At 34.7% G+C, this 72,089-nt stretch overlaps 3 protein-coding genes and 1 non-coding gene across 8 annotated transcripts; 2 read left to right on the top strand and 2 right to left on the bottom strand.

The window, feature by feature from the left end:
- Positions 1-29,356: 29,356 nt before the first annotated feature.
- LOC107957092 (uncharacterized) lies at positions 29,357-32,292 on the top strand. Of its 4 annotated transcripts, none has more exons than XM_016892516.2 (9): positions 29,357-29,704; positions 30,053-30,078; positions 30,297-30,378; positions 30,480-30,689; positions 30,788-30,910; positions 30,987-31,044; positions 31,141-31,214; positions 31,921-32,009; positions 32,093-32,292. In XM_016892516.2, exons 1-9 carry the CDS (start codon positions 29,600-29,602, stop codon positions 32,160-32,162), a joined length of 837 nt encoding a protein of 278 aa, XP_016748005.2. In that variant the 5' UTR covers positions 29,357-29,599; the 3' UTR covers positions 32,163-32,292. The 4 variants fall into 4 exon arrangements, with proteins under 4 accessions (XP_016748005.2, XP_040968378.1, XP_040968379.1 ...); XM_041112444.1 differs by having other exon boundaries at positions 29,379-29,704; positions 30,453-30,689; XM_041112445.1 differs by lacking the exon at positions 30,053-30,078 and having other exon boundaries at positions 29,379-29,704; positions 30,453-30,689.
- A 4,349-nt stretch (positions 32,293-36,641) lies between these two features.
- Positions 36,642-38,308, top strand: LOC107957091 (transcription factor SCREAM2). Of its 2 annotated transcripts, none has more exons than XM_016892515.2 (4): positions 36,642-37,225; positions 37,496-37,621; positions 37,815-37,985; positions 38,078-38,308. In XM_016892515.2, the coding sequence occupies exons 1-4, from the start codon at positions 37,148-37,150 to the stop codon at positions 38,174-38,176; spliced, it is 474 nt and encodes a 157-aa protein (XP_016748004.2). In that variant the 5' UTR covers positions 36,642-37,147; the 3' UTR covers positions 38,177-38,308. The 2 variants fall into 2 exon arrangements, with proteins under 2 accessions (XP_016748004.2, XP_016748003.2); XM_016892514.2 differs by having other exon boundaries at positions 37,812-37,985.
- Positions 38,309-50,264: 11,956 nt separating this feature from the next.
- Positions 50,265-52,720, bottom strand: LOC107957090 (probable carboxylesterase 16). Its single transcript, XM_016892513.2, has 2 exons — positions 51,908-52,720; positions 50,265-51,182 (listed from the first exon to the last, which is right to left on the bottom strand). The coding sequence occupies exons 1-2, from the start codon at positions 52,510-52,512 to the stop codon at positions 50,645-50,647; spliced, it is 1,143 nt and encodes a 380-aa protein (XP_016748002.2). The 5' UTR covers positions 52,513-52,720; the 3' UTR covers positions 50,265-50,644.
- A 6,040-nt stretch (positions 52,721-58,760) lies between these two features.
- Positions 58,761-58,867, bottom strand: LOC121229855 (small nucleolar RNA R71). The gene has a single exon (XR_005927810.1). It is a non-coding gene; the product is annotated as a small nucleolar RNA R71 (small nucleolar RNA).
- Between the last annotated feature and the right edge of the window lie 13,222 nt (positions 58,868-72,089).

The following is a 72,089-nucleotide window of genomic DNA, read 5'->3' as shown; positions in this document are numbered from 1 at the left end:
CTTTACTGGGATTCGTCATGTATCTGCTAACTGCACTGACTGCATATGATAAATCTGGACGTGAACAAACCATAGCATACATGAGAGATCCCACTGCACTAGAGTATGGAACATGTGACATGTACTCAATCTCATCATCTGATTGTGGAGACAAAGCCGATGAAAGTCTGAAATGGGCTGCTAAAGGAGTACTAACAGGCTTAGCACTCTGCATATTGAACCTGCGAAGAACTTTTTCAATGTACCCCTTCTGACTTAGGTACAATTTACTTGATTTTCTATCTCTGAGAATCTCCATACCAAGTATTTTCTTTGTTGGTCCCAAATCTTTCATCTCAAATTCTTCACTTAGTTGGGCTTTGACCTTTCTTAACTCTCCTTTATCTTTTGTTGCTATCAACATGTCATCAACATAAAGAAGTAGATACACGAAAAAACCATCACTGTTTTTCTTAAAGTAAACACAACTGTCAAAATTACTTTTTTTGAAATCATGAGAAGAAATAAAGGAATCAAACCTCTTGTACCACTGTCTTGGTGACTGTTTCAAACCATAAAGGGACTTTTTCAGCAAGCAAACATAGTCCTCTTTTTTTGAGACTGTAAAACCCTCTGGTTATTGCATGTAAATGTCCTCTTCAAGTTGTCTATGCAAAAATGCAGTTTTTACATTTAACTGCTCAAGCTCCAAATCATGCATGGCTACAATACCAATCAAAGCTTGAATCAAACTATGCTTCACCACTAGGGAGAACACATCTGTGAAGTCCACTCCTGGAATTTGACTGCAACCCTTTGCAACAAGTCTTGCTTTATATCTGGGTTCTTCAACTCCTAGAGTCCCTTCTTTCTTTTTAAACACCCATTTACAACGAATATCCTTTTTACATTTAGGAAGTTTCATAAGATCCTATGTTCGATTTTTTTGGAGTGATTCCATCTCTCATTGCATAGCAAACATCTATTTTTCTGAGTCTTCACAGCTAACTGCCTCAGAATAATTACATGGCTCTCAGTTTGCATCTATATATTCAGCTACATTTAAAGCATAAGCAACCAGATCAGCCTTGACATACTTCTTTGGAGGTTTAATTTCTCTTCTACTTCTATTTTTGGCAATAGAGTATTGTGGTGAAGAAGCAATTCTATTCTCAATTTTTGTACCGGCTTCAAGAGTCAACTCTATATTAATCTGATGCTCCACCTGCTTTTGATTTTCTTTATTGGAAGAGTCTTTAAGAGATAGGTTAGATAGCATAGCAGTTTCATAAAAAACAACATCTCTACTAATCAAAACTTTTCTTTTTTCAGGATACTATAACTTATATCCTTTTACACCAGCTTTATAACCAAGAAAAACACATTTAATAGATCTCGGTTCTAATTTTCCATTATCAACATGAGCATACGCAAGACACCCAAAGATCTTTAAATCAGAATAATTAGCAGTACTACCAAACCATACCTCTTGTAGAGTCTTTTTCTCAATGGCAATAGATGGAGATCGGTTGATTAAAAAACATGTAGTAGAGGCAGCTTCTGCCCAAAACGACTTTGGTAAGTTGGTATTTGACAACATACATCGAACCTTATCCATGATCGTTCTGTTCATTTGTTCTGCAAAGCCATTTTGTTGTGGAGTATAGCGAACTGTCAAGTGTCTCATGATCCCTTCTGACTTGCACAGTCTATTAAACTCATCAAAACAGAACTCTAAGCTATTGTCTGTGTGAACGTATTTTATTTGTTTTCTCGTCTATTTTTCAATCATAATTTTCCAAGATTTAAATGCGGAAAACACATTGCTTTTTTGCTTCAAGAAGAACGCCCAAACTTTTCTGGAAAAATCATCAATAAAAGTTAGCATATAATTAGCTCCACCTCTCAAAGGCACTCTAGATGGCCCCCACAGATTAGAATGAATATACTCCAACGTTCCCTTTGTGTTAAGGATTCTTCTGGTGAATCAAACACTCTTTTGCTTCAAAAAACACAGTGCCCACAGAACTTCCGTTTGCAAATTCCTTGCCCATCAAGAAGTCCTCTTTTGCTCAATTCTAGCATGTCATTCTCACTCATATGCCCTAGGCGCATATGCCGAATTTTAGTAATATCATCATCTGACAAGGAAAAGGAAGCGACAACTGCATCACCAGTAATAGTAGAACCCTGCAAAACATAAAACTTGGTAGTTTTTTCTTTGCTCTTTCATCACCACAAGGGAACCTTTGGAAATCTTTAAAATCACACTTTCAGCTATGTATCTGTACCTTTTTGAATCAAGAATACTCAATGAAATTAAATTTCTCTTCAATTCTAGAACATGTCGTATGTCACTAAGTGTTCTGTCAACTCCATCAAACATCTTAACTTTAATTGTTTCAACACTTACGATTTTACACAAAGCATTATTTCCCATCAAAATAATACCTTCAGACACTGTTTCATAAGTTGTAAACCAATCCTGATTGGGACTCATGTGGAAAGTGCAGCCTGCATCAAGTATCCACTCCTCGCTCACTTTAGAATTATTGACAGAAGCGACTAGAAATTCACCGTCGCCGTAGTCTTCTACAACATTAGCTTCACCAAAATTTTCTGGTTGTTTTCCCTTTTGATTCGCAGTCTCCCTTTTAATCTTGTTCTGTAGCTTATAGCACTCAAATTTAATGTGTCATTTTTTCTTGTAGAAGTTACAAGTTTTACCTCTGTTTGAAGAATTCGATCTACCCTTAGATTTACTGCAAGGGTTCCATTCCTGTGTCCTTCCACAATCATCAGCAACATTCTGATCTTTTCTCCTACGAATAGTGAGACCCTCTCCCTGAGAGTCGGGTTTAACCATAAGATATTTCATCTTATCATACGAGGTCAAAAAATCATAAACATCATCAACTGTGAAAGACTCGCGGCTATATAAAATCATGTCTCTAAAGGTTGAATAAGTCGGGGGCAACAAACAAAGTACAATCAACCTTAGATCTTCCTTATCATACTGAATCTCCATAGCCTCCAAGTTTGAGAGAATTTCTTTGAACACTGTTAAGTGTTCGTGTACAGACGCACCTTCCTCCAAACGATGAGCATAAAGATGTTGTTTCATATGCAACTTGCTTGTTAGAGTTTTTGGCATACATATTTGTTCTAGCCTCTTTCATAATGCAGCGGCGGTCTTCTCCTTCATCACATCCGGTAAAATTTCGTTGGACAAATGCAGATGTAATTGTGTTAATGCATTTAGATCCTTATGCTTCTTATCTTCATCTGTCAATGTCGAAGGCATCTTATCTATCCCTAGTAGGGCATCCTCCAGATCCATCTGCCTAAGAACTACTTGCATCTTAATCTGCCACAACACAAATCTGGTGTTGCGATCCAACAGCAAAATTTTATACTTCAAAGATACCATTACCGTGACCAAGATGAACAACTCAGAAGCTCAGATACCAATTTGTGAAAATAAATTAAAATAAAAATAAAGAAGACATAGATTTTATGTGGAAACCCTTTCGGGAAAAACCCACAGGTAGAGGAAAAGAAAATTCACTATATCGAATTCGAATTATTACAAGAGGAATAGACTATGTCTATTTATAGGCTTGTAAGGTCATATTCTTGTAAGATTGAAACACCTTATTCTAATCAATATAAATTAGATGGAGTTTCATAAGGTTTAAAAAACCTTATTGTAATAGCTCAATTTTGGGGATAGTTAGAATAGTGATTTCGAGACCACAAATTTAAAGCCAAAAAAATTATTTTATTTTTATTTTAGAGTCATAGCATTTTTAAATTAGTGTATAAAAAATTTGGTGAATTAATTTTGACGTTTGTGAGCCCAATTGTGAAAAAGGACTAAATCGCATAAAGTACAAAAGTCTTAAATTAATAGCTAAGGGTGTCAAATTTGCCATGTATCATAAATTGGGAGTCTTTAAAGTGAAAGTAGGCCATTGAATAGGTGATGGTTGGCCACGAGACAAGGAAAATTAAAATAGTCAAATATTAAGTGAAGTTGGTGACTTATTTTGACCAAAAAAGAAATAAAATAAAAGAAGAATGATATCATCCTATTTCCCAATTTCTTCTCCACCGATTTTTTTCAGCCATTTTTGGGGGGTTTGAGCTTTAAAAATCTCAACAACCTATTCCTCTTGCAAGTAAGTGATTCACATACCTTTGTCTATGATTTTTGCATTTTTTGGACCCCTTAAAGTATGAGCTTTCAAATGAGGGGACTATTTTGTAGAATGGTTGAAAGTCTAGGGTTTTTACATGAGAGCAAATAGGTTGTTTTCTGAAATTTTATGGAAGAATATGAGTCTTGGTTGTGAAATAAATAACTTTTGTGAAGGGATTTCTCATGAAAACCCTAATAGGACCATTTAGTAAAGTTTGTAAAATAGATAGTAATGTTGTGAAATATTAGAAATTTGGGGTTTTCATAAGAGAGATAAATGGTAGGTTAGGTTTGGATGATAAGGAAATTCGATAAAAATTAATTTTCAACCCTAGGGGTAAAATGGTCATTTTGCAAAAGTCTAGGGGCAAAATGGTCATTTTGCCCAATTATAGATTTATCAAATGCCTAGATCAATAAAATGATTAATTGTGTGAATTTTGTTATTATAGATCAAGAAATTCAAAATCCGAACTTAGACTAGAGGAAGGCTAAGCAAATTGATTAGACCGACTAGTTGCTATATTTTGTAACCCGAGGTAAGTTGTATGCAAATAACATAACTACATTATCATTATATGTGTTGAATTGATTTAGCATGAATTGCTTGATTTTGGAAATGAGAAAGACGATTGAGATAGTAAAATTCCCGATTGAACCATAGGAAATAAATCGGATATTCATGCCATGACATACGGGTTATTGTAAGCTAGTGTAAGACATGTCTAGGACATGCATCGGCCACATAATGAAAGCCAGTATAAGACCATGTCTGGGACATGGCATCGACATTGAGATTAGAGCTAGTGTAAGACATGTGTGGGACATGCATCGGCCTCGAGATGTAAGCTAGTGTAAGACATGTCTGGGACATGCATCGACTATGAGATGAGGTAGTGTAAGACCATCTCTGGGACATGGCATCGGCATCTTACCCCATGTTTGAGGCTTAATGAATATCCGGTAGTGTTCCGAATGGTTCAATGGTGAGAGTTATGGTTTAAGATCATGAGAAAAGTATAATGGTGTCGTGAGTGATATATATACCTATTTGTTATATAAATATATAAGATGAGAGTTCGATATATGCTATATAATGGGTATTGGATAGTGATAAGTAAGTTACGCTTACGCCTACTTTTGTATTAAGAGCATGTTATTTAATGGTAAAGCTGTTGTTATGTATTTGTATGCTTCTTACTAAGCTTTATGCTTACTCCTTCTCTTTTCCCATTTTCTTATAGTAACGCCTCGTATTTTATCCCTGCATAGGCTATGGGTGTGGGGTGTTACATTTAGTGGTATCAAAGCTATGATTTAGTCTGTTCTACCTAGCATGAGTACGAATCTAGCTATACATGCCATAACTGTATATTGATAGTGTGACGACTCCTGACGATTATAAATTGTATTTTCATATAGTAAATGGATCCTGATAGAGCTATAGCGGACGACGTGGAGAGTAACGCTTCGACTCTCACTAAAGGGACCGCGCCATTCAAAAGTGAGCCTATAACTATGGGCCAGGGCGGAGGGGCTAGAGAAGCCTATCTCCGAATGATGGATGCTAGGTACACAGAGTTTGTTCGTGCAACTACCTAAGGAGAGGACGTATTTAGGAGGGAGAAACCTCCGGTAAACAAGATTCGAAAGTAAGGGGACAAAAAATTTGAGCCAAAATAGATGACAACCCGGAGAGTGCGGATTTTTGGTTGGAGAATATCATTAGAGTATTTGATGAACTATCATACACGCCTGAAGAGTTTGTGAAGTGTGTGGTGTCACTCATACGAGACTCAACCTACCAATGGTGGAATACTCTTGTGTCTATTGTACCGAGAGAGAGTAACTTGGGAATTCTTTCAGGAAGAGTTCCGAAAGTAGTACATTAGCTAGAGATTCATAGACCAGAAAAAGAAGGAATTTTTAGAGTTGAAGCAAAGTAGTAAGACAGTGACGGAATATGAACGTGAGTTTGTGAGACTCAGCAAGTATGCACGGGAGTGCGTGTCCTCAGAAGCCACCATGTGTAGGAGGTTTGAGGATGGTCTTAATAAAGATATCCGAGTATTTGTTGGCATTTTAGAGTTAAGGGAATTCATTGTACTCGTTGAGAGAGCATGCAAAGCAGAAAAGTTGGATAAAGAGAGGAGAAATGCGGCTATTGAGTTACGTGATTCAAGGAAAAGATAGATGGGGAAATCGAATTAGTCCTCATCTAAGAAATCTAAGGAATTTACTACCCGATTGAATGCTTCAGTGGGGTTCTCAAATAGAAATAAGAACCAGCAGAACACGGCCTCTAGAGCCCAGACCACTTCTGTCGCGAATGTCGGCAGTGCTCGACCAAATAGACCAGAATGTTCGCAATTTGGTAGGCACTATTTCAGCAAGTGCCGAGGTAAAGAAATAGGGTGCTTCAAATGTGGGTCACTGGATCACTTCATCTGAGACTGTCCCGAGCTAGATGGCAAAGAGAAAAAGCAAGAAGTGAGAGCAAGTAGTACTCCTTTAAGAGGTAGACCACAAAAAAACCTTGGAAGTGGGGCTACAAGCAGAGGTGCGCCAAGAGATGCTGTAGTGAGGTCCGAGGCCAGAGCACCTGCAAGGACTTACGCTATTCGTGCCCGTGAAGAGGCAGAGTCTCCCGACGTGATCATGGGTACCTTATCTATCCATGATATGTCTGTTGTTGCTTTAATTGACCCGGGGTCTACCCACTCTTATATTTGTATGGAATTGATATCCCGTATGAACATGACAGTAGAGTCCACTGAAATTGTGATAAAAGTGTCCAACCCTTTAGGCAGACATGTACTAGTAGACCAAGTGTGTAGAAATTGTCCTTTGACAATTAGAGGTCATTGTTTTCTAGCTAACTTAATGTTATTGTTGTTTAATGAATTTGATGTAATCCTTGGGATGGATTGGTTAAATTCTCATGGTGTTGTAGTGGACTATGGGAGAAAAGTTATTGAGTTGAAATGTGAATATGGGAATGTTCTTCGAATTGGACCAAATGAATCGAATAACCTGTCTGTAATAATATCATCTTTGGTTGCTGAGAAATATTTGAGGAAAGGATATGAGGCTTATCTCGCTTTTGTGCTGAATACTCAAGTATCTGAACCGAACATTGAATCAGTACCAGTGGTTTGTGAGTTTATAGATGTGTTTTCGGAAGAATTTCCCAGATTACCTCCAACTAGGAAAGTTGTATTTGGTATCGAGTTGGTCCCTGGTGTGGCACCTATCTTGATTGCTTTGTATTGGATGGCTCTGACAGAATTGAAAGAGTTGAAGGTACAATTGCAAGAGTTAAAGGATAAGGGTTTTGCGAGACCGAGCTATTCACTGTGGGGTGCTCCAGTACTTTTTGTGAAAAAGAAAGATGGGTCGATGAGGTTATGTATCGACTATAGACAGTTCAACGAGGTAACTGTGAAGAACAAGTATCCTTTGCCAAGGATTGATGATTTGTTCGATCAGTTGAAGAGAGCCACCGTGTTTTCTAAGATTGATTTGAGGTCTGGCTACTATCACTTAAGAATTAAAGAGCAAGATGTACCGAAGACTGCGTTTTGGACGAGATATGGGCATTATGAGTTCCTCGTCATGCCCTTTGGTTTGACTAATGCCCCGGTGGTGTTTATGGATTTGATGAATAGTATTTTTCGACCATGTTTGGATAAGTTTGTATTGGTCTTTATCGACGACATACTGATTTACTCACGTGATGAGGGTGAACACGCGGAGCATCTGAGGACGGTTTTACAAACTTTTAAAGATAAGCAGCTATACGCCAAATTCAGTAAGAGTGAATTTTGGCTTAGAGAGGTTGGATTCTTAGGACACATTATGTTGGGAGATGGGATTAAAGTTGACCCAAGCAAGATCTCGGCTATTGTTGAGTGGAAACTGCCGAGGAATGTGAAAGAGGTCCGAAGCTTTTTGGTTTTGGCCGGATACTATAGATGGTTTGTAAATGGATTCTCTATGATAGCTACTCGATGACAAGGCTGCTGCAAAAAGATGTCAAGTTCGAATGGACAAAAAAGTGTCAGTAGAGTTTCAAGAAATTAAAGACCTTGTTGATCGAAGCCCCAGTGTTAGTGCAACCGGAGTCGGGCAAGGAATTTTTGATATATAGTGATGCCTTTTTGAATGGTTTGGGGTGTGTGCTTATGCAAGAAGGTAAGGTTATAGCTAACGCTTCGAGACAGCTGAAGCCTAATGAGAAAAAATACCCGACGCACGATTTAGAGTTGGCCGCCATTGTGTTCGCGTTGAAAATTTAGAGACATCATTTGTATGGCGAGAAATGTCGAGTATTTACCAATCATTAAAGTCTCAAATATTTGATGACTCAGAAGGACTTGAACCTACGACAACGACGATGGTTAAAGGTAATAAAGAATTATGAGCTGATAATCGACTATCACCCGAGAAAGGCGAATGTAGTCGCTGACGCTTTGAGTAGAAAGTCATTGTTCACCTTAAGAGCCATGAATACTCAGTTGACTGTGTCTAATAATGGTTCAGTTCTTGCAGATTCGATAGCTAGACCGACAGTTCTACAAGAGATCTGTGAAGCTCAGAAAGGTGATAAGGAGTTGCAAGCTAAGATGGCTCAGTGCGAGACGTGAAATGAATCTGAATTTCATATTGGTACCGAGGAATGTATAATGTTTAAAGATAGAGTTTGTGTACCCAAGGACAATGAGATTATTCAAAAGACTCTACGAGAGGCACATAGTGGTTGCTTGTCTATCCACCCGGGTAGTGTAAAAATGTACAACGACCTGAAGAAAATGTACTGGTGGTCGGGAATAAAAAGAGACATTTCAAAATTCATTTTCAAGTGTCTTGTATGTCAACAAGTGAAGGCTGAACTCCAAGTGCCTTCGGGTCTACTTCAGCCTATCACAGTCCCCAAATAGAAGTGGGATCGAATTACTATGGATTTTGTGACGGGTTTGTCGATAACCCCAAAGAAAAGGATGTTGTTTGGGTTATTGTGGATAACCTAACAAATTCGGCACATTTTATACCAGTACATACCGAATACTCCCTTGAGAGATTGGCTGACTTGTACATTTCTGAGATTGTGAGACTACACGGGTGCCCTTTTGATTATTTTGGATAGGGACATGAGATTTACCTCAAGGTTTTGGAAAAAGTTACAAGAGGCATTGGGAACTAAACTGAATTTTAGTACAGCATTTCACCCACAAACCGACGGTCAGTCGAAAAAAATGATTCAGATTTTAGAAGATATGTTGCGGTATTGTGCTCTCGAATTTCAAGGTAGTTGAGAAAGGTACTTACCATTGGTTGAATTCGCCTACAACAATAGCTATCAATCAAGTTGGAAGATGGCGCCTTATGAGGCTTTACATGGGGAAAAGTGTCGAACGCCCTTATATTGGAGCGAGCTCAAAGAGAGTCAGATTCATGGGGTCGATTTAGTCAAGGAAATTGAAAAGAAAGTTAAAGTGATTCGTGATTGTTTGATGGCCACCTCGGATAGGCAGAAACCCTACGCAGATTTGAAATGAAAAGAGATCGAATTTTAAGTTGGTGATCGAGTGTTTTTGAAAGCATACCCATAGAGAAAAGTTCTCAGATTTGGTAAAAGAGGCAAGTTGAGTCCTCGTTTCATAGGACCTTATGAGGTTACCGAGAGAGTAGGACTGGTTGCCTATTGATTGGATTTGCCACTAGAATTGGAAAAGATTCACGACGTGTTTCATGTGTCCATGCTACACCGATATAGATCAGACCATTCGTATGTGTTTGCGCCAACAGTGGTTGAGATTCATCCGGATATGACTTATGGCGAAGAGCCGGTCAAGATTTTGGCTCGGGAAGTCAAATAGTTGAGGAACAAGAATATATCACTTGTGAAAGTTTGTGGCACAGACATGGAGTTGAGGAAGCCACATGGGAACCCGAGGAGACCATGAGAGATCAATACCTGAATTTATTCACTAGTAAGATTTCCGGGGACGAAAATTCCTAAGGGGGAGAAATGTAACAACCAGATTTTAGGGCTAGTAAGAAAAGTGGTTCCGAGACCACAAATTTAAATTCTAAAAAATTATTTTATTGTTGTTTTGGAGTCATAGCATGTTTATATTAGTGCATGAAAAATTTGGTGAATTAATTTTGACGTTTGTGAGCCCAATTGTGAAAAATGACTAAATCACATAAAGTACAAATGTCTTAAATTGATAGCTAAAGGTGTCAAATTTGCCATGTATCATAAATTAGGGGTCTTTAAACAGAAATTAGGCCATTGAATAGGTGATGGCCGGCCATGAGACAAGGAAAATCAAAATAGTCAAATATTAGGTGAAGTTGTGACTTATTTTGACCGAAAAAGAAATAAAATAAAAGAAAGATGATATCATCCTATTTCCCCATTTCTTCTCCACTAATTTTTTAGCCATTTTTAGGGTTTTGAGCTTCAAAAATCTTAGCAACCTATCCCTCTTGCAATTAAGTGATTCACATACTTTTTGTCAATGATTTTTGCACTTTTGGACCCCTTGAAGCATGAGCTTTCAAATGAGGGGACTATTTTGCAAAATGGTTGAAAGTCTAGGGTTTTGCTAGGAGATAAAATATGTTATTTCTGAAATTTTATGGAAGAATATGAGTCTTGGTTGTGAAATAAACAACTTTTGTGAAGGGATTTCTCATGAAAACCCTAATAGGACCATTTTGTAAAGTTTGTAAAATAGATAGTAATATTGTGAAATATTGGAAATTTGGGGTTTTCATAAGAGAGATAAATGGTAGGTTAGGCTTGGATGATAAGGAAATTTGATAAAAATCGATTTTCGAACCTAAGGGTAAAATGGTCACTTTGCAAAAGTCTAGGGGCAAAATGGTCATTTTGCCCAATTATAGATTTATTGAATGCCTAGATCGATAAAATGATTAAATGTGTGAATTTTTTTATTATATATCAAGAAATTCAAAATCCGAACTTAGACCAGATAAAGGCTAAGCAAATTGATTAAACCAACTAGTCGTCATATTTTGTAACCCGAGGTAAGTTGTATGCAAAAACAGAACTACATTATCATTATATGTGTTGAATTGATTTAGCATGAATTGCTTGATTGTGGAAATGAGAAAGACGATTGAGATAGTAAAATTCCCGGTTGAACCATAGGAAATAAATCGGATATTCATGCCATGACATACGGGTTATTGTGAGCTAGTGTAAGACATGTCTGGGACATGCATCGACCACATTATGAGAGCCAGTGTAAGACCATGTCTGGGACATGGCATCGACATTGAGACAAGAGCTAGTGTAAGACATGTCTGGGACATACATCGACCTTAAGAAGTAAGCCAGTGTAAGACATGTCCGAGACATGCATCGACTACGAGATGAGCCAGTGTGAGACCATGTCTGGGACATGACATCGGCATACTACCCCATGTTTGAGGCTTAATGAATATCCGGTAGTATTCTGAATGGTTCAACGGTGAGAGTTATTGTTTAAGATCATGAGAATAGTATAATCGTGTTATGAGTGATACATGTACCTATTTGTTATATATATAATATGAGAGTTCGATATATGCTATATGATGGGTATTGGATAGTGATGAGTAAGTTATGCTTACGCCTACTTTTGTATTAAGAGCATGTTGTTATGTATTTGTATGCTTCTTACTAAGCTTTATGATTACTCCCTCTATTTTCTCATTTTCTTATAGTAATGCCTCGTATTCCATCCTGACATAGGGTACGGGTGTTACACTTATTCTAAAATAAAATAAAAGAAGTGTAGTTCTATATGGATTTTACTTTTATTTTATTTTACCACTGTATTTTATTTAACTAAGGATCTAGGTCATTTAATTCTAATAATTTTATATGTGATGCCCATATTTTCTAAGATCTACATCAACAAAACCACACAATTAAAAGGTAGAATAAGTAAAAGAAAAAGAAAGAAAAAAGACCAAGTCCAAGTCCTAGTCTTGGCAATTGATTGAGATAAGAAAGGAAATAGTGAGTTGCCTAAAAAGGAGTAGTCTTAGAGTAGAAACAAACTGACCCAAGTAATGCAGCTCGAGGTATGTGAAGTTAACTTGTCTGAAATGTTTTTGAAGAAAATTACATACCATGACCATGATACTTTCCGGTAAGAACAATATCATCAACATGTAAAATGAGACAAGTAAAGCCATGATCGAATCCTTTTGTGAAAAGGGTAGTTTCAAAAGTAGATTATTGAAAACCAAGTTGCACAAACACATTCAAGAAAGCATCAAACCATTGTCTCGATGCTTGCTTGAGACCATAAAGGGATCTATGTAAGCAATGTGCAAGGCGCCAAAACCTGGTTGTTTTGTTCAAAATACCAAAAGCAACTCCATGTAAACTTCATCATCTAATGTTCCATTTAAAAAAAAGCATTATTGACATCTAAGTGAGTGAGATGCCATAAATCACAGTAGCAAAAGCTAAAAACACTTTGAATGAGACCATTTTAAACAGGAGAGCAAAATTCATTATGTAATCGACACCCCTTTTGTAAAGCCCAAATTATATTGAATTTTGGTACCATTGATTTTCAAGAAATTTATCTTTATTCTAATTGGAAAATTTTTATTTTCTCTAATATTATTGACATTTGAACATTTATAATGTAATATGTTAACATTTCAAGTTATTTTTAGAGTTATGGTTTCAATTAGGTAAAATTTGAGATTAGAGGCAAAATAATAATTTTTATCCTTTGAATATTTTAGTCATTTAACATATATTTTCGTTAAAATATTAATGTTTATGAGTGTAAGTAGTGATGAAATGATGAACTGACTATTTATACCCCATTTTATTATGAAAATGTATAGTGACCACACAAATTAGATTTGTTGACTTTTTTTACTAATTTCATGCATTTTAAAATACTAATCAAAAGAGAAAAAGGGGATAACCCCATTTCCCTCCCTTACCAGTCGATCAACATAAAAAAAAAGAAGAAAAATCTTTTTTTGTCCTTTTCTTTACCATTTCCCACTCATTTCTTTTCAAATTTTCATCATTTTCTTTTGATTTTCTTGAAAATTCACTTGATTTAAACCCATTTGAGCCACTCTTATCATCATACTTATTACCCGCTTATCTAAAATTCATGATTTTAGCGTGAGAAGTTGAGTTAGTAAGAGAAAGTGTGATCAAGATAAGATTTTATGGTACCTCAAAATCTAATCATCTCATTTTATGTTTATAAGCTCCCATTTGGTTGTTGAGATATTATCTATTTAATGCTAGTTCCATATTTTGTTAATATGTATTTATCGTATTTTGTATGGTTGGTGAAGAGAAATAACATGTTAAAAAGAGGGTCTAGCAATGAAAAAAAGAACGTGGTGGAGTGAATTAGGTCATAGAATGAGCCTTTGTAGTTTGAATGTAAGTTTATATAGAACTTATTATACTTTCTTGTTTAATGTGTGAGTTAACATGTTATAATGAAATAAAAATGCTTAATTATATTACAAACATGGTACATTGAAAACTTTTTTTCTTTCTAATGCTAAATTTATATTTGGTGGAGACATATAATGTTTTTAAATAAGGTAGGAAGATGAATATAATGATTTCTGTTTGTGATGAGTACGCATCGTATGATTATTTTAGGTTATATTTTACTTACATTTTCTTAGTTTGTTGAGTATTTTTATATATTTTAGATTCATTTTAGTTGATTTGACTTTTGTATGTTTGTATTGTAAATACTATGTGTATTTGGTGTTTTTCACGCGTTTAGTTTCAATAAAATATTCCATATGAATTTTCAAGTAAAACAAGTTTGGGAAGAAGATGTCAATACATGAAACTATAAGATTAACTGCACTAAGCTTAAAGTTGATCCAAAATGATGAGTGATAGTATAATGCTTAAAATTCAAAATTTATAATTCAGACGCGTCCAAAACTTCCAACCGGAACACTTCTTAGTGTTTCAATTGTTTCTCGAGCTTCAAGACTCCATTTTGGGTGTGCTTTATATTGTCAAAAAGGGAATTTGAAGATCTCTCCAAATATTAGAACATCAATTCCAAAATGCATCAAGAAGAAATCAAAAAAATAAAGAGAAATTTACAAGTTTCAAATTGAAGGACAATTTTGACACATTTTCGTTTTTGGATCATATCTCCAAACATACTTGGAGTTTGGAGATGAAGTTTCTACAATGAATGTACAAGATGCAAATCTTCAGTCAACTTTCTTAGACGTTTCCCATTGGGAGACATTAACTTAGATAAAAGAAGTCATTAATCAACATAGGAAAAATGACTCCAAAAGATGACAAAGAAGTGAGCCTAGCAATTTATTACTAGAAAGTCTTTTGCATTGTCAATTTTCTCTTCACAAACCTCTATAAATAGCCTTTGTTTCAGAATAGGAGGCATCTTGAAGTTGAGATCAAGATCATTTTCTTGTTAAGTGTTTGTTTGTTTCTTTATTTTTGTAAAATCTATAGTTTCTTATATCTAATATGTCTTTTTCATCTAAGTTTGAGTTGTTTAATTTTGTTATGTTATTCTAAGATTTATATATTGAGGTCAAAGGGTGAAATTTTTGGCAAATATTAAGGTAAATTCTATACTAATCATTTGAGCTAAAATTAATTATCAATCACTTGTTATAATCATACTTGTAAAGTAAGATCATTTACTTTGTTGTAGAGATATAACAATTGGCATAGTAAATATTTGATTTTTTTTTATAAAGTTTTGAAGTCATCAAGTGATTATAATACCACATGTTATATTTTTTTACTGAACTTAAATAATTGAACTCTCATATTGCACCATCCTTTGCTTATGGACACATTTGCTAAACTCTTAGACTTATTGGACAATCATATTGGACACTCCTTTGATGGAGATACCTTTGCTCATGGATTCATATCCTTCACTATTGAACGTTCATTGCTAGATTATCCGATTGCGACCTCTATTTTGTGTGGATTCTAATTGAGTAGTAACATTGAGTACTAAAATTTAATCTTAATATAACACCAAGAGTTGAGCTTATTACCTCAGCATATTTTCTTCCAGTTATTTGTTTTTTATTATTTTTAGTTAATTTCTTTAGTTGATTTTAATTTTTTGTTTCTTGCTCCTACTTTCATTTTCGACGCTCATTCCAAAGTTAAGTGTTAAATATTTGTTCTAGCATAATACTTGTAATCTTGTAAGCTCTAATCAACTTCCATATGGATCAACCTCGGACCTCCGAGATTTTATTATTTAAATATAACCTGTACTTGGGTTGTAGACATAGAAAGTCCCTGTCAGTGTGTGATGAAAGAACACTCATGTGTTCTTGTTTGTTGAGCTTGAAATTTGATTTTGGAAAAGTAGAGGCAAAATAAACAAGTATGCCATGATATGAATTGTGATTTGAAATCATAAACATAATTGGATGATGTGCTATGTAACACCGTATACTTGATCCGAGTTCTTGAACTTGATACAGGAATATTACATTTGGTACCAATGTGACATTGGCTAATCACTAAGTAGATTGATCCTTTATCAATAGATTTTTGACTTAATTCAACTCAGTAACAACATTACGAAAATTTAGGGTCATTTTTGGTTAATTATTTTCATTCAAAAATGAATTAAATGTAATTTTTATTCAAACTAGGGGAAAGTATCAGTATTAAAACATAAGGTACTGATACCCAAAATAAGGTATCTGTACCCCTGGTACGTATCGGTATTAAAATTGGCTTATGAAAATGAAAACTTTCAAAAATCTAGTGCAGGTATCAATACCTATAATCTAGGTATTGCTTCCAAGCCTTGGGTATTGATACCAAATTAAAGTATCGACACCAAAATAACATTCTATTTCCAAATTTTCAAGAAAAAGTTCTATGTATCGATACTTAGCCCTTAGTTTCGATATCTAGAGTAAATTTTGAGATAAAAACAAGGAAAAAATTACTAAAACCCCTACGAAGTTATCAAATCAATCCAAAAACTTCAAATCACTTTAAAGTAGTCCAAAACATTCCAAATTGACCTTATTCATCCACAATTCATATTCATAAACACAAAACTCATGAAATCTAATTTTAACTATAACATAATTTCATATAAGCTCAATTTAAGATAAGTTCACAAAGTTAACAATTTGATCCCTTTTGACTAAAATCTACAATTATAGCCTATGTACATGTCATTCTAACGTCAAAATATTAGATCATACTTTTTTCCAATCCTGGAGATATGATGGGGCAAGAAGGTCTCGGACCACTTCTAGCTTCTCTTTTTGACCTTAACCTATACATTAAAAAAACGCGTTAAGCTAAAATAGCTTAGTAAGTAATGTAAGAATTTAATTATAAACTATATTTCTTATAGCAGTTTATTATATAAATACTCTATACACTAATCATGCTTATTCAAAATTCACTTGCCAATTGGCATGTCATTCACAAGGCCCAAAGTGTGAACTTGAATAAAATGTGTTCGAAAGATATTTTTCCTCTTCCGTCAATTGACAGGTTAGTGGATGCTTCAGTGGGCCATAGATTTATGAGCTTCATGGATGCGTTCTTAAACTACAAATAAATCTCCATGGTGATGAAAGACCAGGATAAAATCGCTTTTGTGACGAGGGAAGGCCTTTTATGTTACTGAGTCATGCCTTTTGGCCTGAAAAATACAGGAGTGACTTATCAGTGATTAGTGAACAGAATTTTCAAAGAGGAAATAGGTCGTAGCATGGAGGTTTACGTTGACGACATGCTAATAAAAAGCGATACTTTGAATCAACATATCAAGCATCTGACAGAAGCATTCGTTATTCTGCATGCTTATAGAATGAGGTTGGATCCAGAAAAGTGCACTTTAGGGGTGAAAGTGAGGAATTTTCTAGGGTTTATTATTTTTGAAAGAGGTGTAGAGGCGAACCCTGAAAAGATTCATGCTATTCTGGACTTGCATTCACTGAGAATGACCTAGGACATTCAGCGTCTGATTGGAAGAATTATGGCTCTAAATAGGTTTGTGTCCAAGATAGTAGATAAGTGTCCACCTTTCTTTAAGGCATTGAGGGCCCCTTTTAAATGGACAGAAAAGTATCAATTTGCTTTTGCGTAGCTTAATTCGTACCTGACCTCACTGTCACTTTTAATGTCAGGTTAATCGAGAGAAACCTTTTCTCTTTATTTGGCCACTTTCGAGGAAATGGTAGTAGTGGTGTTAGTGAGAGCGGAAGGGGCTCGATAGTATCTGATATATTATGTTAGCAAGGTCCTACAAAATGGTGAATAGAGGTACTCAAAAACTGAAAAGATCATTTTCTTCCTAGTAGTAGCAGCTCACAAGTTGTGTTCGTATTTACAAGCCCACCTAGTGAGGATATTGACATATCAACCAATAAAGGATATCTTATCCATAGACACCTCAGGAAGGATGACAAAGTGGGGAATCGAGCTAGCGGATAGTACTCACAAAAAAAAAAGCCATTAAAGCTCAAATCCTTGCTAACTTCATGGTAGAGTGCTCATTTTACAAATCATCAAATGCTTTCAAGTAACATCTTAACCTAGTATGACTTTATGATGCATATCCTCTCTTAGACTATCTTATAGTAGTTACAAGCATAATGCTAAATATCTTACTTATACACAAAATGTAGAAGTTGTCACCCCACCACAGGAACAAAGTAATCAAACTATAAAATCAAAATGTTGGACAATTTATGTGGATAGGTCCACAGCAAAAAAATGAGAACGAGTAGGTGTTCTCCTCAAGGACCCTAAGGGGAACAAGTGGAAGTACAGACTCTCCTTTAGTTTCCATGTTGATACATTGGAAGAACTACTCATTGGAAGAATGATACATTAAACTGGACCCAAGTTGAATTAATTCTGAATTTATTTGTGAATTAATTCACCTGTGATGTTCATAATGTGATTTACGTAAATCTTGAGATAGTCATTGAACATGCATATGTAACTCATGTATTTTGATACAAGTGGAGGCTTATGCTCTAAATATGATCGAGCCCATAGTCGGTATGTTAGGTACATGACTTGTGTATGGAATTGACTTTACTAGCAACAATGGAAATCATAGCTCGACTGAAGAGTTAACGATATCCTCTCATTGGCATTGTGTGGATTGATAAATATGAAACGTGGTCACGGCTTGCTCGTTGTCGAATGCGCAATTTATCACAGTCATTTGTTGATGGTGATCACATTAATCATTAATAAGATACAGTGGAGACACTGTGATAAAATAGGATTGTATTCAGTGAACGAATTTAACTCAAAGGAATCAAGGATATCATGTGAGGGTAATACACACATGACGAGGTCATTGGACAAAACAGTTGGATGAATTGCTTTCGTAATGAGTATACAATAAGGATTTTTCATTCATGTACTTCTTGTGGACTGGCTCCATGATTAAGTAAATTGTGAATTATCAGAACAATGTTTCTAAACATAATTTCAATTACTAAAGCTTAATTGTATGTGTCTGATTGGTCCCTCTGTTAGCTCAACAAAAGCTCGATCAAACTGCGTTTGAATCAGAAGGAAATTCTTCGACTTTAAAAATAATTTCATTGAGTTAATTTATTCGATGTGAAATTAAATTAGGCAGTCGTGAGAATGTTTAACTAGAAAATTTAATTAAAGAATTTTCTTGAAAAATTAATTTGGAAAATCTTAGTAAATTTTGAGAAAATTAATTTTGATCAAGTAAAATTAAATTAATCAAATCAATTGGAATTAATATGATATTTTTGGAAATTAATTTCCAAAATCATACAATTGGCCCAATGGGTAATTGAACTTAAAAATTGGACCTGACATCGAAAATTGGACTCATAAACCCAAAATTGATATCGAGACCCAAAAACTAGTTGAACCGGGCTTAGTATGTGAAACCAGACCAATGGTCCAACGGGGGCTAGACCGAACTGATCGGGCCATTGAATTAAATTGACTTGGGGGTGCAATGAGGGTGTTGCACCTGCGATAGCACCACTAGACACAACAGTGCTTTCAACAGCAGCGACGACATTCTGGTGGCTAGCGGGTGGTCCTTTGACAATTGAGCAATGGAGGAATCAAACTCTTACTAGGACTCTACCCCATAATTTGATTTCATATTAACTATTCCACAAATAATATTATTTTAATAGACTTAATTTTATTTAATTTAATACTTATCTTAATATTATTTTATTAATTTAACATTAAAGTGATTATCTTAATATTAAATTAAATTTAATATGTATCTTATAGATAAAAATTCTATTAATTTAATAAATTTAATATTAAATTTAATGTAATATTTATCTTGATATTATTTTAATTTAATATTAAAGTGATTAAGTCTAATCATAGTTGAACTCTCTAAACTCTCCTTATAAAGAGAATCATGGGTCATTATTTTTCACACACTTGAATTCAAAATAAAATTGTAGAGAGAAAATTCTTTGAAGAAATTATTTCAGAATATTTTTAGATATATATTTTTATTTACAACTTGGCCCAAAAGTTTAGAGAAATTACAAAATTATCTCATTGATAGTTTTGTGGAAAATTTTTTGATTCGAAACGAGCCCACACTCGATAGATGTGAGCTTATGGGTAGCGGAGAAGACTATTTGGTCAAAGCCTTCATCCTAGATGAATAAAAAAGGTACGATTTTGATTAAGTGTTTATTACTTTAGATATCACAACCAAATTCTTGATTTTTTGGAAAGAAAATTAAAAATCTATTTTTTCCCTTAAAATTATTTTCCGCTACGTTTTCCAAACCCATTTTTCCAATAATCCAGGCAACCAACAACATGGCAGAATAAGAAGCACTCACTTCTAGTTTACAATTAGCTCAACAATTGGAAGTAGTTAAGCTAGTGTTTTTACTGACTCCTAGTTGCTCGTAAAACAAATAACAAGAGAACATGAAGTAAAAGAGCCCAACTTAATAAAGTATCATCCTATGGCCAACGACTTACTATCTCGATTTGAGAAGGCAAAGGTCTGATAGCTATCCAGAGCAGAAAACACCAAAGCCGATGCCCTGTCCGAGTTAGCTTTTTCCATTGTGATTGAACAAAGAGGGAAGATCTTTTTAGAATATAGGGCCTCTCCCAATTATGATAACCAACAAGTGCTTAACATACAGCAGGAGAAAACGTGGATGACGCCTATCATTCAAGCTTTAAAGGGGGAGAATCAAGAAATGAGTAAGAAAGAGTTAGCTAAGGTACAACACAAGGCAACAAGGTACGTTGTATACTGTTTTCTATAATATACCTTGGTCTTGCTTAATTAAATATTTTAAATCCTTGTTCTTTTAGATACATCATGTTAGATGGTGTACTCTATAAAAAAGGCAATTCATAGCCACTATTAATATGGTTGACCCTTAGCTAAGCGAAATATATTATGAGATAAATCCATGAGTGGATATGTAGTGATCACCTAGGAGGACGATCGTAAGCTCAGAAGATTCTTCGAAAAAGGGTATTATTGGCCAACTATACAGAAGGACACTCATCAGTTGATGTGTGCTTGCAATGCCTTCCAGAGGTTAATGTATATATAGCGATCTCCAGTCAAGCCTCTTCAAATGATGTCCGGACCTTAGTCGTTTCAGATGTGAGGAATCGACATCCTAGGACCATTTCCAATGGCAATAGCACAAAAGAAATTTATATTTGTTGCATTCAATTTCTTCACCAAGGGGGTAGAGGTAGATGCCTTGGCAACAACAACTAAAAGGCAGATGGAATCTTTTGCATGGAAATCTATTATCCATAGGTTTAGTGTTTCACGTATATTCATAACGAACAACAAAATTTAGTTTCAAGGGAAATTCAAAGTTTTTTATGCCGCCTTATAAATTTTTCTTGCTCAAATCTTGGTGAAAACCCCTCAAGCAAATGGTCAAGTTGAAGCAATGAATAAGAAAATCCTGCTAGCTTTGAAGAACAAGGTAGATAAGACCAAAGGTGCTTAGCTTGAATAGTAAACCAGAATTTTATGGACCCTTAGAACCACCCCTCACATAGCAACAGGAGAAACTTCATTTTCTTTGATATATGGTACGGAAGCAGTAATACTTATTAAGATAGGCCTGTGCTCTCACAAAACATCTCATTTCAATGATAAAACCAACCAAGAAGCTTTGAGGCTTAGTTTGGACCTTATTGGGGAAGTTAGGGAAACAACTGAAGTAAAGAATGTCGCTCTAACTCAACAAGTCGCTCAGTACTACAACACTATGGTGAAGTTCAAGCAATTCCAAGTACGTGACCTAGTTCTATGAAACATCGAAGCTAGTCTACCAGCATCCTAATGAGGAAAAATGACTCCTAATTGGAAGGGACCATACAAAGTAGTAAAAAAGATAGGTTTTGGGGCTTATAAGATTGCAAAAAATGGATGACCCCGTCCTTCCTTGCACCTAAAATACACACCACTTAAAGAAATATTACATGTAAGCACTATTTGATCTTATTGAGCTTTTTTTAATTAAATGTAATAATTTTGTGTTGTTAAAAAAATTGCCAACTTTCAAATTTCAAAGATTTTCAGAGTCTTAGAGTTAGTGATTTAAGATCACGCCCCTATTTTATAGTTTGCTAATTTAATATCACGACTCACCTACATAGCATGCCAATTTAAGATCACACTTATACCTTACAGCCAGCTAATTTAATATCACGACTAATTTACATAGTACACCAATTTAAGATTGCGCCCTTGTTTTATAGTCCATTGATTTAAGATCACGGCTAACCTACATAGCACACTGATTTAAGATTACGCTCCTATCTTACAGCCCACTGATTTAAGATCGTGACTAATTTCTATATCACATCAATTTCAGATCACACTTGTATTTTATAGTCTGCTAATTGAAGATCACGGCTAATCTACATAGCACGCTGATTTAAGATCGCGCTCCTATCTTACAATTCACTGATTTAATATCATGGTTAACTCATATAGCACACCGATTTAAGATCGCACTCCTATCTTATAGCTCGCTGATTTAAGATCACAACTAATTTACATAGCACGTCAATTTAAGATCGCGCCCTTATTTTATAGACTATTGATTTAAGATCAAGGCTAATCTACATAGCACGCCAATTTAAGATCACGCTCATATCTTACAGTTCGTTGATTTAAGATCATGGTTAATCTACATAGGATGCTGATTTAAGATCACGCTCCTATCTTACAGCCTATTGTTTTAAGATCACAACTAATTTACATAGCACGGTGATTTAAGATCACGCTTAAATCACGTTTTTATTTTACAGTCTGCTAATTTAAGATCACGATTAATTTATGTAGTAATTCAATTTAAGGTCACGACCTTTTGGCTCACGTATATCTTTGGCATAATATGCCTTCAACATAATAAACTGGAACACATTCAACATTTTTAGAAATTTGGCAACTAATCATTGAATAGTAAACTACAATTCATTTAAAAATAAAAACAACCAAAATTCATTGAAAGTAAAACTCTAATACAACACAACTAATAAAACAAAAACAAATTAAGCATAAACAAAAATAAAACTACTCCTCCCCCTTGCAGGTTTAGTTGCGGTGGTAGTGTCCCATGCTTCCTTGCCTCCTTCTTGGCCAGTTCCCTTAGTAGAAACCACATTTATGTCCACAAGTTTGCTAGAAAAGATGAGTTTCCCATTTTCTTTCCATTCTTTCAAAAACTCTTCTTATTTCTCGTCGAAGAGAGAAAAAACATCAAACCCGAGGTGAACATTTTTGAGGTTGAGTAAAGAGTCAAAGTCCACACACCGAACATCAAGAGGACTAGTAATAGCCTAAACATGCAACAGAATGTTTGTTTTCAACTTAGGCAGGTAGTTCTCAAGATTTTTCCTAGTTTGCACTTGATAGCTCCCCAAAGCTTCACGACTCTCCCTCCTTAAATTCTTAATTTCAACACAATGCCTTTCTTTTATTGTCTTCATTTGTTCCTCCCACGCTGCCTTCTCAGCCTCTAGTCGATTAACCTCCTCTTTTAGTTTTTTTCTCTAGCCTCCTTTGATTTCCCTTTAGCCTCCCAAACAACGACAATCTCTGTTAACTCTTTGTTTTGGCACTCAATTTCTTTGTGCAGCTCGCAGAGTTTATTAAGGGCTTGCTCCCTAAACCCTAAACCCTAAGCCCACCACCTTCTTGAACTCTACCTGCTTGGCATCTTCTTCATTGCAAGCTTCTTGGAAGCCCCAACCAATGGGTTCACATTCAGTTACTACAATCTAAAATAAACTCATCAATTCCTTCATTGGGGGTTTCCTAGAACGAGTAAAGGATGAGTACGAATTTACACATTCTTTCAACTCCTAGGACTTGTGTTCTTCCCATCTCTTCCTAACTATACAGGGACAAAAATGATATCTCCCTATACCAAGATGATCCCTCTAGAGGAAGAAAGCATTACCTCACCATATAGAGAGGTTATCTACAATGAACCTAGAGGGAAAGCGCACGGTATATGAATTGTTCCAAAGTTAGGCCCCGTGGGGAGAGATCTGCATACTGGGGACATTGAGATCACGGGGGCCATAGGAACGGAGGATACAACAACATCTTCCCCAGGCATTCCAGGTTCCTTTCCTTTTCCTACGACAGATTAGATTCATTTGCTACTATCTTTCGTGCTTACAGATTTCTCCTCCACTAGTTGCCTTTAATGACCACTACTATTAACCTCTTACTTCAGAGCACGAGTGTTCTTATTTCCTCGGAAATCCTGTCACATCCCAAAAATCGGGTTAGTATAATTTGGGTTAATGAACAGAGAGTGGTCACGACCAAATTTTTATTTAGACAATATTTTGCTCATTTGAAAGTAAATAAATATTAATTACAGTAATTGAGTAGTGGTGGAGCTATCTTTGATAATCCGAGTTTGAATCTCTTCCCTCTCGTTAATTTCTACTTGGTACTAATTTGTTTTAAACCTTTAGCAAAGGTCATCCTATGCTTTTAAATATTTTTTGTTATAATTATCACAAGGTGTAACATGATCAAGTGGTTAATTTCCTAAAGGTCATATGTTCAATTCCCTACACTCCTAAACTTTTATTTAATTTTTTTGACAACTTTAGCTAGTGTGAACACTCCTTGCTGTCCAACCTAGTTACCATGTATGGGGAAAGATTCTTTCCTTGTATGTGAGTCAACCTTCCCTCATTAATCTTCATTTTCACTCCCATGATCCCCTTTTTACTCCTGTGTCCCATCTACATGCCTATTTTCTTCACCATTACCTTATGTGTCATACATTGAACCTGGGCAAGGTGAATGACACCTTTTATTGTCCATCTTTTATTTTCTATTTATTTTTGCCACCCCTTCTTTTGCTCCTCCCTATTTTCTCCATTTATCTTTTGTTTTAGCCATCAACCACCATTTGTATTATTTTTCCTCTTCTCTTCCACCACTCATTTTCCTTGACCCACTATCGTCACTACTGGACCTCCACCTTGCCACCACTTTTCTCCTCTATTTTCTCTACTGTCGCCCTTAGCACTGCCCTCCTCTACCGTGACAACCACCTTGCACCACCAATTTTTAATACTCATTTTTTCTTCTCCTCTTTCTTCTCTTTTTTCCTCTTTTTCACAAGTGTCAAAACCCTTTCTCTTTTCTGTCGTAACCACCGTGAAAACAACTATAAAATAATAGTGTTTTCCCTTCCTCTCTATAGCGATTTTATTATTTATCATAGTAAGATTATTTATTATTGTCTATTAATTCTTCTTAGTATTGGATATCTTAGATATTGTGGCTATTGCTCCCAAATCTCAGTCATCTTCTCTTCCGTATTGGTTCCTGATTAGTGAGATCGTAAGTATTTGGAATACTTACTTTATTCAAAACTTTTTAATCCTTATATAATGATCGAATGTCATCTTCCTAACTTGGTGTTTCTTGTTTGAAGGATCGATTTCAAGTGTGTAATTTCCTGTGATTCAAAGAGTGGAATCATATTGGATTAACGAAGAGTAAGTATTTTCATAGAAGCCAAAGCGTAATCGTTTATCAAAGATTTATCAAAGGTATTTTAATGATGGCTTATTCATTTGATGTTTAGATCCGAGATAGATCTAATTAAATCCGGAAGTGGGCGTTAGAAGGAGTTTTCGCATTGGAATTACTATGATCAGGTGTGGGTTTTAACATTAAACTAAATTAAGTCTTTGTTTTATATTAATAAAAATATTGTTATTTAAATAATGTTATTGATAAGGATACTTTATGTAGCTATAAAAAGAGATCAACTATCGATATGGATTTTGTCAAGTAAGTATTTCCCCAAACTGTATATGTTATGAAAAGCATGTTGTGTGATATTTATGCTTATTATTGATTTGAAAAATATGTACATCTCATTATCATGTTATGTGATTATATGGCATACGTAATGTTCACATAAAAATAAATTGTGAAATTTTGGTACCATGTGTATATATGAGATTTGCATGTTAAACATGTCTATATGATTTGAGTGATTTTGACCATATCACATGCATGGGGTGGGATACGTGAAAGGTGGAAGTATGTGGTATTTTATCTGCATTAATGTGACATTGTTCACGATTTTGATTATGTGGCAATATATTTGCGATTTTGGTGGCTTGTCCACGATATTGATTATTGGCAGTTTATCTGCGATTTTGGTGACACTATTCACAATTTGGTGTGTTGGATGGACAAGTTCTGGGAAACTCGAATTTGGTGTGTAGCAGAGATGGGTAAGATCATTTTCATAAAATCTGCATCGTTTTACGAAATGTACATTGACATGATCATGCATAGTATAATTCTGAAATATTGAGTTATATGAAATTGATATGATTATTATGATTGTATAATGTATATGTATATATGTATGTGATTGTGTTTATGTTAATCTCACACTAAGTTTGATAGCTCACCCCTCTTTAGTTTTCTGTTTTTACAGATAACCCCGAGGTTAGGATTCGATGACGACATTTGGAGGAGTTTCTTGGAAGTATTTTTAAATTAAAGTAATTAAATTTTATTTTGATATTTTGGGTTTGTAATAGGTTTGAGTATGAATTGTGGCATGAGACTTTATTTTGGGAATTTTTCATTCTGGTTCGCATAAATTGCTTGCATGACATTAAGTTTTATAAAAAAATATGCATAAATTTGTATTTGATAAGATTTCGTTTGAAACTCAATTTTTAAAATAAAATCTGTAAATAACACATTTTTCCTATGCATTTCTAAAGAATGAGTTTTTAACAAAATTAGACTTAGTTTTCAAAATTATTAATGTTTACAAATTAGTTTTCTAAAGACATTTGATTTATGAAGTTAATATGTTTTTATTTCCGAAATAACGACGAATAACTAAGTTCTCCAATTTTGAATAAAAAGGCAAATAATTTAGAAGTATGATTGAAAATTCGAAATAGTTTTGAATAAATGATTGAATGTTTACAATTGAGATATTATTTATTTCATTTCCTAAAATTTGCACGGTTTTTATGAAATTAAAATAAACGATTTATTTCATTTGTTTTGAACTGATAAGCCAATATTTTAAATATTTTTTTAAAATTCTAAATGTTTGTTTCGGTCATTTTTGTGGACAAATGGTTTTTGAAATGAGATTGGAAATAAAGTTGAACATTTGATTTAACTAATTTGGAATGAACTGTGCAAATGGTTTAAAAGAAAGTACGTTTGAAATCAAGAAAAATTTCTCCAGGCCATTACGGTAGCCAATACAGCTTTCCGAATTCGGCCATAAAAATTGTGTCGGGTTTGGGGTGTTACAAATCCAGCATAAGCGAGTCTATATTCATGATGTGTCTAAGCTCGCCTGACAAACTAGTTGATTTCCTTGAAGAAACAATGGTGCTTACATCACCAATAACATTATCATCAACATCACTATGCGTTGTGTGAGAGCTGGCCGACCCTTCCAGATCACTTCTAGATGAGGAAGACCAATTGTGAGGATGCAACTTACAAAAAGAATAGAGAAAATTTCTAGGCTCATCTTTTTTCCTAGTAAAATCAAACCCAAGTCATCAGAGGCCTCTTGCAGCCAGACGAGTTTGGTGGGCAGGATGCTGCCAGGGTCGACACCCTCCCTGATGTCAACTGCTCAACAACCGTCAGGGCTCTACTCACAAAGGCAATAATAGAACATATTCATAGTAGTCAAAAGATTGTCCAATCTTAAGACACGACCCCTACGCAACTTTTTGTATTGATCAATAGCGAGCATAGAGTCGAAGGGTTGGTGTTGAAGGTAAACGGGTTTGTTGGGCAGTGACCACTTAATCGGGCACTCAAAATCACCCTAAATTTCTTCCATTTCTAATGTATTTATAGCAATTGAAGCGAAGGTTGGACACCCAATTATGAATGATAGGCTCATGCCCTTCCCGAGCACTAAAATATACCATTCCCACCAAGAGCCCCTAATTGCAAACCTTCGGTTGGTAGATATGTTGAAAAACACTAGGTAGAAGAGGCTCCTCCTGCAGGCAACAGTCAATAACATATGCAGTCAGAGTATAAGACAAGAAGCTGACAAGCTGTCCTAGAACGATTCCATACTCCTTTAAAACAATACAAAAGAAATGGTGGATGGGAGATGAAACCCAACTTTAAGCAGATAAAGAGGTAGTAAAAAACCCTCATCGATGTCTATCAATCACTTTTCCCCTTCGACAATGTCAAAATCAAAGGCAAAGTTTGGAAAATGGATTCCTCGGGTCAACAGATGCCGAACTATATCTTCCTCTTTTGTCATACACTGACGTGGGTGGCTTCTACAATAGTGGTAGCATCATGAGGCCTTTGCAAGACATAACCTCCAACATTTGAACCGACCTCACTCCCTGCTGGCCACGACCAACACAACCATCACCCTTTTTACTGTAACCCATTCTAACCCTAACCATGACTCACAGTCATACTAAAATAAAGAAAGAATAAATGAAGAATAGATGATTTACCTCTTGACCATTGATGATTTTAAAAGTGAACCAACAAAAGAGTCAACCAAATGCAAGCAAAGTAAGAAAATAGGGTTTCAAAAAATTTAAAATAAATAAAAAATTTTGGGGACAATTAATCTTTTTCATGACAGTTCCTCTCCTTTAAACTATTAGATGGACAAAAACATATCCAACAAGTTTCAAAATCAAACTACCGTCCAGACCCACCATCACGCGTTCAACACGTGTGAATGTCATAAAAGGGTCACTTTATAACCCTTCATCGACCAGCCGGGGGGAAAGATTATTACCACTATGTATCTTGCGATCCAGTCCAAATGGCAACCCAACTTGGAAACCCGTATAGTTCGCTTCCTCATGCATCCACGGCTCGCCATCCCCTATCCACTTGATGGCCATGACTCGCCTCATGATTCACCTCTCCCCCCCACAAGTCCACAACTCCCCTCACAATTTACCTCCTCAAGCGTTCACGGCTCGCCATCCCCCTGTCTGCCTAATGGGCACAACTCGACATCTCCTTATTTGCACCACTCCGCTCCTCGCTCGCTCCTCCGCTCCTAGCTCGCCACTTTCCCCAACTCGTCATTTCGCCATGTGGCTGATCCGCAATTCGCCACTCTCTAACTTCATCTCTTGGCTTGTTGTTGCACAGCTTGCCTACTCGTGAGGAAGCCCCTTTAGAGACAGTTCTAAGGTACATGTCAAACCTAGAGGGGATAACGTGTCATTATGCATGACATCTAGTTATCCCCTAGCACGTCCGATCAGGGAACCGTGCCTTATAAATATGAAGATAGCTTCCATGAGAAGGGAATTAGAGAAAAAAAGCCTTCAATAGTATTCATCAAAAGTTATTTAGTATAAGTCTAATTTAAAATAATTTCTAATAATTTATTTTTAATATAAATAGTCTTAATTATATTCAATATAAATATAATTTCAATATTATTTAATTATAATTTAAGAAAAATATAGTTTTAATTTATATTTTATTATTTAATTTACATACATTTTAAATAATTTTTAGTAATTATAATTTGTTATAATTTCTTAATTTAATGTATTCTTCGGTCTAGTTTTACCACATCTCCAAACAAAGTCCCTTAATGACCAAAAAAAAAAAGGCCTTTACCACTAATTTTAATCTTTTTTCTTCGGATTATCCAAACTCACCGCTACAATCTTACCACTATCACCGCTCCAAACAGACCGGCCCCTTTATTTTGGATACCGGTGGCAGGTGAAAGTGGCGATTTGCGGGATTTGCGAAGGCAAAATCATGAATCTTTATTCTTAATTGAATCAAGAGATTCCAACTTGAAATTTAAGAAATGGAAAAGTGGTCAAAATGGGTCGTTTTCTTGTTTTTTTGCTTATCAGTTTGTATCCGAATCCCATATGTTTCTTCGTCTACTGCCCCTCTTCAAGGAAATCAGGTATATCAGAGATTTTCTTCAATCTTGGTCCTTTTATTCATCAAATTTATTTCTTCCAAAGAAAATCCAGATTGCAAATGATGAAAATTGTATGGTCAACCCACTGAATATTGAGTTTTCTGAGGATTTCTTGATTTGGGTAATCTCAAGTTTGTCTTTCATTTTAGTCTCCCTAAAAAGATTGTCTTTATTATTATTCTTTTTTTTTGGGGGGGGGGGTGGTGGTGGCGGGGGGACTGCACTTGTTACTCTTAATCATTTTTTCTTGCTGTCCGAGTGTATCTGTTGTATGGTGTTTTGCCATCATTAAGATTCAATTTGAAGTCTTTGAGTTTATTGTTTGTCCAGGGTAACAAAAAATCTTCAGCTGCAAGGTAACTCTATGTGCTTTGATCTTGGTTACATGGATTTTAGGTGTATTTTGTTCCTTTGTTTCTTCAATTATGACTAACCTATCAACTAAGATGACCTGCTAATGTAGCAATTCTTTGTGCTCAATATGACATGTCTGGGTTTACTAATGTCAGACTTGGATTTCTATTGATTTTAGGAGATATTGTTATAATGTTTTCTTCATTTTCCCCCTTTTTAGAACCTTTAAGCTAGAGGAGGATGTTCATGTAGTACGTTGTTCAAGAGAAAGGAGTAGAGCAGCATGGAAAGTAATTGAAGAGGTATTCATGCAGCTGAAGTTTCAACTTTTAAGATGCTATCCTCTCAAATATTTTGCTTTTAATTGTCACTGAAGTTAGTAACCTTTCATGTTTTAATGCAGTATCTAATGCCGTTTGTGGAGCAAGAGCGATACAAGATTTCAAGTGGATGTAGGCTTCACCCTGACAATGATTTGTATAGAGATCAGGAACAGCACAAGCATCATCTAGATATAAACGAATGGCGATGTGGGTACTGTAGAAAGAACTTCTATGAAGAGAAGTACCTGGATAAGCATTTTGACAACAGACATTTTGATTTGCTGAATACGGTATGTGGACTATTATAGGATAGATTAACATCCATTACCTTGTTCAAGTTTTAACAAAAGTAACCCCTTGAATAATGGTATGCTTGTGCTGAATTCAGAGTCATAGTAGGTGTCTGGCTGACCTGTGTGGTGCATTGCATTGTGACCTTGTCATGGATTCTTCACTCCGCAAGACTAAGTGCAATCCTGCTGCTGCTGCAAGGAATAAACATCTTTGTGAGGTACCTTCTAAATGATTTATTAGGCTAATTATATACTTTGGCATTCTTTATGTCTTTTTTTGGGACTTCTCTGCAGAGTCTTGCTGATAGTTGTTTTCCGGTTAGCAAAGGTCCTGTATCAGGCCGTCTTCATGGTATTTAGTTTTTCTCGCCATAACTGCTATTTGTTTTCTGCATTTACATCTTTTCAAGCCCTTAACTATTGCTTTCTGATATTGCTGAATCAATAGAATTCTTCTTGCGGCAATTCTGTGATGCCCACACTTGCAGCGGTGGTCCAAAACCTTTTCCTAAAGGACAAAAGGTAGAATTCTCTGTAACTTAAATATCTCATTACTAACCATGAGATGTGGTGCGGTGGTTGCTCACCTCATCCCTTAACCATAAGGTTGGAGGTTCGATCCTCACCAATGGGAATGGAGCCACATCTCACGGCCAGCTATTTATCTCCTCAAAGAGCACCCATGGCAAGGGGATTAGTCATTGTTACTAGTGGTGGATACCTTGGTTTCGACCAGAAGGAATATCTTATTCCTTACACATGATGCTCATACACACAATAATGAACAATCAACCTTAAAGTCCAACTCCGCTTTTATATAAATGCTTATATAGCATTTATAAACCTATACTTAATTTAAGTGTTTTACTAAGTTGATGTCGGTTATGATATTACTACAATACCCTCTTATATACAAATTTATTTTTTATGAGGGTGTTTTTGTCTTTTACATAATAAATCAATAAAAATTTGGTCATAATGGGTTTTAAACCCAGAACATCATGGATGATAAACAATTAACTTACCATTGTAACCAAAACATCAATTGATTTTTATATTAATTTTTAATAAATATATTTGTTATAAAATTTCTTTTCACCCACATCGTAGGTTTGCCATAAATCTAGTGCCTTTAATTGTCTTTTTTTCTTGCTTTTTGAATAGAAAAAGCTTACCTCATTCTTTAAATGTATATATTGTTATGGATCATCCAATTTGATATATGCAGAACCGAACAAGTATGCTTTACATTTCTCTATCCGTTTTGACTTTGATGCTGCTGCCTCTTTTCTACTTCTTCATTTACTTGTACCAAAGGTAAGCCTTTTGAACACTTCTTTTACTGGTGTCCTCTTCTGGAGCTTTGGAGGCCATAATAGCTTGCGAAATTCTTGTTGCAGGGGAATTAAAAGTGGGTCACAAGAGCTAAAACGAATCTCACTAAGTGGTCGTAAGAAAAAATCGTTTTAAACATACAAGGCTTCTATATCATCAATCATTATGAGGGTTTTAGCTGTTTTATGCTCTCTAAACTGCAACACAAAGGTTTCTCCATTTGTTCACTTGACCAAGTTTTATTTGAACAGTGCTGCATAGCTTACATCTGTTTCCATCTCTCGTATACATGTGTTGTGCATGTATGTCATGTTTCGTTTTCTTTTCTTTTCGATACTTATCATGCAAGGATAGATGCAATATAAACTAAACTACAGAATCTATAGGATAAAACTCTCCTATTTTGTTGGGCATAAGAAGGGTTTTGGTTGTTTCCTCCTAAGGCCATGACCATATAAAAGCAAGTATACATGGATATATGTACGTATGTATGCGTCTCCCTTCCTTTACATGTGAAACAAGGAAGTGACAAAGCGCTGACCCGGCAACTTCTGATTAGCTCCATATATTCATCAGTAAAGAATTTGTTATATATATATATATATATTTACGTGTGTGTGATGGATGTGTTTGTAATATTATTTGTAGTGAAAACTGAAATTATATCATGTTCGAAACATACAAGTTAGCCCATCAAGCTACAAAACTCCCCCGTGACCTAAATTCCCCCCCCCCTTCCCCCCACTTTCTCTCTCGCTCTCTCTCTCTCTCTCGCACAATGAGTGTGGTGGTGGTCTACAATTTGCACAACTCATTCCTGACTAAAACATTTTGGTACATTTCGTACAGAGAGTGCTGCTAATAAGTTAAAATGCTCGTGAACTATATTACTTTGATTTGATTATATATATAAACATTTGTTGGACAAGTCATTTTAAATAACTGAAGTGCTTCTCTAATCGGTGTATGGACTTTTGCGGTTAGACTGTTATCAATATTTTAAAGGATGTAAGTATGCAAGTAGATGTTGGGATTCAAGCATGTAATTTGTTAAGAATGGCTCTATGAATGAATTTTAATAAAGTTTCGGATTCAAATTTTATTATTTTCCATAAAAAGTTAAGTTCCTTTTAAAAATAGAAAAATATTGAAGAAAACTTAAATAACTTTTAAATTATGTGAAAATTTAAAAACAATAACAAGTTTTTGTGACATTGCTTTCTAAAAAGTGTTTTGAGGTCTTAAACAAATCGTATTTTTTGAAGTATTCAATGCATAAGTATTCTAAGTATTTTTAAAAAAAAATTTAGTCAAATGATTTGTTTAACACTTATTTATAATCCATCCAATGTATCTTATGTAATATTTAAATTACATATATAATTATTTTCATATTAAAATTTATTTCAAATATATAACATTATATATTTATATTTATAATGGTTATATTTTAATATTTAAAATATAATTTATATATTCAAATTAAATTTTACAAATAATTAATATTAATTACTTAAAAAATATTCAAAATATTTCATATATCAAAATATTGATGAGTTGCAATAAATTATTTTTTTACTTTCTTATTGAAATATCATAATATTAATGAATTTGAGTATTATTTAAATATATAATTTTTATTTTACAATATTATGATTAAAATGGACATTATTTTTCTAAAAGATACTTTTTGACAATAGTACTAAATATTTAAATTTTTAACCAAAATTTTCATATACAAAATAAATAAAAATTAAAAATTTCAAAAACACTTTTCAAATAGCAATGCTCAACTAGTCCTGAAAATGCTTCGCAAAGTGAAAAATGATTAAAGCAAATGTTGTAAACTTTTTTGGTACTTTTTATGTTTGTTTTATTGTTTATGTTTGAAGTTCGTAGTTGCTCCTCTCAACAGTGTAGTCTCTAAAGTTCGAACTTCTCTCTCCCATTTAAAGGATTTTAATGAAAACAATGGCTGAAATCTATATAAATATAAAAATATTTTTTAATAGTTTTTCAAATAATAAATTTGGTATTCTGATTCGAATCCATATAAATGTATTTTTTTATTTTATTTCTCAATTTTTTAATTTTTAAAATTAAAAAAATGAAGTCTACTTTTTAAAATAAAAATAGAAAATATTTTTAAAAATAAAATAGAGTACGGTTTCGTTTATCAAAATAGCATAATTTTGCCATTCTCTCTTTTTGTTATGATTTTTACCCACCTTGCTTTGATGCCTCGCTAGTATAATATCGGAATCGTTCCAACTTATCCTTGTAAGTTTCGTGTTTCAATATTATTTGAATTAGATCAGATCGACCGGTTACCAAGAATTGATTGATACATTGATCTTGAATATAGAAATTAGACCAATATTTGTACAAATTGTTTGAAATTGATAAAAAAAATAAAAATAGGGAAAATATATAGTTAAATTAATTTTATAAATTTTAAAATATTTTGTAATTTTTTTATAAAATCTCTAATTAATTATTTAATTTTGAATTATTAAAACATATCTCTCGGTGAAAAAGACATTTGAAAAGAAACATCAAATGTTGTCATATTAGCTAGAATTTTCTTTTAATTTTTAGAAAATTTTGACAAAACAAATTTATAACATCCAAAAAGATGGACAAAGAAACACTAAAAATAGAGAAGAAAACAATATGGAAAAAAGATAATATTAAATTATTATTGTAAAAGAAAAAAGGACAAATAATTATAGCTGTCAAAGTGCAAGGCTAATTTGTTTGCATGAATAGCTAGCTGCTCTTTTATAACAGCGAAGCATTTTGTAAGCATTATTATATATTCAAAATTCTAAAGAGTGAAAGAGTGATGAAAACGACCCTAATATTCTACATAAATAGAAAATTAATAAAATGCTAAGAATGTTGCTTCTTGAAAATGACAACATCATAAATGTATTAATTTACGATAATCACAATCTTTTTAAAATAAATTTAAAAAACTTTGATCTTATCTTTATTATTTAACTACATCAATTTCTCTTAAATATATGTATAACAAAATCATTTATTATTTAACTTTATAGGTTTACAAACTTTGTTTTCCATGGTTGCATTTGCATGTGAATATGTACTTTCCCGAAGTGAAAACTCACGTGAGTTATTGCTATACCTAGTCACAAGAATCCCTATATTACGTCTCTGCAAAAGGATATCATTTTATATATACAATGAAGGGGGGGGGGGGAATATATATATATATAATTAAACCTTGTAATTGAGCTTCTTTCCAAGCTTTGATGAAGTTATAAATTGTCTTTGCTAAGGGGGTTTTCAAGCATATACAATGTAGAGGACATTAATGACTTCGATTCTACTTCACACTGGATGATACCTATTTTATCGTATTATGAACGGAAAAAGTAATACATACTTGTATCTTACATTCATTTCGAATATGTATGTAACCTAAGATGCATGCACTACTACTCCCATACTTTATGAATCATGTGAAAAGCAACAATCAAATCCAAAACAGAATCTTCTCCATCTCCAACATTTTAGCAACTAAACACCCCTCCATCAGTCAAACCATGTTTGAAATCGAACAAGGGCTTTACCATTTTAAGAAAATAATATATATAATTATATATGTGTGAGTCAAGAATTAAGAGAAACCCAAGCTTTTTCATCAAGTAATTTCAATTCTCCATTTCCCACGGACTTGATATATAATATGTAGAAAATTAAAAAAGAAAATGTAGAATATTCTAAAACTGATATATATATATATATATATATAAGGAAGATTTGATGGAGGAGGGCAAGAGACAAGGTTGGGTGAGGGTATAAATATGGAGAATATTGTTTTGTTGTAAAGATAATGAAGGGTGCACACATGTGAATAGGCGGGTACATGCATGATTTGTCCCTGCATGCTCTGGAGTGGAGCCAATGCTGGATCCTGCAAGGACCCAACCCTCCACACTAGCTTAGCTACTTTCCATATGAACTAAAAACTAACAAATATCCCTTTTTTTTCAATATTTTTCATCATCGTTTTATAATCCATATTTTAAGTTCTAAATTATCCCTTTTAATAATATCATTTTTGAAATTTAAATATGTATTCCTTTTTAGAAGTCTCATTTTAACAGTCATGATTGAGTGGAAAAAAAATGGTGGCTAGTGTTGAATCAGAAAATGAGTTGTTCTCATTTACGCCAAAAAAGGAAAAAAATAATCCTGGATGTCTAAACCATGCACTGTTTGTGAACAATTAGAGCATAGTTGAAAGTATACATACATGAATTTTGATATAAAAATCATTGAGAAAATTAAGAAAAGATTTTGCATGCCATCATGAAGGAGAAGTAAGCTAGGGTAGAGAAAGGCACGTGTGGGATAGAGAGAAAAAGAGGTGACGGCTAGCTGGTGAATGGTACATGTAACGTGTTTTAATTAATTAATTTTCTCATTGTGTTGTATAAATTGTGTGGCATTTTAAAATTTATGGTGTGGAGAGAATAGATAGTGAAGTCTAAAAATAGCCCGTGAGGAGTGTTTTGGAGGCATTCTATGTATCACAAAGCCAAAATTATAACATATCCTTATATTTTGTTGCTTCTCCTTCACTTCTTTCGATGCTTATTTTTTTTTTCTCTCCTCCATCACGAGCTCACGATTCCCCTTCTTACTATTTCTCTTTTCCCCAAATACCCTTTCTTTTTCCTCCTTTAGAAACTGTAATTATAATATTAATCCAATGTATATACTAAACGCAAATTCTTCAAAATAAGGTTTAATAAGTTTGGGCAGCACATGTTATTTTAACAAACCATGCATGCATATATTGTAACTTTTTAAGTTTTATGAAATGTAAATCCGAGTGACCACTGTGTTCCCACAAAAATTCTTGGTGATAGGATTATCACATAAAATGCAATAATATTATTGCAAAATATATAATTAAAAAAAAGGGCAATCTGGTAAGCCAATATAATCTATATATTATATATATTGCGGGTGAGAAGAAACTGAGGCATTCATGTGGAAAGCAAGCAAACAGTAGGATCCTATAGATTTGAGAACTCATCATCCCCTTTCTCTTTAACACCTTCAAAGCATTGAGAGCTTAGAGTTCAATGGTTTCTAGGGAGCACAAGAGAGCCGGACTGCACGAGAAACTACAACTTCTTCGTTCCATTACTAACTCTCATGCTGTAAAATTCCTTACATATCTTACTTTCCCTATTACCTTTCTTTTTATTATTCTACATATCGATCTTTGTTTCATCTTTAATTCTGTAGGAATATAAATATATATATGTATAACTACTGTTAATTAGTTTTAATAATTCTTTGTGTTAATTAAACTTATGGGGTTTATTATTTAAACAATTATTTATTTCTGTGTTGCCTTATCATAATCTATGTTGCTTGAATTTTCATGGTTGAAATCACTGAAACTTACTTGTATATATGTATGGCAGATGAACAAAGCATCAATTATAGTAGATGCATCAAAGTACATCGAAGAGCTAAAACAAAAAGTAGAAAGACTGAATCAAGATATAACAGCTGCACAAACTTCAAATAATCGAAATCCTTTGCCTATGGTAAATTTTTTTTTAATTTAGTCACTGAATCATTTTTATACTGTATTTCCATTTTGTGCTTGAAGTTAACACTGTACCTTGTTTTTTTTTTCTCTCTTTTTCAACATAGTAAAAACCTATTAGTACATGCAGTAATTAATGTATCAATCTTCAGTTTAATTGTTCCATTTTCGTATGTATTTTGTTACAGCAGGTTACAGTGGAAACCCTAGAGAAGGGTTTTCTGATAAATATATTTTCAGAAAAGAGCTGCCCAGGTCTGCTTGTTTCTGTACTGGAAGCTTTTCAAGACCTGGGTCTTAATGTTCTGGAAGCTAGGGTTTCTTGCACCGACAGTTTTCGATTTCAAGCTGTTGGGGGTGAAGTAAGCAAGCATCTGAACCCATTTATGTATAACATAATTTTGTAATGGAAAAATACGATTTACATAAATGATTATATTTTGTTTGATTGCAGAATGAAGAACAAAGTGAATATATTGATGCACAAGTGGTGAAACAAGCAGTGTTGCAAGCTATTAAGAACTGGAGTGAAAGTAGTGATGAACAGGAGTAATTAGAATGGATATTTTTGTTGTTGTTATCTATCCATTAACACTTTGTTACTTGCATGCATATTTTTCTTTCAAAATGTAGGGTTTTAATCGGCAATAATGTTGTTTAATCAAAAAGTTGAGGTTAATTTCCATTCCTTGAACAACATTCATGATCATATATTAAAAAGAAGAAAAAGAAAAAGGCTAAGATGAGTAAAATCCTCACATGGTGCATGGAGACTGTAGTTGCCATGCATGCATGTATATTAATTGCAACTTTGTTCAGTTTCTTTTACCGAGAAAATAAAATAAAATAAAATAAAGAACACATAAATTTTTACGTGAAAACCCTTTCGAGAAAAAATTACGGGCAGAGGAGAAGAAAATTCACTATGTCGAATTCGAACGATTACAATAGGAATAGACTATGTCTATTTATAGGCTTATAAAACTATATTCTAGTAAGACTGAAACACCTTATTCTAATCAATATAAAATATATGGAGTTTAATAAGGCTTAAAAAACATTATTCTAAAATAAAATAAAAGAAGTGTATTTCTATATGGATTTTACTTTTATTTTATTTTACCACTGTATTTTATTTAAATAAGGATTCGGGTCATTTAATTCTAACAATCTCTACCTTGACACGAGTTCTCAATGAACAAGTTCTTCATCGCGAACTCTCAACGAACAAGTTCTCCACCTCTTCCATAAAACCCCTTAAGGGTTTAACTTCAACAATGGACACCAACCAAGTCTAAGCAATGCTTAAACTTGGTTATAGGAAGTGACTTAGTCAGCATATCTGCAGGATTTTCATGAGTACTAATTTTGCTCACAACAATATCACCACGAGCAATAATATCACGAAAAAAATGATACTGAACATCAATATGTTTTGTTCTCTCATGAAACATTTGATCTTTTGTAAGGAAGATTGCATTCTGATTGTCACAAAATACAGTACAGATTTGATGGTCTTCATTGAATTCACTAAAGAGTCCCTTCAACCAGATAGCTTCTTTACAAGCCTCAGTAATTGCCATGTACTCAGCTTCAGTGGTAGACAAAGTGACTGTAGTTTGCAAAGTGGCTTTCCAACTGATTGCACAACCTCCGATTGTAAAGATATAACCTGTGAGAGATCTTCTTCTATCAAGGTCTCCAGCAAAATCAGCATCAACATACCCAATAACTCTATCTCTAGTTCTTCCAAACTATAAACAAACATCAGTAGTACCTCGTAAGTATATTAAAATCCACTGAACTGCTTTCTAGTGTTCTTTACCGGGATTCGCCATGTATATGCTAACTGTACTGACTGCATATGATAAATCTGGACGTGAACAAACCGTAGCATACATGAGAGATCCCACTGCACTAAAGTATGGAACATGTGACATGTACTCAATCTCATCATGTGATTGTGGAGACAAAGCCGATGAAAGTTTAAAATGGGCTGATAAAGGAGTACTAACAAGCTTAGCACTCTGCATATTGAACCTGCAAAGAACTTTCTCAGTGTACCCCTTCTGACTTAGGTACAATTTACTTGCTTTTCTATCTCTGAGAATCTCTATACCAAGTATCTTCTTTGATGGTCCCAAATCTTTCATCTCAAATTCTTCACTTAGTTGGGCTTTGACCTTTCTTATCTCTCATTTATCTTTTACTACTATCAACATGTCATCAACATAAAGAAGTATATACACAAAAAAACCATTACTGTTTTTCTTAAATAAACACAATTGTCAAAACTACTTCTTTTGAAACATGATAAGTCATAAAGGAATCAAACCTCTTGTACCACTGTCTTGGGGACTGTTTCAAACTGTAAAAGGACTTTTTCAGCAAGCAAACATAGTCCTCTTTTTCCGAGACTGTAAAACCCTCTGGTTGTTACATGTAAATATCTTCCTCAAGTTCTCCATGCAAAAGTGCCATTTTTACATCTAACTGCTTAAGCTCCAAATCATGCATTGCCACAATACCAAGCAAAGCTCGAATTGAACTATGCTTAACAACTAGGGAGAACACATCTGTGAAGTCCACTCCTGGAATTTGACTGTAACCCTTTACAACAAGCCTTGCTCTATATCTGGGTTCTTCAACTCCTAGAGTCCTTTCTTTCTTTCTTAACACCCATTTACAATGAACAACCTTTTTACCTTTAGCAAGTTTCACAAGATCCCATGTTCTATTTTTGTGGAGTGATTTCATCTCCTCTTGCATAGCAAACATCCACTTTTCTAAGTCTTCACAGCTAATCGCCTCAGAATAATTAGATGGCTCTTGATTCGTATCTATATCTTCAGCCACATTTAAAGCATAAGCAACGAGATCAGCCTCAGTATACTTCTTTGGAGGTTTAATTTCTCTTCTAGTTCTATTTTTGACGATAATGTATTGCGGTGAAGAAGCAACTCTATTCTTAATTTTTGTATTGGCTTGAGGAGTCGACTCTGTATTAATCTAATGCTCCACCTGCTTTTGATTTTCTTTATTGGAAGAGTCTTTAAGAGATAAGTTAGGCAGCATAGCATTTTCATCAAAAACAACATCTCTGCTAATCACAACTTTTCTATTTTCAAGACACCATAACTTATACCCTTTTACACTAGCTTTATAACCAAGAAAAACACATTTAATGGATCTCGGTTCCAATTTTCCATTATCAACATGAGCATACGCAAGACACCCAAAAATCTTTAAATCAAAATAATTTGCAGGATTACCAGGCCATACCTCTTGCGGAGTCTTTTTCTCAATGGAAACGGATGGGGATCGGTTGATCAAAAAACATGTAGTGGAGGTTGCTTCGGCCTAAAACGACTTTGGTAAGTTGGCATTTGACAACATACATCAAACTTTCTCCATGATCATTCTATTCATTCGTTCTATAACGCCATTTTGCTGCGGAGTATGGCGAACTGTCAAGTGTCTCACGATCCCTTCTGACTTGCACAATCTATTAAACTCATCAGAACAGAACTCTAAGCCAATGTCTGTGCGGAGGTATTTTGTTTATTTTCCCGTCTGTTTTTCAATCATAATTTTCCAAGACTTAAATGCGGAAAACACATCACTTTTCTGCTTCAAGAAGAACGCCCAAACTTTTCTAGAAAAATCATCAATAAAGGTTAGCATATAATTAGCTCCATCTCTCAAAGGCACTTTGGATGGCCCCCACAGATTAGAATGAATATACTCCAACGTTCCCTTCGTGTTATGGGTTCCTCTAGTGAATTGAACTCTCTTTTGTTTCCCAAAAACACAGTGCTCACACAAATATAGTTTGCAAATTCCTTGCCCATCAAGAAGTCCTCTTTTGCTCAATTCTGCCATGCCATTTTCACTCATATGCCCTAGCCGCATATGCCAAAGTTTAGTAATATCATCATCTGACAAGGAAGAGGAAGCGACAGCTGCATCACTAGTAACAGTAGAACCCTGCAAAACATATAACTTGGCAGTCTTTCTCTATCTTTTCATCACAACAAGGGAACCTTTGGAAATCTTTAAAATCCCACTTTCAGCTGTGTATCTGTACCCTTTTGAATCAAGAGTACTCAATGAAATTAAATTTCTTTTTAATTCTGGAACATGTTGTATGTCATTAAGTGTTCTGACAACTCCATCAAACATCTTAACTTTAATTGTTCCAACACTTGCGATTTTACACTAAGCATTATTTCCCATCAAAATAACACTTTCAGACATTGTTTCCTAAGTTGTAAACCAATCTCGATTGGGACTCATATGGAAGGTGTAGCCTGAATCAAGTATCCACTCATCGCTTACTTTAGAATTGTTGACTGAAGCGACTAGAAGTTCACCATCGCTGTAGTCTTCTACAACATTAGCTTCACCGAAATTTTCTGGTTGTTTTCTCTTTTGATTCGCGGCCTCCCTTTTAATCTTGTTCTGTAGCTTATAACACTTAGATTTAATGTGTCTTTTCTTCTTGCAGAAGTTACAAGTTTTACCTCTGTTTGAAGACTTTGATCTACCCTTAGATTTACCGCGAGGATTCCGTTCCTATGTCCTTCCACGATTATCATCAGCATTCCAATCTTATCCCTCACGAACAATGAGACCCTCTTCCTGAGAGTCAGGTTTAACTACAAGATGCTTCATCTTATCATATGAGGTCAAAGAATCATAAACCTCATCAACTGTAAGAGACTCGCGGCTATATAAAATCGTGTCTCTAAAGGTTGAATAAGACGGGGGCAACGAACAAAGTAGAATCAACTCTAGATCTTCCTTATCATACTGAACCTCTATGGCCTCCAAGTTTGAGAGAATTTCTTTAAACACTGTTAAGTGTTCGTGTACAAACACACCTTCCTCCAAACGATGAGCATAAAGACGCTGCTTCATATGCAACTTGCTTGTTAGAGTTTTCGACATACATATTTGTTCTAGTCTCTTCCATAATGCAGCGGCGGTCTTCTCTTTCATCACATCCTGTAAAATTTCGTTGGACAAATGCAGGTGTAATTATTCGATCCTTACGGTTCTTTTCTTCATCTGTTAATGTCAAAGGCATCTTATCTATCCCTAGCAGGGCATCCTCCAAATCCATCTGTGCAAGAATTACTTGCATCTTAGTTTGCCACAACGCAAATCTGGTGTTGCGATCCAACAGCGGAATTTCATACTTCAAAGACGCCATTACTGTGATCGAGATGAACAATCCGGAAGCTCTGATACTAATTTGTGAAAAAATAAAATAAAATAAAATAAAGATAAAGATAAAGATAAAATAAAATAAGGAGCACACAAATATACGTGAAAACCCTTTCGGGAAAAAATCACGGGCAGAGGAGAAGAAAATTCACTATGTCGAATTCGAATGATTACAAGAGGAATAGACTACGTCTATTTATAGGCTTGTAAAGCCATATTTTAGTAAGACTGAAACATCTTATTCTAATCAATATAAAATATATGGAGTTTAATAAAGTTTAAAAAACCTTATTCTAAAATAAAATAAAAGAGGTGTAGTTCTATATGGATTTTACTTTTATTTTATTTTACCACTATATTTTATTTAAATAAAGATTCGGGTCATTTAATTCTAATATTTTGCAACTTATATATTAATCTACAACTATATATATAATTATGTTTTATTTTCCTTAAAATACTTAATTAGTTAACAAGACGAAATTCATTCACTCCATCATCTTTAACAAATAGTTAAAAATATATTTATACTCACATCCCTCTAAGTACCAAAAAAAAAATGATGGTGGTGAATTATTTGTTGTTCATGTAATACTTGATGACGAAGACTGTGGAGAGACAATTCCTGGAAGCATGGAATGGAAGATGAAGTCTTTACTGTTGAAATAGGGTATAGGTAGCTAAGAGCTATAGTATAGGCACTTTCAAGTAATGACATGAATGTTTAATAAACTACAGTTAATTTTGATGTACTGAGTTTAATAATTGGAGGTGTAGGTGGATTTTGTTGCTGGAAAGCAAAACCAAACAAAACCAATGTATTGACTCCAAGGGGACCAGATGGGGGAAAACTATTATTACTTAATTATTTCGCCCACAAAACAATTCAAATTTTTTTTTATATCATGAGAAATTATGTTTTTATAATGTAAGATTCCACATATTATCCTTGGTATGCTTTTTTCTTTTAATTTAATTTAAAAATGAGATTGCAATCTTGAATTATAAATTTTAAGTTTTAAATATTATTTTTTAAAAACAATTAAATTACTCATTGAATAACTCAATGTTTCGGTGTTCCCACTTTTCATATGCATTTATTATAACTAGAATGTCTCCCACAATATGAGTGAAAAACATAATATTATATATATAAATTCTATTTTAAAATAATTATATTTATTATTTAAAAAGATGAATAGCTTTTAAATTTTCGAAGTTGTGTGTATATATATATTTTTGCCAATAAGTAATTTTAGAGGAAATGGAGAATTTTTTTTAAAAAAATAAGAAATTTAAATAATATAATTACTTTTACATTTTTTATTTTAATTTAATGATTTGATTTTTTTATATTTTCGTCAATTATATTTTTATCATTTGACTCATAACATTAACTCAACTAATAATTTAATAAATTATAAAGAATAGTTTCGATAATTTAAGTAATGTCCATTAAACTGTCAAATATTGTAATTATAAACCTCGAGAAAGATCACTTAACTTAATATTTGTTTAAATATTTTCATAATTTAATATGAGGTAATTAAAACTAAATTTAATTTTTACCTGCAGGTCAATTTTTTCATCTTAAAGTATTATTATCGATTTGGATTCTAAAAAAATATCATCATAAAATTAGTTGGAAATAACAATGAAAGGGTAAACTACATCAACAGCCACTTAATTTTGATGTAGTTGACAAAGCAGTCATTTTGTAACACCCCTAACCCAATCTGTCGCCGAACAAGGTTATAGAGCATTATCGGAGTTTACAGAACAAATACAGTTAATTTATATCATTTACTGTTCATATCCGAAACCAATCATATTTAATCCTATTGTCCCTTAATTGGACTCTTAAGACCAAAATTTACACATTAGAAACAAGTTGGGACTAAATCGGGAACTCAGAGAATTTTTTACGAAATTTCAAAATTTTTCTTAAATACAGGGGTCACACGCCCATGTGGGTAGGCCGTGTGGCTTACACGGTCAAATGACACTCCTGTATCCTAGGCCGTGTGGGCATTCGATGTAAGGCACACGGCTGTGTTCTAGCCCGTGTCCATACTCGTGTAACTCTTTGATTTGAGCCACACGACCAGCCACACACCCGTGTGCTAGACCGTGTGGGCAATTAAATTTTTAAAAATTATGTGCAGGATTCACATGGCCAAGACACACGCCCAAGTGTTGGGGAATGTATTTCACACGGTTGAGACACATGCCCGTGTGACCAATTCTTAGCATTCTGTTTCTTAATTTTAAGATGCATGGGACATACGGCCAAACCACACGCCCATGCACATGGCCATGTGTCTACCCGTATGGACAAAATAAGGCCACTTCCAAGCCTTATTTCTCACCCAAATTTTGTCTTGTACCTACATTAATACTTGCATACATATACCAATCAATTCAAGACATTAAAACCAAGCCAACATTAACATTATACATGATATATCATCACATGTATTCAAACTCACCTTTTGAAAGATATATATATTTACCATAATTCAATCTAACCATACTAAGCATACACATATTAACCATATTATAGCATTAAGTATATATTCACTAAATATACCATCACTAGCCATTCCAATGGCTAGATTATAAACAACCATTTACATGCCAACATTGGCCATACATGCTATTATACTAAAATAAGTTCACTATTTATACCAAAACAAGCTGAAGGATAGTGTGATGATGCTCTGACCGATTCCAACCTTTACGAGCTTCCGAGCACTATAAAACAGAGAAAAGAAAACCAAGTAAGCTTTTCAAATGCTTAGTAAGTTAATAAGAAATTTAACTTAGCATACATTTACATTTAAGGTAAGCATACAAAAATGCGTCAAAGTAATTTTGGTTAATAGCCTAAAATACACAACTTCATCAAACATATTAGTCATTATTCCACATAAATTTCAAGAATCAAATATGAGCTCATCCTATAGTAACTTTCATAATCATTTACTTTTCATATCATATTTCCATATAACATGTGCATTTCCATAACAAATCATATTAAGTTCATTTTAAATTTAACCATGTCAGAACTCTACCCGTTGAATTTATTTGAAATACTGATGAATACACACGTAGTACACTTGAATTGTACAAAACTATAAACCGTCAACTCATATTCAGGGGTACCTAATTAGGATCAAGAAGCACTCTCTCGAGCCATATAACATGATGCTCATGTGAGCCATGTAATAGGAAGCTTATCCGGGCTATAACAGGAAACTCATAAGAGTTTAAAACAGGAAGCTTATTGAGCTTAACAGGTAACTCTAAAGAGTTATTATCAGGCGCCCCGGATAGCCATATAATAGGATGTTCAAGTAAGCCATATCAGGAAACTCACAAAGAGCCTATATTAGGACGCTCATAAAGAGCTGCGTTTGTGTCCACAATATATGCATGATCACAACCGATCATATAACATGACGCTCACAAAGAGCTATGGTAGTCCGCAACACATACAAGATTATTACCGATCAGGATGCTCGCAGAAACCATATAATGGAAAACTCGAGAGGGCTTATAACAGGATGGTCTTTCAAGCTAAGGTGCGTCTGGAACATATGCAAGACCACAACCGATTGCGAAATCCTGTATCTAATGAATTCCATCTATTCAAATGGGACTCATACTTATCAAGCAATATCAAACATGTAATTATGTTTATACATTAAACATTTATGCAATTCACACATATTCAACATTAAATTCCAAACATATTAATATACATAATCTAGTTACATGAACTTACCTCGATACTTGTTCGTTTTGAGAAATCTACTAATCCGACAGTTTTTGTTTTCCTTGATCCAACTCAGTATTAGGTCTTTTCGGATCTATATAAATGAATTTAACGTCAATTTAATCCATTTCATACTAAATTTAATTCAATTCACATCCTAGGAAAAATTACAATTTTGCCCTTATACTTTCCATAAATGACGATTTTGTCCCTAGGCTCAGAAAATGCAATTTGTGCAATTTAATCCTCATTCCAAGCCTAAACGATTTTTACATATAACATTTGCAGCACATATAGTTCATAAAAATCATAAATTTTCCATGAATTTTACATCTTTACAATTTAGTCCCTAAATCACAATTTCATGAAAATTCTCTTTACAAAAGTTGTTTATCTATCAACAACCTTTCAATTTCTACCACAAATTTTAGAATTTCAGCATATTCATTCATGGAAAAATTTCAATACTTTAATATCTTTACAAATTGATCCCCAAAATAGATAAATTAAGTTATTACGATCTCGAAAATATAAAAATTAGTAAAAACGGGACATGATTACTTACCTAATTAAGCTTGCTTGATTTTATTTCTCTTTTCTAGGGTTTCCATAGAATTTGGGGAAGAAGATGATATAAAATGATGATATTAGATATTTATTTTATTTATCATCTTTTATTTATTTCAATTTCCAATTTAGTCCTTTTCTTTTTTCTAATTTTCCATGGATGAATCATTAAAAATATCTTAATGGTCTAATTACCATATAAGGACCTCAAGTTTTGAATTCCATAGCTATTTGATCCTTCTAGCTACTAGAATTCAACTTTTGCATTTCATGCAATTTGGTCCTTTCTATAATTAAACACAAAATCAGTAAAATTTTCTTATTGAAATTTTCATACGTCTTTTCTGTCATGATGCAGACTATGCAAAAATTTTAAAATAATTTTTTTGACTCAAATTTGTGGTCCCAAAACCATTGTTCCGATTTCACTGAAAACGGCTTGTTACACACTCAGCTTTCAATTCAACTACTCAACTTTCAAAAAATAACAAATCAGTCACTAATATTATCGAAAAGTGACAAATCAGTCACCCGTTAACATTTTCTATTATAGGCTTAACGGGACAGTTGACGTGGCTAGTTAACTAGCTGATGTGGCTAGTTAACTAACTGACGTGGCCAATTAACTTGCCACGTTGGACATAAGGAGCAGGAGGGTCTTCTTCTTCTTCTTCTCCTTCTCCTTCTCCTTCTCCTTCTCCTTCTCCTTCTCTTTCTCCTTTTCTTCTTTGTCTTCTTCTTCAGTTAACCATCAAAAGCAAAATTTGCCAAACAAAACCTATGGCAATTTTAAGGTTGTTGACCTTTACCATTGCCATAGCCATTGTTGTTGCCTCTGCCTTTGCTTTGCCTGCTGCCTTTGTTTTCTCTTCTTCTTCTTCTTCCTCATTTTCTCGCAATTCTTCTTATTTCCCCAGGAAACCAACAACCTAATTTCTTTTTCATTTACATAAAAAACAGGAACCCAAAGCAAGATCTTGAAAAAATCAGAGAGAGTTAATTGCTTTTCCCACCATCTGGAATCTTTGATGGTTAAAAAGTAAAGTTACAACACTTACCACTATTTTTAAGTATAAAAAGAAGAATCCAAAAAATGGTGGATATTTAATTAAAAGAAAAATAGGGTTTGTAAGTCAGAGCTGTGGGAAGAAGAAGTGTAGCAGCCATAACAATTAGTTGAGGTTCAAAAAAAGGTCGTCATCTTCAAAATTTTGAGGTTTAAAAAATGTCTTCACCTTCAAAATTTTCAAGTCTCAAACCTTAATTTCCAATTTCTCCAACATCAATCGACAATTGTTTCATATTTGATGAGCTCTCTTAGAAATGTTTTCAAAATTGTCCCTTAGAAATCCCAAATCTCTATGGTTAGTTGAATGGGTTTTTGTTCAAATCTTTATGGTTGGTTGAATGGATAGAAGAGGAGAAAAAACTTGATTTACATTAATGGGTTTTGAAGAACTATAAAATGAAATGGAGCAGCGTGAAAGAAAAAGTGCGACATCTCCATTTCTTCTTTTTTCTCTTCTTCTTCTTCTTCTGTCTAGTTAGGGTTCTTAATTTGGGACTGTTTAAATGACAACAACCACTCCAACGTGGCCGGTCAAATGCTAGGTTACTTTTTCGATACGTCTATAACGAAAAATGGTATGGAGGACTGATTTGTTATTTTTCGAAAGTTGAGTGACTAAATTGAAAGCAGAGTGACTGCTTTGTCAACTACATCAAAGTTTAGTGATTGTTGATGTAATGTAATTTACCTTTAATGAAAATTTTTCAATAGCTTTAAAGTGTTAGGAAAAGAATACTATATTGAAAATAGATGGAGAACTTTATTAAGGCGTTTCCATGAATAATCAAAGCTTTTGAATAGAAAAAAGTAGTGCCCCTAACTTTATTATTGTAACATTTAGTACGAGTCAATTGTTCAAACAAATATCTCAATATGCTTGGAAACACTTGGAACTGATCACCAGCTTTTGCAATAACATGGGGAAAACGCCTTGGTGATATATAGGGGTGGCTCATCCACCTGAGCCACAGGAGGCTTCTGTTTTTGTAGCCATGGCTTTCATCCTCCTTGCCTAAGCTATGTTTGGGTAAGAAAGACGGAAAATTTAATAACCGGGAATCATAACAATACAAGCTGATTATATTGTGACTTGCTGCGAGGGAAAACGTAGTCCGTCTTTAGATTAGCATGACTTGATCACTATTTAAAACATTGTTTCATTTTCTGTCTTTCTTACCAAACGAGTAACTCTCTCCCTCAAATATGCTTCCAATATTGGGGCACATCAACCAGAGACTGCTTTGCTTGCTTGAAGATGTAAAACACCGAGAAACAGATAAAGAAACCCAATCAATTTCTTGTGATAACCTGCAGATTCTCAGTCCACTTTTACCTTCTCCATCTATGTTACTCAGACTCAAAGCCGGATACTAGTATATATCCAACACGGGTATCTTCAAAAACATGTCGAGTACAAATATCGAACATGAGTAGTTTAAGAAAAATGGAGAGTCGGAGGAACATAGTTCTCCATGGTTCTGTGAAACCAGGAGTTGAGGCAAAACAAGCAAAGACTTTGACATGGAAAATATGAAGCAACAATGCCCAGGAATAAGTATTGCCTTGTAACTGGTATTTATTCAGGATTTTTTTTTTTGGGGGGGTGGGGTGGGGAAGCTTTCAAACCAACAAGGAGATTGAAATAAACTAGTCTTTGTCAAAAATGGGAGTGACATTGGGGCAAAAAAAAAAAAAAGCTTTGGAATGGATACAAGATTGTAACAATGAGAATATTAACATAGTGGAATTTTAACTTGTCTGCCTACCAGAAGATATTTCCACAGCATTGTTAAAGTCACAAAGTGCTAGCATTAATTGGATGTCCTTATCTTGAATGAATAATCTATTTATCCAAAACAGCTCTCTGCATAATTTGGAGTTTTTAGATACAACTTTTTGTGATGCCAAGATTCGAAAATGTTTTCAATTTAGATGGTCTTCTGCAATTTTCCCCATCTTCCAATCAGACAAAAAGAATTTCATTGTAGACAATGTAACTAGCAATAAGACAATATTAAAATCATAAACAATGTTAAAGCAAATTAACAAAGACAAATTTTATGTACCACATGTTTGATGGTTGCATGCAAGTTTCTATAGCTATACTGTAAATGGTGAAACAGAGTGTTCCATTGAATAAAACTGTATTCACGAGAATTTGTACAGTTGCAGCTCCTGAAAGATGTAATCTTATGCCTCAGCTAACTTGGAAATTAATCAAAGTAAGTCGGATTAGCGAGAAAGATCACAAAACTGCAATATATTATTCCGGTCCCGTGTATGGCTACCATGCATCATTTTTCACTATCAACCCAACAACTGGGATGCTATGCCGAGAATCCTCTTTTTTTTTTTTTTTAATGATCGAAACCTTGCGCTTAATAAGAGAATTCGTGACATCCAAGTGAGATATACTTCTTAACCCAAATGCAAATGTCCTCAGCACATGCCTCAGCCTGAGGGGTCTTTAGAAGCATTTCAAGAGTTGCGAACTCATGGACTGTATCTTTGTAGTCAAGAAGAGGAGCAGGGACATTTACCTTGCGAAGCTCCTCTGAGTAAGCAACACCCTGGTCTCTCATCCAGTCATGTTCTGCTACAACTGTCAGTGTCGGTGGCATGAGCTTCAGAGGTGGGCCACTGTTTGGGGCGAGCGGATTGGCAGCTGGGTGTTCCAGGCTAAACTCATCCTTTGGAAGAAATAGTTGCCATGCAAGCAAGCAGATTGCCTTGTCATAGAAGTACGTGTTTGCCAACCTTATTTCGGATTGTGTGGGTTCATTTGCAAGGAAGAATGGGTACATTAGGATCTGTGCTACAACCTTGACAGGGTCCAGTTCCTTGCCTAACTCAACAGTTCGGCGAGCAACATAGTCCGTGATGTTTGCTCCACAACTCGCCCCAAGTAGAACACATCTGTTTCAACAATATCACGATTAAGGATTTTTAAGTAAAATGGCAAAAAATTTCTTACCAAATCTAAGCAAAAGTACTAAGAACCTGCAATTTTACAGCTTAGCAATCAAACATAGGCATGAATTCGAACTTGGAACAATGAACCTCAACCTTAACTCTACTTCACTGATTTCCAGGTCAACTCAATATTCTTTGCATGCTTCAGATCCACAAGACAATTATACAATCAACTAATAGCAGAGATTATGATTTGCAAGTTATTGATTATAGTTGCAATAAACGAGAGATCACAAATCAATCAATTGTCAACAAGACATTAAGGTATATGCAAAGGCCTTTGAACATAACATGAGAAACATAAGACGCTGCATGATACAACGTAAATTAGAGAATTTGGGGCATAAGTTGCTCAACAACAAAGTAGTAAAAAACATGTTCAACAAAGTTAACAACCAGAAAAGACGAAGGTTCATAAAATAAGCAATTCAGCATTCAGAATCCTAAACCAAAATCAATCCATAAACAGAGCTACAACCAAAGCTAATAAATCAAATATCCAGTAAAAGGTACATCACTCATAGCAAATCCAACAAAAACAATCAAAGATCATAATTTCCCATTCATGTCATGACCCAGTTAGACTTAATTAAGTCCTTATTATCAACCAAATCAATTCATTAACAACACTGAATACAACCAAGACCAAAACGAAATGGAATTACAACCTTGAGGGATCTGCATGGGCTACCAACCAAGGCTCATCCCCCGTCGAGTTATTCGATTGTTTCCCTAACCAATTCAACACTTTCAATCCATCTTCAAACGCTGCCGGATACTTACTCTCCGGCGCCAACCTATAACCAACCGCCACCACTATAGCATCACATAATTTGGCTATCCTCTGGCAAAAGGAATCATTAGCAACCGAATCATTACTCCCACTCACCCAACCGCCGCCATGAAACTGTAACATTATCGGTAACTTTCGACAATTTTGACCTGATGGGGTATAACCTTGATCACCATTATTTTCTGATTTTAGACTCGACTCTTCAGCCTTGGATTTCGGCTGGGGCCGTTCGGAAGGGAGAAGGGCCGATTCAGGGAGGAAGATCCGAACAGAAAGGGCAGTTGAAGGGTCGACACGGATATCTTTAGTGGCGATACCGTCGGTGAAAGAAGGGTTGGAAGCGGAGACGGGTTCTTCGGGTCGGGTCCTGACACCTTGATTTGAGGATTCATCAGGAGGGGTCTGGATCCAGCTCTGCAAACGGTTCTTCAACCTCATCTTGAAGAATACACTGTATAATTTTACAGTTATGCTTGGCATTTCCTTATATTTATATTTGTTTAACCCCCCAGGAAGAAAACTTGTTTTTCAGTGTGGAGTTAAATTCATGAATATGGAGTGGGAAAGTTTGAAACTTAAATCCATGATTTTGGAGGGGGCGATTTGCTTAGTGTTATTAATGAATGCCAAATATCCCAGGTGCAAATAGAGAAAGAAAGGAGATGATTTGCATGTAACTTCACCAAACTAATTTTGTTTTCTATTGGGTTTTTATACTCTATGATGATTTCGGTAAAACTATAAGAAAATATGGGGTTGTACATTGTGACATATTTGACCTTAAAATGGATGGCACTATAATTGGAAGGATGGATATAGAAAGTACTTGTATTTAATTTTGGGAAATGTGATTTATATTTGCCTCAACTTCATAAGTTCAGTTCAGTCCCACCATTTGTGTTGAACAAAAGAAAAAGATCATGGTAAGAGTAATTCCCTATTGTGATTTATATTTATAGACAAGGGTTATGTTAACGTGTTGAATTTGTCATTAAGTCATTATTATAAAATATGTAGGGGTGAATATCTCTGATGAGATGAGGATGTTTGTGATGGGACAGACCCTATTATTTATTTTGACTTAGTGGTATGGAACAGTTAAGCTAATGTGCTATTTGGTGACTAATAATTTCATGTTCTAGAAGAAAACTCTGAGATTCGAACAATGGATTACATGTAGTTGTCTAGGCGATCGTCCCGAAGGAAAAAATTCGTAGGTGACCTCCTAGTTCACTGGTGGTAGGCTTATTGTTTGGATGTCTTTCTAGCTTGTCACATGTCTTGATGCAAATAAGGTATAACAAGTATATATAATCGAAACGAATAATAAATTTTTGAAAAGAACAATAGTTTCAAAAATTTAGGCTTTTTTACTTGAATATTATAAAATAAAAATAATATACCAAAATAGTATGTCAGAGGGATTATGTATCGAAATGGTACACTCATGCAAGTGGATGGTGGTGCATAGGTGACACCGCCTTAAATTTCTAACACCCATGACTAATATATATATATTATTTTACTAGAGGTGCCTACCTAGTAGGCGACACCACATTTGTACCGGGCTAGTATGAACCTGTGTATATATACAGATATAATGTGTAAGGGTGTGGTGCCTATCTGATAGGCGACACTAGTGACCCTTATCTGATAGGCAGCACTAGTGCATTAATTTTGCCCTCCTCTTCAATCGTCTGGTTCAAGAATAAATGTTAGTTCAAAAGAAAAAAAAATAGCAGAACATAAGGAAGAAAGAAAGAAAGAAATGAGAAGAAAGAAAGAAAGAAAGAAAATAGAAGAAAAAAAAGAAAGAAAATGTAATTTTATTTTTATTTTTAAATAGAGTGAATTATGATGAGGATAAATTATTTTGTTAGTATTATATAGTTTGTTTATTGTTTTTTTAATGTTTTTTTAAATTTGTTTTAAAGTTATTTTGTTAGTTACTATTATAAATTATTTGTTCAGTTTAATTTTTATTGTGGTTTGTTAGGTTATAAATGTAAATGTATATTAATTTTTAAGTTATTTTGTTAGTAAGTTTTGTGTTTAGGTTAATTATTTGTTTAGGGTTTACGGTTTATTGTGATTTGTTAGGTTATGAATGTTATCTTTTAATATTTTTTAATATATTTGAAAGTTATTTTGTTAGTAACTATTATAAAGTAATTGTTAGTTAGTTATAACACCAGAGAAAAATAGATAAAATTGAAAATCAGAAAAAAAAATTTCTATCGTAGATATTGGTAGAAATGACAATAAATCTGATATTGCTTGATGAGATAATAACTTCAGCACAAAGAGAGCAAGTTGATAAGATGATGAGAGAATTGCAATATTACAGAATGAAACCAGAAGAAGATATCATTCAACGCCTTATTACCGTAAATCAAAAGATGCAAGTAGTGTTATGGAAAGGTCATGAACTGATTAGAAAGAATAAAGTAAAATATTTGACCCTTAGAGGGACATTAATAGAACGGGAGTATCAAATAATTTAGACCAACTTTGGAAGACATTGGTACCACGAGCCTATTGGAATCTAGTTATATACTTTGTGAAGTTTATTATCTCGTATGGAGTAATGAAAATAGCGAACAAAGTGTAGGTTCGCGAAAGTTGACTGGAAAGCAAAATGTGTTTGACATAACATGGATGGATAAATTAGTTGTTAGGAAATTACCAAGAGAATTTCTAAATTCAATAACTGTTATAAAGATTGAAGAGGAAGAAGATCCTGAGGAATTTCCAAATTGGATTGTAGAAGATGAAATTAAAAAGAATTCAGAATTTAATATAGAGAATTTCCCAGAGGAAGATACAGAATTGGAGATGAAAAAAAATGTAAAAATGAATTTAAGTGGTTAAATGTAAAGATAAATATTAGAGAGAATGTGAAAAAAATGAGTAAATATGGTTGTTCATGTACAAAATGAGAACTGAAAAAGTCTAAGCTTATGAATGAAAAATTGTGCATATTGATATAATTTTGGTCTCTTTTTCTTCGTTAAATTTTTTATATAAGTATTTTTTTGCTGTTCGAACTTGTTTTGAGAATTTTTATTTTTTAACAGATTGAGTATTGAAGATGGATAATCAGTTTTTTGTATGCATTTATTTCGATGGAGTAATTTTGACAACAACTGTTAGATATATATTTGAATGTCACCAACAAATAACAATGAGATTTAATAGAAATGTCTCGTTTGATGATATGAAGGAAATGATTAGTGCAAAAATTGTTAAACGTTGTGGGAGAAGGATCTCGAAACTTTTCTACAAGTTTCCAATTTCGACAGATATGATCAAATCTGCCAAAATGGAACTTGTAGACGATGAAGACATGGTGACAATGGTCGCTCTTTATTGTGGGAATCAAAGTGACCAAAATGCACCGATTCAGTTATTTTCTGAGTTAGTTGGTGTGGAGCCAACTGAAGATCTCACTCTATTAGGTGAATAACATGGAGCTTAAAAGCTTTGTATGGAAGTTTCGATATCATATGTTGATAGCCAATCGACTTTACACGGGATCGATATCGATCTTAATGTTGCACCTGATAATAATGTGATTGGTAATGATGGATACGATAGTAGTGATCCTTGTGATCACAAGGTCAATAGTGATAGTGATCCTGAAGTGGATGAGGTCCCAAATGATATTGACGACGAAGGTGTGAATGACGATGGAAACATTAATGTGTCTTCAATTAGGAACCAGATCCGACATATTGTGATACATAATAATCTTGAGGCACACATGTGGCTTAATGCGGAACATGCAACCGAGTACCTGGAGTACCCTGAAAACTACCTACTTACCGATTGGCCGTAGATTTCGATCCTGAGGAGTTGTTCATGGGCCATATATTCAAAAGTAAGGAAGAATGCATATTTTCCATTAAGTAGTATAGCATGAATATATCAGTGGACTACAAAATCAACATGTCTAAACCAACATTATATATTGGTCAGTGTTGAAAGTCGGCGAAAGGCTGTAATTGGCGAGTACGAGACGTATTTATCTAGAAGTTGTAGATGTGGGAGATACGAAAATTTTTTGGGCCTTACATATGCACGTCAACATGTATGGTATAAGATCATCGAAAACTTGATTCCTAAACTATCTGTTGGAAACACAAAAATTTATATACTTTTTCATACCTAATTTTTCTTAAATTCATGCAAATCCGGTTAAATTCTTGTCGAAAAATAATTAAATATTATAAAATAATTAAGTCATGTTAAAAATATGAACATGGTGAATTTATTTAATTTTATACTTAACTTTGACTAATTTTGACTATTTTCAACAGATTCGCTCAAAGGGTAAAAATTGGCTCGGCTGACACTACTGAATGCATAAAACCTAGAAGCAATTTGAAGTATCGAGACACTTTAATTTCCAGCCTAAGACGGTACAAAGATGTGTATTGATTCATAATTTGATTAATTTTAATTTATTCCCCATTTAAATTGGGTTAAATAAATTATTTTTAATTACTTATGGAGAAAGGGTCCAGTTGAACTGCACTGGTCGAGCCAGATTGAGTGAACCGAACCAGCCACTAAATGGGCAGCCCAGAACCTTCCATATGCTGACCCAAATCAGAATTTTAGCTGATTAAATATGCTTGCAAAAAGGCCCTCAAAAGACTTCTAAATTGTGTTCAAACCCCACCTTAATTTATGGCTTTGTAGATTTGCCCCAAGCTTAAACTAGCAAAGTTGAAACTCTCAACTTTGCCATGTGTGTGGCCAGCCAAGGGAGGGCTCTTTGGATGCTGGAATTTTCTATTTTTAGCAGCCACAATCAGCTATAAAAGCCACCCCTTGCTGATCATTTAAAGCATCTCTCACTTCACATCATTCTCTCATTCCCTCTCTCATTTTCCTCTCATTTCTTCCATTCCATTCCCTCTTGTTCAAGTGCCGATTTATTCTCTTGGGAAAGAGGCTCTCATTAGCCATTTGGAGCAGAAATTTAGGTGTTCATAAGTCACCTTGATAGCTAAGGCCAATGAAGAATGAAGAGTGGAGCAACTATTCAAGCCACAGAGAAACACCGGATTTGCTTCTTCCCTATCTCTTTAAATTTTGTTGTTGTTTTGACAAACATGGTTATGAATATTTATGCTATTGAAATGGTTATTTTAATCAATTCAGCTTAAATTATGTTTGTGTTGGGTTGATTATATTCTGCCTGCTTGAATTGTTAAAATCGTGTTTATGTTGTTATAAGCCTCAGTAAGATGCTTGATTAAGTAAAATCATGCCTAAGTTATTCTTGCGTTACGACTGTGAGGTAACTAATGAATTAATTATTTAAACGGATTGCAATTGTAATTAATAGACACAGTACTTAAATCAGTGCATGTTTATTCTTCTAAGGAAGCTGAAGGTTAAATTAGCAATGTATCTGGGGATATTATTGCCTTGCATAACTTGCAAGATTATTATGATTAAATTGTTTCAAGGTAGGGATGCCTTGTTACTTCACATAGTCTTTTATATGCTTATTAGATTTTATTAATCGTTTGAATTGACATAGGGATATGCAAGAGATTGGTTCAATTTAATGAGTATGTATGTGCAATAACATGTTTTCTTACTAGAATCTGTTTAGTTGGTTGAATTGACATAGGGATATGTCAAGAGATGGATGGATTTTTGTTTGTAAATTTGTTCATAAGTTAGCAAATTACCGGGTTGCTGTGAATTTATTCGTAACAATGTAAACATGAGTTTAATAATTCTAAGTTAAAGAAATATAATTAATCCAACACAAGTATGTTACATTGATTAAATCTTATTTGAAATCGTGCACCAGAACTCTTTTGTTTTATTTAAATCATTTACTTAAGTTTTTAAATAGTTTTTGCCCATATTCTAAAACCAAATTATTTTTACTTCACCAAAGTGTTTTACAATTAATTTCGTAAATAATTATTTTTACAGTCCCTGTGGGTACGATAACTTGACATTTACTTGTCACTTTATTACTTGTTGTGATTGTGTACACTAACACATGTTTCCGTCGTTCCAAGTTTTTGGCGCCGTTGCTGGGGACTATTTTAAAAAAAAGTCATTATTTGTGAATTTGTTAGTCATACATTTTGGTTTATTTTTCTGTTTAATTTTTAACTTAATTAATTTTTCTTTGATAATTTTAGGAGTTTATGAGTATTGACCAGATTATTGACTTACTCTCTGTAGACCCTAAGATAGAACGAACCTTTCAACAACGAAGAAGACAAGCGAATCAGAGAAAGACTGAAGGAATGAATTTTGAGAATATGAATCAAGGAAATGGAGCAAACTTTGCTCAAAATCCTATCCTTATTGCTGATGATAGGGATAGAGCCTTAAGACAATATGCTGTGCCAGTATTTAACGATCTTAATTCGGGCATTAGGAGACCCGAAATCGAGGCACAACAATTCGAGCTGAAGCCAGTCATATTCCAGATGCTTCAGACAGTGGACCAATTTAGTGGAATGCCTACCGAAGATCCTCGTCTTCATTTAAGACTATTTATGGAGATGAGCGACTCTGTTAAATTAGCTGGAGTTTTCGAAGATGCATTACGATTGAAGCTATTCCCATACTCACTAAGGGACAAAGCTCGATCCTGGTTGAATTCATTGCCACCAAACTCAATTTCTACATGGCAAGAGTTAGCCGAAAGATTTCTCATGAAGTATTTCCCGCCTAGTAAGAATGCTAAGTTGAGGAACGAGATCACTGCTTTCCAAAAAACTGATGATGAATCCTTGTATGAGGCATGGGAATGATACAAAGAGCTATTACGGAAATGCCCTCACCACGGAATCCCATATTGCATCCAACTTGAGACATTTTATAATGGTCTCAATGCTCACACGAGGATGGTAGTGGATGCTTCTGCTAACGGTGCTCTCCTTTCTAAGTCTTATAATGAGGCTTACGAAATCATCGAGAGGATCGCCAGTAACAATTATCAATGGCCGACCAATCAAGTTGCGTCAGGAAGACGAGTCGCTGGAATACATGAAGTGGACACTCTCACTTCACTTGCATCTCAGGTATCTTCAATTTCCTCAATGCTTAAGAATCTTACCACTAATGGGTCTAATAGTTTTGTAGCCCAACCACCTCACCAATTTGAGAGTATAGCCTGTGTTTATTGTGGGGAAGGACATTTGTTCAAAGAATGTCCATCAAACCCCGAATCCGTATATTACATGGGTAACCAGAACCAAAATCGAGGAAGGCCAGGACTGTAATCCAACTTCTATAACCCATCGTGGCAAAACCATCCGAATTTTTCTTGGAGTAACCAAGGGGCTGGAACCAGTAACAACTACGCCCAACCTAGACCAACTCAGCCACCTAGTTTTTCCCAACAAGTTCAGAAACTAGCTCAGGCTGAATCATCCAATAGCTTAGAGAGTTTATTAAAGGCATACATGGTGAAGAATGATGCCTTAATTCAAACAAGTAGCTACATTGAAGAATCTAGAAAACTAAATGGGCTAGCTTGCTATTGAACTCAGGAACCGACCACAAGGTGCTTTACCTAGTGATACAGAGAATTCAAGAAATCCGAGAAAAGAACATTGTAAAGCGTTGAAATTGAGGAGCGGAAAGACAATAGAGCCCAACACTATCGAAGCTGAAAAGGAGCCAGCTGATGCTCAAGACTCAGAGGAAATTCAACCGAGTGTTGAAATTCCAGTTACACAAGAACCGGAATCTGCAAAACCCAACAAGGTAATTCTAGAACCAGCTAATTCTGATCAACTAACGACTTCGCTAGATGCAGAATTGCTGCAGATAACGAATCAACCAGTTCTAATAAAGAAACCTCCACCACCCTACCCTCAAAGACTTCAGAAGCAGAAGCAGGAAATCCAATTCAAGAAAATCCTAGACGTACTCAAGCAACTTCATATCAACATCCCGTTAGTTGAAGCACTTGAACAAATTCCGAATTACGTCAAGTTTATGAAGGATATTCTGTCCAAAAAATGAAGACTTTGAGAATTTGAGACTGTAGCTTTGACGAAGGAATGCAGCGCATATCTTCAAGACAAACTACCCCCAAAGCTGAAGGATCTTGGATGTTTTACCATACCTTGTAACATTGGAGCAACATATTGTGGTAAGACATTATGTGACTTTGGTGCAAGTATTAGCTTGATGCCTATGTCAATATTTAGAAAGTTGGGATAGGTGAAGTTAGACCTACTATGGTTACACTTCAACTAGCAGATCGATCCTTAGCACATCCAGAAGGAAAAATCGAGGACGTATTGGTACGTGTAGATAAATTTATCTTTCCTGCTGATTTTGTTATCCTAGACTTTGAAGGAGATAAAGAAGTGCCGATTATCCTAAGAAGATCGTTCTTAGCAACCGGAAGGACCCTTATAGATGTGCAGAAGGGCGAGCTTACGATGCGTGTTCAGGATGATCAGGTAACATTTAATGTTTTTAAGTCTATGCGATTTCCTGACACAACTGATGATTGTTCTGCAGTATCCGATTTAGAGGATTTAATAGTGGAAAAGGAGCTCAACTATGTTGAAGATCCATTGGAACAAATTCTGACATCAGATCCTCCAAATGATGAAGAGGAAGATGAATATTTAACTTTGTTAGAAGCTAATCAAAGGGGGTTTAATCCGCAATCCCGCTTTGAATCTTTAGAGTTAGAGAAAAGGGAGTATGCCCAACCAAAAGTGTCAATCGAGGAGCCACCTAAGTTAGAACTGAAGGTACTACCCTCACATTTGAAATATGTTTATTTAGGTAACGCTTCTACTTTGCCTGTGATCGTTTCAGCAGAATTAACTACTGAGCAAGAAGAGAAACTCATCTTAGTGTTGAAACAATTCAAGAAGGCTATCGGATTGACCATAGCCGATATCCGCGGCATTAGTCCATCTGTATGCATGCACAAGATTATCCTAGAAGATGGCGAAAAAGGGACGATTGATGGATAACGGAGACTGAACCCCATCATGAAAGACGTGGTGAAAAAGGAGATTATCAAGTGGTTAGATGCGGGTATCATTTATCCCATCTCAGACAGCTCGTCGATAAGTCCGATCTAGTGCGTGCCAAAGAAGGGAGGTATCACTGTTATAGAGAATGAGAATAACGAGTTGATACCAACTAGAACAATTACAGGATGGAGGATTTTCATTGATTACCGGAAGCTGAACAAGGCGATTAGGAAAGATCATTTTCCTTTGCCATTCTTGGACCGGATGCTGGATAGACTCGCTGGGCGAGACTATTACTATTTTCTCGATGGATACTCAGGATATAATCAGATTATAGTAGCACCAAAAGATCAGCACAAGACAATGTTCACCTGCCCGTAAGGTACATTTGCATTTAGACGCATGCTATTTGGTTTATGTAATGCACCTGCTACATTTCAAATATGTATGATGTCTATTTTTACTGACATGGTTGAAAAGTACTTGGAAGTTTTTATAGATGACTTTTCAGTATTCAGAGATACTTACGATGATTGCTTAGCCAATCTAGCTAAGGTACTAAGACGATGCGAAGAAACAAACCTAGTACTTAACTGGGAAAGGTGCCATTTCATGGTACGAGAAGGGATTGTTTTAGGGCATCGGATAACGAGACATAGAATCGAGGTAGATAAAGCAAAGGTAGATGTTATCAAGAAACTCCCACCTCCAACATCTGTAAAGGGTGTTAGGAGCTTCTTGGGTCATGTCGGGTTTTATCGAAGATTTATCAAGGACTTCTCCAAAATGCTAAACCTTTATGCAAATTATTGGAGAAGGACATGACGTTCAAGTTCGATGATGAATGCTTAAAGGCTTTCAAGGATTTGAAGAGTCGATTAGTTATGGCACCCATAATTGTCACACTAGACTAGGATCTGCCATTTGAATTAATGTGTGACGCAAGCGATTTCGCGGTAGGAGCTGTTATAGGCCAACGAAGGAATAAAGTTTTTCATCCCATCTACTATGCAAGTCGGGCTCTTACAGGAGCTCAACTGAACTATACGGTAACAGAAAAAGAGTTACTTGCTATTGTATTTGCTTTTGACAAGTTTCGATCTTACCTTGTAGGTACCAAAGTAACTGTTTATACGAACCACTTGGCAATCAAGTACTTACTTGCCAAGAAAGATGCTAAGCCGAGACTAATCTGATGGGTGCTTCTGATTCAAGAGTTCGATCTAGAAATTCAAGATCGAAAGGGAGTAGAAAACCAAGTAGCAGATCACTTGTCCAGATTGGAGCCTCAAGAAGGGAATTCTCCTATTATACCAATTTAAGAAATGTTTCCAGATGAACACATACTGAAGGTAAGTCATGTCCATAGTACCCCTTGGTTTGCTGATATTGCTAACTATTTAGGTTGTGGTTTGATGCCAATTAATAAGACTTATCAACAAAGGAGAAAGTTTCTTCACGATGTTAAGTACTATTTCTAGGAAGAGCTATATTTGTTTAAAAGTTGTGCAGATCAGATGATCAGGAGATGTGTGGCAGAAGATGAAGTACAAAAGATTTTATACCATTGTTACTCAGCTCCGAGTGGGGGATACTTTGTAGGTACTCGTACAGCGGCCAAAGTATTGCAAGCCGGATTCTTTTGGCCAACACTATTCAAGGATGCATACGCGTACGTAAAGAGTTGTGACCGATGTCAAAGGGTTGGAAATATCACCAACAGAAATGAGATGCCTCGAACAAACATCATTGAGGTGGAATTGTTTAATGTATGGGGTATTGAATTTCTTGGACCTTTCCCTCCGTCTTTTGGTCACAAGTATATATATTGGTAGCAATAAACTATGTGTCCAAGTGGGTCAAAGCTGAAGCTTATCCGACAAACGATGCTAGGGTTGTAATTAAGTTATTGCAGAAATATGTGTTCACAAGGTTTGGAACCCCAAGAGCTATCATTAGTGATGAAGGGTCTCACTTCATGAACAAGTGGTTAAGATGGTTATTAGACAAGCACGGAGTGAAACACAAGGTTGCAGCAGCTTACCATCCGAAGACGAATGGGCAAGCTGAACTGACAAAGGCATACTTGAGAAGGTAGTCTGCTTAAACCTACGTGATTGGTCCAACAGGTTGGATGATGCTTTATGGGCTTACAGAACAGCATACAAGACACTTCTAGGGATGTCACCTTACAGGTTGTTCTTTGGGAAAGCATGTCATCTACCCTTAGAGTTAGAGCACAAGGCTTACTAGGCTCTTCGACAACTCAACTTGGATCCTAAGCTTGCTAAAGAGAAACAGATGGTCCAAATCAATGAGCTAGAGGAACTTCGGCTATTCTCCTACGAAAATGCCAAATACTCAAGGAGAGACTTAAGAAATGACATGACAAGCACATTCGAGTTAGAGAATTTGAAGCAGGTCATTGAGTTTTGTTACTTAATTCCAGACTAAAATTCTTTCTAGGTAAGTTAAAATCACGTTGGTCCGGTCCATTTACGATCCATCGCGTCTATCCATACGGAGTTATCGAGCTCCAAGGTAAGAGAGGTAATTTTCAAGTTAATGCTCAGCGCGTGAAACACTATTGGAGAGATAAGATTGAACGGAATGAAATTTCGTTCATTTTATCGAATGTTTAAAATTTTCTTATTCTCCATTTTAATAAAAGATTTAGAGCATATTTTCGGGATTAATATGTTTAAATAAATTCTTTCTGGGAGATTGGAACTTAAGTGGGATCGCTTATGACCCCTCCAATCTTTCCTGGGAATTGATTTTAACATAACTTTCCTAAAAATTATTCTCTAAATAGGGATTTTAATTTTTGTTTTTTCAAATAAAAAGGTCAATTTTGACCCGAGTTTTAAATTGCGACTTAATTTCAAATTTTCATTAAGTCTAGGGACTTAATTGAAGTATTTTTAAAATTTGGTTGCTCTTTTCATAAATAATAAAAACTAGATGCCTCTTTTTGTAAATATTTTCAAAAGGCTTTTAGAATAAATTTTTTTAGTTAAAAAAATGATAATTATCAATATATAATTATATCCATTATAATATATATTAATTATTATCAATTTTAGGATTTTATTTGATAAATTTTTATAATAAGATGATAATCTTTAATATATAATTATATCTATTATAATTTATATATTAATCTTTATCAATTTAGCATAAAATTAGGATCTTATCTTTGTTTAAATAAATTAAATAGCAATTAATAATTTAATATGCTTATATCTAATTATTAATTGTTGTTATCTTTATATAGGATTAGAACTTAGAATTTTTATTAATTAAATTGTTTTAAGAATTCTACTCTAATTCCTATTTCCCCCTATAAATACCACCCATCTTCCCATTCATCTAACACTTAAAACCTGAAGCACCAAAATACCAAAGTGTCGAAACCCTAAGAAACAGTAGCACCAAGCACTCGGCTCCATCGCACGCACATTCTGCGCACCCAACGCGCGCGTTGCCTTGAGCGGCCCCAGCCTCAGCTTACCCCAAGCCTTCACCCCGTGCGCAGTACCGGTCCTCCGCACCATCCTGCGCGCGCCCAGGTCCTACCTCCTACCGAACGCCCGTGTGCTGATTGCTTCTAGCCCTGCTACACATCACTGCTCCCAAACGCACCACGCCCGCACACCCTAGCTGCTTGTGCAGCATTCCTCTTCCATCCACCCTAAGCCACAAACCCTCAAGCTCTTCTTTTAAATTCTCATCTTTTTCTTCATTATTATTATTAATTTCTAGAGTTCTTATATTTTTACAAAAAAAGTGGTAAGACCTAGTCTCTCTTAATTTTTTAATTTTAATTTTATTTATTAAATTTTTAATTAATTGAATTATTAATAATTTTTATTAAATTTTATTGAGAAACTAATTTTTTCATCTTATGATCAGGTTAAACATGCCTCGTTAGAGAACTCGTGCTTCTGCTTAAATTGATGAAACAAAAAACAAATTCCACTGTGAAGATGCCAAAGTGAGATACGAAAGTATCTTAAAAAATCAACAGATGCATCCAGCAAAAGGTTTCACTTTAAAGGAGAGCAACTACTGAGACTTTATGGCACGTATTCGTCAAGTTGCTGAAACCCTCAATTGGGAGTTGTTTTGTGAAAAGAGACCTAGTGTGGATGAGGAACTAGTTCGTCAGTTCTATGCAAATTTAACTTCAAGCGAGATGACAGAAGTTCCAATTCACGGAATCAAGGTACCGATAAATTCAAATGCTATTGATGGGTTCTTTGAATTACCAGATTTCGAAAACGATGAATATTCCACATTGATGAGCAATATCAAGCCTGAAAATTTGCAAGAAATTCTCGAGGAGCTGACAGTTCCAGGTTCTACATGGACTGTGTCAAAACAAGGAATCCACACTTGTCGAAGAGAATATTTGACTCCACTCGCGAAGGTATGGTTTTACTTCATCCAATTCAGCCTTATGCCTAGCTCACATGGGACTACAATCTCATTAGAGCGAATGGTCTTATTGTACTCGATCCTAACTGGTAAGACCATTGATGTGGGGAAGATCATCTTGAGGGATACGGAATTGTGCCATTAAATGCTCTGGCCCTGCTCATTTCCCTTTTACAATAACAATTCTATGCTTGAAAGCTGAAATTCTTGCAAATGTAAGGAAGACAAGGTATAGCCAAGGCACAATCACGGATTGGGACCTTTACCGAGTAGCTGAAGACTCATTCCTACAGCAACGAATTGAAGTAAGTGAGGAATCGGAGGACCCTAATAAAGAAGAAGATCCCACGATGAAATCATTCGAAGTCCCTGAAAAGGTAGAATCAGTGGAGCCAGAAGCTGAACCTGATGCTGAAACTTCGATGTTTCGAGCTCAACCACCTAGCCTAGACCTTCGAGATGAGCTGTCAAAATTGATAGACTTAATGCAACATATGCAATGGCAGTAACAAGCCTACTGAAGATACTAAAAAATAAGGGATGACTCGATGAGAAGTGCTTTTAAGAAAATATACAATGACCTGTTTATTTTTGTGCCTGAGTTTCCAGATTTTATATTTGAACCATGGAGTCCATTATTAAAAAAGGAGCGAAGCGATTCATACAAAGGCAATAGCGATGGAGCAAAAGATGAGTCAAATTCGGAAGGGTCTGCAAATAAATAAAGGGGGGATCTTGACTTTATTTTATTTCTATTCTTAGGTCATTTTAGGATTAAGTTTAATTAGGAATCTTTTATTTTTTACATAATAAAAAAGAGAGGAAAATCACTAATAAAATATGAACAAGTCACAAAGTATAAGTGTGGCAATGGATATATACATGTTTAGGATTGGATTTAGAAAGAGCTTGGTACTTAAGTAGTCAAATTGACTCACCTCCTCTTTTCTAAAATCCTATCTGGTGTATAGTATCTATTCACTTTAAAAAATGAGGACATTGTTCATTTTAAGTTAGGGGGACCGAAAATTTGAATTATTTCCACTCAGAATAAAATATTTCTTTTAATTATGATTAGGATATATTTTGTTCAAAACTTTGAATTTTGTTAAGTATGCTCAATTTAAGTATGAATAAAGTTCTATTATTTCAATAAATTATTACGTTAGCTTAATAATGACATGAATGTATTTTGAATAGAGCATGCAAATTCGTACCATAAAATTTTTAGTCTTTAGGAAAGTTAGGTATGCATGAAAGTTTAAATCTTTAGAATTGACTTAGTAGTTTCTTGAGGCGAAATCCTAGGGAACATGGAACGTTGGAAATGATTTAGGCAACTGTTGTTGGACCGTTTGAGCCTTTCAAGCCCACCATGGTAAAATTTTATCCTTTGAAACCCAATTTTGAGACTATATGGCCTAATATTATTTTGACCCTTACAATAATTAGCCATTACTTTTCGCTTAATGATCTTAAAATTGTCCCAAACACTAGACTCAGTAATATTCAAGATGTACTTCGAAAATAAGTTTCGGGGAGTTGAAAAAAAAGTATCAATTGCTCGAGAATTGCAGTACACAAAGTAAGTGCTCGTGTAAAAAAAAAAAGAGAGCACATGTATTTGAAAGAGATGTACAAAAGAGCATATAAAAGTCAAGTTGGTGTATCGAAGGTAAAAACTCCGAAGGTTTGATTGAGGCTGAGTCTAGGGTTTTTAAACCAAATTTATCCGTCTTTCACCTACCCCTAGCCTAGCCACGTTACAACCTTGATAAAGACTTATTGATTCAAAGTCCTCATGCTACCTACATTAGTGGAAGAAATTGCTACGATCAACATATGAAGACATAAGTTAAGCTTAATGATTGCAAATTAGTCTTGAATAAATGAATAAAAATCAAATTGGTAAGGGTTGACATGTCTTTGTTACTAAAAGCATTTAGTCTAAATTTTGCTATTATAAATAAGTTGTTGAATTTAATTTGAACAATATGTATACTTAAGTAGCATAATTATCAGATTTCTTGTTTTTGAGCATAAGTATTTTCTATCCATAATTTTGAGAAAAATTTTGTTCTAAAGGAAATTTTCAAAGGTGTTTTCGAGAAATTATTTTCAAAATTTGTGCATTATTTGGGACGAGCAATGAATTAAGTTTGGGGGTGTGGAAACACAAAAATTTATATACTTTTTCATACTTCATTTTTCTTAAATTCATGCAAATCCTGTTAAATTCTTGTCGAAAAATAATTAAATATTATAAAATAATTAAGTCATGTTAAAAATATGAACAGGGTGAATTTATTTAATTTTATACTTAACTTTGACTAATTTTGACTATTTTCGACAGATTCGAGTAGAGGGTGAAAATTGGCTCAGCTGATACTGCTGGATGCACAAAACCGAGAAGCAATTTGAAGTATCGAGGCACTTTAATTTCCAGCCTTAGTTGGTCCAAAGATGTGTATTAATTCATAATTTGATTAATTTTAATTTATTCCCCATTTAAATTGGGTTAAATAAATTATTTTTAATTAGTTATAGAGAAAGGGTCCAGTTGAACCGCACTGGTCGAGCCAGATTGAATGAACCGAACCAGCCACTAAATGGGCAGCCCAGAACCATCCATATTCTGACCCAAATCAGCATTTTAGCTGATTAAATATGCTTGCAAAAAGGCCCTCAAAAGACTTCTAAATTGCATTCAAACCCCACCTTAATTTATGGCTTTGTAGATTTGCCCCAAGCTTAAAATAGCAAAGTTGAAACTCTCAACTTTTCCATGTGTGTGGCCAGCCAAGGGAGGGCTCTTTGGCTACTGGAATTTTCTATTTTTAGCAGCCACAATCAGCTATAAAAGCCACCCCTTGCTGATCATTCAAAGCATCCCTCACTTCACATCATTCTCTCATTCCCTCTCTCACTTTCCTCTCATTTCTTCCATTCCATTCCCTCTTGTTCAAGTGCCGATTTCTTCTCTTGGGAAAGAGGCTCTCATTAGCCATTTGGAGAAGCAATTTAGGTGTTCATAAGCCACCTTGATAGCCAAGGCCAACGAAGAACGAAGAGTGGAGCAACTAGTCAAGCCACAGAGAAACACCGGATATGCTTCTTGTTCCCTTTCTCTTTAAATTTTGTTGTTGTTTTGATGAACATGGTTATGAATATTTATGCTATTGAAATGGTTATTTTAATCAATTCAACTTAAATTATGTTTGTGTTGGGTTGATTATATTTTGCCTGCTTGAATTGTTAAAATCGTGTTTATGTTGTTATAGGCCTCGGTAAGATGCTTGATTAAGTAAAATCATGCCTAAGTTATTCTTGTGTTACGACTATAAGGTAACTGATGAATTAATTATTTAAACGGATTGCAATTGTAATTAATAGACACAATACTTAAATCAGTGCATGTTTATTCTTCTAAGGAAGCTGAAGGTTAAATTAGCAATGTATCTGGGGATATTATTGCCTTGCATAACTTGTAAGATTATTGTGATTAAATTGTTTCAAGGTAGGGATGCCTTGTTACTTCACATAGTCTTTTATATGCTTATTAGATTTTATTAATCGTTTGAATTGACATAGGGATATGCAAGAGATTGGTTCAATTTAATGAGTATGTATGTGCAATAACATGTTTGCTTACTAGAATTTGTTTAGTCGGTTGAATTAACATAGGGATATGTCAAGAGATGGATGGATTTTTTTTTTGTAAATTTGTTCATAAGTTAGCAAATTACTGGGTTCCTGTGAATTTATTTGTAACAATGTAAACATGAATTTAATAATTCTAAGTTAAAGAAATATAATTAATCCAACATAAGTATGTTACATTGATTAAATCTTATTTGAAATCGTGCACCAGAACTCTTTTGGTTTTATTTAAATCATTTACTTAAGTTTTTAAATAGTTTTTGCCCATCTTCTAAAACCAAATTATTTTTACATCACCAAAGTGTCTTACAATTAATTTCGTAAATAATTATTTTTACAGTTCCTGTGGGTACGATAACTCGACATTTACTTATCACTTTATTACTTGTTGCGATTGTGTACACTTGCACATTTTTCCGTCGTTCCATCTTTACATGCATCATGCCAATGCGAAGGACATCTAGACCATTAAAGTTTTGGTACTAATTACCGAAATGCAGTCACGACTCCAGTATCCAGTATCATACCGAAAGGTATAGATAGCTAAACAGATGACAATGAAACAATTGTACGAAGATTTCGATGCGTCGTACAATGAGCTATAAGGATGGATAGCCGCTATGCGAGATTACGTGCCAGGGACTATCATTGAGTTACAGAAACGACCTTATTATGGCCTGGATGACCAACTACAACCGGGGAAAATAATTTTCCAACGGATGTTCTAGACCTGCAAGTCGTTTGTTGAAGTAGATGGGACCTGGCTCTACAAAAAATATACACAGATCCTACTTCTTATGGTTGCTCAAGACAGAAATAAGAACGTGCTATTGATAGCGTTTGCCATTGTAGATAAGGAGAACATAGAATCGTGAGAATTCTTCCTTACGAACCCGGAGAAGTATGTTATTAGCAACGATAATATTTGCATCATCTCTGATAGAGGGAAAGGATTAATTGTCACCATTAGGTGTTTCGGTGTACTATGAAGATCATTTACTACATTCAGCACATCGTAGCAAACTTCTAGCATGATTATAAGAATGCAGACTGGCGGAGAAAACTTGTGAGAATGGGAAAAATGATAACCTTATCTTTTCAATATATGTTTTAATGTTTTCAGGTGAGACTATAACATTTCTTTTCTTAATACATATACAACGCACGAGCTAGAGCCACACATTTTCTGGCAAAGGATGGATCGACTTGAGAGTGACATAGAGGGTCAAATAAACACATCTTTTTGACAATGGTTGGGTACCATGGAGCCATGGCAATGGGCTCAAAGTTTTGACGAGGGCTTTCGTTATGGTCATATCACCACCAACTTGGCAGAAGGGATTAACTCTGTGTTGCTGAAAACATGACATCTTTCAATTTCATTTGTCTTTTCAGCTACGTTCTATAGGTTGCTACCTTAATAACAAGAATGGGGCAGCAACAAGTCAACCAAATGTAGGCGGGACTCGTGTTTGTTGATGATGTCAGGGATGCAATGGTTGTAAACTGTCGGATGGTAAGGTCGATGAATGTAAAAGTATATTCACGATGTCTTGAAACATTTCGAGTTACGGAGACCATCGACCGTTGACCTAATATACCACCTAGGTCCTACAGAGTTGATCTCCGAATTAGACTGTGAGATTGCAGGAGGTTCCAAACACTTCATTTTCCTTGTGTGCATGTCGTGGCAACTTGTACTAAAGTCTCACTCAATGCTGAACAATTTATCGATGATGTGTACACCCACAAGTGCACATTGTGTCTCTGGGAGAACGAGTTCCTCGTCCTGTCTGACCTGTTTGCATGCGAGGTGCCTCCAACGACTTTCAACCTTGTACTAGAAAAAGGGTTGCGTAGGAATCCGAAAGGTCATTCGCAATCATCTAGAATCCATACTGAAATGGACATGAGGGAGAAATTCGATGGGAAGCTTTGTGGATTATGTAGATTAGCTGGTCATAATTGGAGTAAATGCTCGCAACGAAACTACCATACTGGACTATCGTCACGATCGGGTAAGAATTGAGCTAATGTAATCCAATGTACCTAATTTATATTACAAAGTATGTTCATCATTTTAATGTTGCAATGTATCTAATTTATATTACAAAGTTTGTTCCTCGTTTTAATGTTGTAATGTGTCTAATTTATATTACAAAGTTTGTTCCTCATTTTAATGTTGTAATGTATCTAATTTATATTACAAATTTTGTTCCTCGTTCTAATGTTGTAATGTATCTAGTTTATATTACAAAGTTTATTCCTCGTTTTAATTACAAAGTTTTCGTTTTAATGTTGTAATGTATCTAATTTATATTACAAAGTTTGCTCCAAATTTTAATGTTTATTTTAATGTAATTAAATAAATACAAAGATTGTCTTTTTTTTTCATTTATAATTTTGTAGAATTAAAAAAGTACAAACTTGACTATTTAAATTGCAACAAACCTCTAAAATTGATGGTTTGATGGTGTGGTCCTAGGGGTATATTTTTGTGGAGGTCAACGTTCATGTTGCGCGTGATCACAGTGATCAACGTTCTCTTCAGCCACACGTAGGGGTGTGCGAAACATAGAAGAAAAATCATATGCCACAAATGCCATCGATGAACTTAAGCCGGGATGAGTGGAATACTGTGATGGATACGAGCCTGTGAGAGTGGAGTAATGTGGTGGATATGAGCCGGGAGGAGTGTTGTATTGCAGTGGTAGTGGACTGAAGATATCAAACTCGAAATGATATCTGTGTCCTGACGAGCTCGGGAAATAGTCATTGGCCCGCAACTTCAGATGATAAGAACTATCCCCAGAATGTGTATGAGACTGCTCGGGCTCTAGCTCGGGTTCTGGCTCGGGCTTTGGCTCGTATGCCCCAAGTCGGTATATGTGCAAGGGGGACTACAATCGATTTCCCACCAAGTAAATACGATTTTCTCGTTCTAGAATACCACTGTATGTACTC

Source organism: Gossypium hirsutum, chromosome A05, assembly GCF_007990345.1.
Source record: "Gossypium hirsutum isolate 1008001.06 chromosome A05, Gossypium_hirsutum_v2.1, whole genome shotgun sequence".
NCBI classification, from domain to species: Eukaryota; Viridiplantae; Streptophyta; class Magnoliopsida; order Malvales; family Malvaceae; genus Gossypium; species Gossypium hirsutum.
The sequence above is the reverse complement of the archived record's forward strand: the minus strand, read 5'-3'. Positions and strand labels throughout refer to the sequence as shown.

Coding starts and splice junctions, on each gene's coding strand:
- LOC107957092 (XM_041112444.1), top strand. CDS start 29,600: ATGGAAAAGTGGTCAAAATGGGTCGTTTTCTTGTTTTTTTGCTTATCA. Junction 31,045..31,140: donor TGTATCAGGCCGTCTTCATG/GTATTTAGTTTT, acceptor CTGAATCAATAG/AATTCTTCTTGCGGCAATTC. Junction 31,215..31,920: donor CTTTTCCTAAAGGACAAAAG/GTAGAATTCTCT, acceptor TGATATATGCAG/AACCGAACAAGTATGCTTTA.
- LOC107957091 (XM_016892514.2), top strand. CDS start 37,148: ATGGTTTCTAGGGAGCACAAGAGAGCCGGACTGCACGAGAAACTACAA. Junction 37,226..37,495: donor CCATTACTAACTCTCATGCT/GTAAAATTCCTT, acceptor TATGTATGGCAG/ATGAACAAAGCATCAATTAT. Junction 37,622..37,811: donor ATCGAAATCCTTTGCCTATG/GTAAATTTTTTT, acceptor ATTTTGTTACAG/CAGGTTACAGTGGAAACCCT.
- LOC107957090 (XM_016892513.2), bottom strand. CDS start 52,512: ATGCCAAGCATAACTGTAAAATTATACAGTGTATTCTTCAAGATGAGG. Junction 51,183..51,907: donor GCCCATGCAGATCCCTCAAG/GTTGTAATTCCA, acceptor TTGTTGAAACAG/ATGTGTTCTACTTGGGGCGA.